This window comes from Quercus robur, chromosome 2 (assembly GCF_932294415.1).
Source record: "Quercus robur chromosome 2, dhQueRobu3.1, whole genome shotgun sequence".
Lineage (NCBI taxonomy): Eukaryota > Viridiplantae > Streptophyta > Magnoliopsida > Fagales > Fagaceae > Quercus > Quercus robur.
In genome coordinates, this window is record NC_065535.1 from 53,204,815 (window position 1) to 53,276,903 (window position 72,089).

At 35.0% G+C, this 72,089-nt stretch overlaps 4 protein-coding genes, 1 long non-coding RNA gene and 1 pseudogene across 12 annotated transcripts; 5 read left to right on the plus strand and 1 right to left on the minus strand.

Moving 5' to 3' along the window:
- Nucleotides 1–6,887: 6,887 nt before the first annotated feature.
- LOC126713987 (putative F-box protein At3g23970) lies at nt 6,888–9,162 on the plus strand. Its single transcript, XM_050413964.1, has 2 exons — nt 6,888–7,121; nt 7,761–9,162. The coding sequence occupies exons 1-2, from the start codon at nt 7,045–7,047 to the stop codon at nt 8,995–8,997; spliced, it is 1,314 nt and encodes a 437-aa protein (XP_050269921.1). The 5' UTR covers nt 6,888–7,044; the 3' UTR covers nt 8,998–9,162.
- A 9,252-nt stretch (nt 9,163–18,414) lies between these two features.
- LOC126713988 (uncharacterized) lies at nt 18,415–34,132 on the plus strand. 6 transcript variants are annotated; one of them, XM_050413966.1, is made up of 10 exons: nt 18,415–18,553; nt 18,662–18,746; nt 19,588–19,824; nt 19,955–20,150; nt 24,798–24,986; nt 25,066–25,182; nt 26,676–26,873; nt 26,961–27,020; nt 27,107–27,205; nt 33,790–34,132. In XM_050413966.1, exons 3-10 carry the CDS (start codon nt 19,682–19,684, stop codon nt 33,886–33,888), a joined length of 1,101 nt encoding a protein of 366 aa, XP_050269923.1. In that variant the 5' UTR covers nt 18,415–18,553; nt 18,662–18,746; nt 19,588–19,681; the 3' UTR covers nt 33,889–34,132. The 6 variants fall into 6 exon arrangements, with proteins under 6 accessions (XP_050269923.1, XP_050269925.1, XP_050269922.1 ...); XM_050413968.1 differs by having other exon boundaries at nt 19,597–19,824; XM_050413965.1 differs by lacking the exon at nt 18,415–18,553 and having other exon boundaries at nt 18,572–18,746.
- Nucleotides 34,133–42,541: 8,409 nt separating this feature from the next.
- LOC126713990 (uncharacterized) lies at nt 42,542–43,090 on the plus strand. Its single transcript, XR_007651514.1, has 2 exons — nt 42,542–42,923; nt 43,028–43,090. It is a non-coding gene; the product is annotated as an uncharacterized LOC126713990 (long non-coding RNA).
- Nucleotides 43,091–44,231: 1,141 nt separating this feature from the next.
- Nucleotides 44,232–45,672, plus strand: LOC126713989 (S-adenosylmethionine decarboxylase proenzyme-like). Its single transcript, XM_050413971.1, has one exon. The coding sequence runs from the start codon at nt 44,335–44,337 to the stop codon at nt 45,424–45,426; it is 1,092 nt and encodes a 363-aa protein (XP_050269928.1). The 5' UTR covers nt 44,232–44,334; the 3' UTR covers nt 45,427–45,672.
- A 3,102-nt stretch (nt 45,673–48,774) lies between these two features.
- LOC126713991 (uncharacterized) lies at nt 48,775–56,176 on the minus strand. 3 transcript variants are annotated; one of them, XM_050413972.1, is made up of 9 exons: nt 55,995–56,176; nt 55,524–55,617; nt 54,374–54,493; nt 54,100–54,243; nt 52,507–52,632; nt 52,228–52,377; nt 51,629–51,726; nt 49,868–50,078; nt 48,775–49,079 (listed from the first exon to the last, which is right to left on the minus strand). In XM_050413972.1, exons 2-9 carry the CDS (start codon nt 55,588–55,590, stop codon nt 48,994–48,996), a joined length of 1,002 nt encoding a protein of 333 aa, XP_050269929.1. In that variant the 5' UTR covers nt 55,591–55,617; nt 55,995–56,176; the 3' UTR covers nt 48,775–48,993. The 3 variants fall into 3 exon arrangements, with proteins under 3 accessions (XP_050269929.1, XP_050269931.1, XP_050269930.1); XM_050413974.1 differs by lacking the exon at nt 55,524–55,617; XM_050413973.1 differs by lacking the exon at nt 55,995–56,176 and having other exon boundaries at nt 55,524–55,636.
- Nucleotides 56,177–61,711: 5,535 nt separating this feature from the next.
- LOC126700418 (pentatricopeptide repeat-containing protein At3g02490, mitochondrial-like) lies at nt 61,712–66,920 on the plus strand (annotated as a pseudogene).
- The last annotated feature ends 5,169 nt before the right edge of the window (nt 66,921–72,089 follow it).

The following is a 72,089-nucleotide window of genomic DNA, read 5'->3' on the forward strand; positions in this document are numbered from 1 at the left end:
AAATGTATTCCCCTGTCAAATTTATATGTATATGTATGTGTAAGTACATACGTACGTACGTTACTGTCTATATATATATATATAAGCAAGATGAATAGTAGAGATTGATAGGGAAGTGGAAAATTAGTCCCAACTCCAGTTCGTCCAAAGGGATCGTCCACATCCAATAGAGCAAGCAAGACCAAGAATCACTCCAGAAGAAGAAAAGATGTTCATGGACGATAATATTGCTCTTGAACAATGAAGTCTCCCATGGACCATAAACTCGTCCATGAAGGCTGTCCATGGATGATTATCATACGTCCAGGGATGACCAAATTGTCATACACTGGACAGACGAATGCGCAACACTTAGGAAACTTTCGACTCTTTGTAGCGGTTACTAAACTCGTAACTATCGCCATGAATCCCCCGAATGAGTTAACTTCCATTAGTGGTTACAACTTTAGTAGCCGTTGAGGAAGTTATCTCCGAACTCATTGGCTTCCACAAATCTTGGGGAGGTTATTGGACAAATAACCGTCCCCAGGGTCTCTATATAAAGGACCGATCTGAACCATATGAAGGTAAGAACATTCTGAGACTTGACTCCCAAAAAGTTGGAACTTCATTCCTGTGAGAGACTAACTTTGCCATCGGAGGGGGTTTGGCCGGTCTTCTCCGGTCCCCTTTTTGACAGCGTGTTTGCTTTTGTAGGCCTTCCACCGTTTAGTAGCCCACCAAAGTCAGAGCATCCACCTTACTGATTCTAAACGGTATCAGAGATCATTAAAATTTGACAACTAATTAATTTTGATTGTATCTATTGTCAAAATTTTAGTATGAAAACCAAATCCATTCTTAGTTTTTTATTTATAATGATTACATTAGTTGGTTTACATAATACAAATGTTTTAACTTATATAAGAAATTTTTTTAAAAAAATTGCATACCAAACACCAGAAAACATTCTCAAGCTCATTTTCAAGGTCGTTATCAAACACTAGAAAATGAGATGGTTTTCTAGAAAATGCCTTTTGGAAAATGAACAATTTTTCAGAAAACATTAATGCTGAAACAAACAAAAGGTTTTTAGTAAGAATTGGAATTCATAAATAATATTTGTTGTTTGACCTTTATCACTAGGTCAAGAGACTCAAGATTGACAAGATATTTTATAAGTTAAGTTAACTAAAACCTATTATGAGTTATGACAATTATAGTTTGATAATTGTTAAGAGTAAATTATACATTTGGTTCAAAAAATCTAGGCAAATTAGTTACAAGTTACAATGGAGAGGGTTGTTTTGAATCCTAAATATCTTTATTGGAAATATTAAAAAATGCCAACTAATTGAACTATAAAGTTTAGTAAGAAATTTAAAGGATTTGATAAATAATCATTGTTGTGTGACCTTTATCACTAGGTCAAGAGACTCAAGATTGACAAGATAGTTTGTATGTTAAGTTAACTAGAATTTACCATGAAAATTCTAGTTTGATAATTGTTAGAGTAAATAATTCATTTGGTTCAAAACATTTAGGTAAATATAATATTGGTCCTTTAAATTTAAAGTTTGAATTTGGTCCCTAAACTTTCAAAAAGAGACTAAATTCATTTCTAAAATTTATGGTTAGTTCAATTTTAGGCCTTTAAATATGCAGATGGTTCATTTTTAGTCCATTAAATGTGGGATTTGTTTGATCTTTTTTTTTTTTTTATGAATATTTTATTTTTTTTGATGAATTGATTGATTGATTCGATCTTTTGGGAAATGTTCTATTTGGTCCCCAAAAAATGGGTATCTCAATATCCGTTACTTATGTAAACAAAACATAAATAAATATAATATATATATATATATATATATATATATGCCAATACTAAATTGTTCTATTTTTGGAAACTTCGAGTATCTATTTGAAAATTTTAAAATCAAAATTGAACTTACACCAAATTTCAAAGGACCAAAAGCCCAATTTATCTTAATTACTAATTACATGACAAATCTTGGTGATCTACCTTGGAATTGGCTTTGATTTATTTATGCTTAAAACGGTTTCATTTTCATGTTGTTTGTGTGCTATTTTGTAATGTAATTGTTGAGTAGCGCCTACCAAAGGACTTGGTGAGATATGAAGGTCCGACTCCCCTCCAATTTATAAAACCCTCTCATTCTCTCCCATTTTTATTTATATGGACAACGCATAGCAAATAATCAATCATCAATCAATCAATCAATATCAATATTTTTTTTGAGAGATAATTACAACATGCTACTAACCCTGCATCTCAAATCTTTTCCCTCCTAGACCCCCAAGCACTTTGTGCATGGGGAGGTGCTAATTCAGCAAAGACCTCATGTGAGAGTGCATAAGTTCCTGCCAAGTGGCGCATTGTATGACATTATTTTCATTTGGGCTTCCACCTCATCGAAATTTAGCATTTATGTCAAACTATTAAGTAATGTTATATGCATTTATTTCAATGTATTAATAAAATTTGTATACATTGGATACATACGGATGGATTTAAAAAGTCATGGGAAAGGTAGGAATTAAGAAAAATTTTCAATTTTCTGCGTAAGATTAACTTCAATGCATAATTGCATGAGTTAGATTCAATGAATTGGGTAATATGATTATTTGTCTCCACATTTGTCGAATATAAATCCCAATTTCTTTTGGACTTAAAAATTAAACTTCCATAATTTCTCTAACAATATCTTTGGTTCCCTTTCTGAGAGATATGTTAACTTTCAAAATATTATGTTTGTCTTTAATATTTTGTTTAGATTTTATGTATTCGTTTTTATTCATGTAGCATTGTAATGTGTTTAGGTTGGTTTTTTCATATTATGTGCCAATTAGATATTTGGTTTTTTGTATGATGCATATACTTGGTAAGGGTTTGTAGTATATTTGATGTTTTGACTGCTTCTAGTTCAATTAAAATTTGAAGGTTAAATTGTGATATTATTGCGTCACTATAGCATTATTGTTTCTGTTGTTGTATCATGAAATTCTTACAGTTTTTATAGCTAATTGATTAAGATATCATTCTTTCAATTTTCACCCTATTATAATTACAATCTTAGAAAATCAAACTTTTTCTTCAATTAAAATATTAACGGGCCTTAATTTTATCTCTCATATCTATTCCGAAACTAAAGAAAAGCTACTTTCACTGACATAAAAATTTTAGATGTTGATATAGTGGAGATAGAGACTTTAGTGGCATAAAAAATGTAGAAAATAACACTATAGAATCTATATAGAAAGCACAAATCATACAAGAAAGACACCTAGAAACCACCAGTTTTGTACATGACAATGTGAACGTGATTTGGTGATATTTGTTAGTTGCATGAATTAGAGAATTTTTTCCCCAATGTATTTAGTTTGAATTTAGTTTTATTAGAAAACTTCATAGACTAACTACTAACAATAATAGTATTCATGAAATCAATGGATCATGAATACTATTATTAGTTTTCCTTTGATGTGAGTTTGATTCTTGGCAAAGTTTGATGTGTCCAACTGAATTTGCCACGTTATTCATGTATTTATGAAATGTGTGTTAGACTAGTGATATTGTGTCATTCACCTACTAACGTTGTTGTTAAATATACTAATTCATTGTATGTTTATTAATTCGTAGGATGGTGATAATGATTCAGTAGTGGATGTCCATTCTCCCTGTGATCAATGCTTATCATCTGATGACAGACATTAGGCGATGAAGACATAGGATGTGGGCCTTATTTTGGAGTAGCTAGTGTTACATTTTGATATTTATAATAAAGTTTCAAGCTTTGATATATTTCATAGTTGGAAACTTTATTATAACATTCCAGACAATTGGAATGTATTCTTTTGTGTATAACATTCTACATAGTTGGAATGTATTATTTTGTTCGTAACATTCTACACATATGGGATGTATTATTTTGTGCCTGACATTCTAGACATTTGGAATGTATTAATTTGTATATATTTTATTGATATGGTATTATTAAATATATTTGATTTGTTGGTTTAAAGTGGTATTGTATTTTGATTTCATTACATGTTGTATTACAGGTGCTTGGAAAATATGTATTACAGGTGCCTGAAAAAAAAAAAAAAAAAAAGAAGCCCTATAGCAATACTTTTTAACCGCTTGAATAGGGTATTTCAATAGTTTCATTGATCACCATGTGCCAACACTTTCAAAAGCGTTGTAATAGGATGTAATTCTATTTCCATAAATAACCTATAATGGCGTTTTTGGAATTGCTAGTATAGGAAGGGCCTATTACGGCATTTTAAAAGCGTTGATATAGAGCTTATTTCTATATCCTTAAATGATCTATACCAGTGCTTTGAAAAGCGTAGGCATAGGCAATACCTATTACAGTGGTTTAAAACCGCTGGTATAGGTTGTTTTTCTATTTCCGTAAATACCTTGTAGGGGCGGTTTTAAAACCGTTGTTATAGATACACCTATACCAGCGGTTTTCATTTTGAAAAAGCGCCAATATAGATCTTGAAACTACCGATGAAGAATGTCTGACACACCCAAAAAAAAAAAAATCGAAATAGGGCCTCAAAACCACTAGGACCTATATTGGCAGTTTGGAAAAGTGCCAATGTAGGTCAGGCGGAACTATTGCCAGACTCACTACACAACGATAAAAAGTGCTGGAATAGGTGTTTTTGGCCTATACAGACGCTTTTTGGGGCCATCCTGGCAATTTAAAACGCTGGGATAGCCCCAACTTTTTGTAGTGATTTCTTACAAAATTTATCAAAATGCTCTGTGCATTGCATGGAATATCGGCTAGTTGATATAATGGTTAAAAGGAAAAAAGCAATGTCAAACCCAATTTATTTCTCATTGCATTATCCTCTTCTTTGCCTCAAACTTCCTCTACTCTCCGCCATGACACCGTCACCATAAAAGGTGACCCATTAAGTCAGCATTGTTGCCAACTTCAATTCAATCCAAGATTCCAATGCAAGTCAAATCTAGAACCCTCCTCCTTCCAACGACGAAAAGCATAAGGGGGACAAACCCACAGAACTTGGTGGAAAATATCTCGAGGTAAAAGATCTACTAGAACAAATATTGGAGTGAGCAATGCTTTTGTCTAATGACATAAACACAAGTTGACAAGGCCATGGAGCTCAATCACCTCGCTGGAAGCCATGTTGATAATAGTAAGATCACACCATTTATGTGACTCGTTATGAAGATGCTCTAGTTCTAGGCCAAGAAGGAGATCGTCATCGAGTTTAGAAAAAACGACAACACCATCATCACCATCACCCACATTGTTTGAGTAGCATTTCATTACATAAAACTTGAACATTGAAATCAATACCCATATTGTGTTGATCTACTTATCTACTGGTTCTTGAATCATATTCTTAGAAGCAAGAGATTTGAAAGATTTGAATTTGGGTCATTAGAACTTACAAAGAGAAGTCTCTTCCAATCAAGGTTTTGAGTTACATTTCAGAAACCATTTTGGATTGACAACTAGAACAAAATATTCCGGTATCGGTGTGTTCTGGTGCAGCATTTTGAAATTATGCACTGGATATATATACGCACGCGCACACACACACACACACATATATATATAATATTTTTATAACTTCATATTTCATTATATCTAATTAACCAACACAAAATTGATATGGGAATAAAATGAGTCAAATGACACATTTGGGCTTAAATGTTTAAAACAATCCAAAATTCGTCCGAAACACCAGAATAGCTTGAAATTTAGACTAAAACAGAACAATTGGGTAAGTGCACCGGATTGCGAATTAAGCACTAGAAATGGAATTTAAAGCATCGCTTCCATTAGTCAATGAAGTAGGGGTAAAGTAAGGTAAAGGGAACAAGACAAAGTTTTCTTAGGCTTCAACTCCCAATAGAAAGATGACATGTGTTCTTGTTATGTGCAACAAATATGACTCACTTAACCATATATAATCCAACCAATCACGAGTCATGGGAATTACAAATGATAGGAACACATATCACCTTTTTATTGAAAGTTGAAGCGTGGGGCTAGAAACATGTTTGGAGCCAAACAATAAAGAGCAAATTTATTAAATAAGCAAAAAGAAGAAGCAAAAACTAGTGTATATGTATTTTTTTATATTAAATTTACAAAAATATTTTACTTTAGTTTCTTACTTTGTCGAAATATATTTTCCATAGCCAAAAAGAAGATCCTTAGAAAAAAAAAAAAAAAAAAAAGGACATAAAATCAAGATTTTCCAAAATTATTTTTCTCTTCCTTATTTTTTCACGAAACAAATACAACTTTAAAGTAGCCCACTTCTAGAAAAACCAAGGATGAAAAAAAAATGCAAAACTTCTTATATTCTACTCACCCAATAATGCTAGTATCACACATTTTGTCACAACTGTTTTATGTGACAGACTGTAATTAGTGAAAAAATGGTAGGTTCATATGATAGTGACAAAAAGTACATGGTGGTGGCATTATTGATTTCCCGACCTTTTTTTGCCTGTTAGACTAATTTGCCAAACATATTAGTTATGTGTCCGATTTTGAAACATTTTTGTTATGTGACAGTTTTTGAAACTCAATTCTAGACTCGAGTTCCAAACATGGAGAAAATCATGGGATGAATTTATATATATATATAGTATGAGACTCGAGTACTTCAAATGGAGACTTGAGTTCTAAAAGTTGTCACATATCTAATATGTTTAAATTTTGGTCACATCTTTATAATGTTTGCAAAATTTGCTTAACATCAAATTTTATAGGGTAAGTTTTCTTATGGTTGAATAAGTGATAAAACTAAATTCATAGGTTGAAACTCTAAAAAAAAAAAAAAAAAAATGGCAAAAGCTTAACGCCAAACAAAACGGACCCAGCGCTTTGTGTCATTATTTCCCCCGAACTGATTTCAGTTTCAGCCCCCCTTTTCTCTGAAAGGAAAGCCAGAAATCACGCTCTTCTTTTCTTCTTTACTTTGTATATAAATCAAGCAACATTTTTTTTTTTTTTTTGATGGGAAGCAACTTTTCTTTGAATGTACCAAAACCAAAACCGTACTTCCTCTATCTCAGACCCGCCTCTAAACTCTTTACTCTTCCCAAGGACCCAAAGGTAACAATTCTCTCTCTCTCCAACAATCACATCATCTTCTTTCAATCTATAGTTTTTTATTAGGCATTGCTCAGGAAGGGTTTTACGTTTGTGTTTTGTGCCCTTCATTTATCTTTCCAATATATTTGTTTCTCTGTTTGCTGAGTTATGTGATTTGATTTGCTTCTCATGCTTTTGGGTTTGGATTTTTAAATCAATAGATATCAAACGCCTTTGATAAATAATAATTTGAACCACAAGGCTCTCTGTTAGAAAATTAAAGGACTTTATCACTATGTCAAGAGACTCTTTTAAGATTAACAAAATATTTTATGAGTTAACTAGAAGTCTAGTAGAACCCACTACGACAATTTTAGTTTCATAATTGTTTGAGTAAATTATACATTTGGTCCAAAAATTTTGGGTAAATTTAATATGGGTCCTTTAAATTTTTTAAAAAGTTTGGATTTTGTCACTAGAATTTCAAAAATAGAGTGAACTCTACTCTTTTTGGCAGTTGTTTCATTCCTGAACTTCATGCTAAAGAAACACAATTGGCAGAAAACTTTTATGTTCCAAACAGGGCTTGCAGAGTTTATTTGCTATGCTTTTTTTTTTTTTAATGTTTATTTAATAAATTTGCACTTTATTTTTTGGCAGAGCAATACCAATGCAAATGGCCACAACTATGGATGATCTTCCAGATGGGCTACAGGTGGAAATCCTTCATCGGCTGCCTCTGAAATCCGCGTTTCAATGCAAGTCAGTTAAAAAGCGTTGGTACTCTCTAATCTCTACTTCTCATTTTGTTAACCGCTTTGTTAGCCACTGTGAAAAAGTTGAAGTGAATCGTCCCTTTTCCTTCATTTACCACTACTTACGCAAGGCACGTCTCTTCTTTGTAAGTTCCAATGAAATTGAATTCAAATGTTTCAAATCTCTTGCTTCTAAGAATATGATACAAGAACTAGTAGGTCAACACAATGAGAGTATTGATTTTAGTGTCCAAGCTTCATGTAATGAAATGCTCTTATGTTGCGCGAACAATGTGGATGTTGGTGATGATGGCGTGTCTCATCCGATGAGCATTTACTATGTGATAAATCCAATTACTATGCAATGGCTCGCTCTCCCTCCTGTCCCTCAATGGGGAAGGCCTTTGGTTGGCTTCATTTGCTTCTATGACAATGACAGTAAGCAGCTCAGCTATAGGGTGGTGCGCATTCTTCCAATTAACAATGACAAAATGGAAATCAAGGTAGATATGTTTTCATCAGACAGTGGTGAATGGAACAAGTCATTGGAGGTGTGTCCACAAGTATTTGACTGGAATTTGTTTGCCTTAGCTGGTGTTGCTTATAATGGTTTGCTTTTCTGGTATGGGAAGACTGCTCATAATAAACAACTTGTTGGGTGTGATCCATATAATTTTCGTTTCTTTGAGCTGCCCATACAAATGGAACACCCAATTAAATGCCTTGGAGTGTGTCGCGGGTCCTTAAGGATATGTGAGATGCCATCGAATGAGCATTCCTTTTTTCGCATTTGGGAGCTCAAAGATTTTGTTAAAGAAGGAAAAAAAGGAGGCACATGGTGCTTGGAACACGAAGTGTATTTCGACCAAATTACTCTCAAAAAATCTACTTGCCTTGCACAATATTTAGGCGAGGGATTTCATGTTGAGGCAGTGTTAGCTTTTCATCCAAATGATGGAGATATTTTGTATTTATTGATTAAAACAAAGTTCGTTGTATTATGCAACATGCGGGAAAAAACGCTACAAGTGATATATGATGTTCCAGTCCCCAGTATTGTTGACAAGGAGTTTAAAGTCCTCACATCTGTGCTCCCATGGTGGCCAACTCTCATTCCTTCTCCTATGCAGGATGCCGCTTAACTACTGTGTGCTGCATGCTTTGCTTGTTCTTTTGAGTTTTTAACCATGGTATTATGTGATAATTTTATATCTTGTAGTTTAAAACTTTAATCTAGTACTAGTAATGGTTATATTCAGACTCTTTTTGTTTTGCATTAATTATTAATGTTAGCATTGGATTGGTTATCCCTCGTTCTATTTTTACATTCAATACTAGATATCACAAGCCGGCAGCCTCGCCCAAATTACAACGTCCCGTCATCCCCACCTACAATGTGGCAGTTCTAATTGAAATTCCAAATGAGCAATAGTAATACCTATATCTCCTACTTGGCTACTTGTTCACTAGAGCTCCCACCAAACACTCCCTCACATTTTATATATAGACTTACAATAAATGTAAGGCCTTCAAGTACCCTCCTTTTAATTACCAATGCTATCTTTAACTTGTCCTAAATGATGGGCATTTGTGGAAAAGGTTAAACTTGTTGCGCACAAGTTGTTTTATACACAACCCAAAAAACAACTGAATCAAGTCGTGGTTTTCAAGTTTGTGGAAATAGCCTCAAGGCTCAAACCATTCTTCTCAAGCCCTTCTACTTCATCTTAACATATCCGCGGCTCAGTAGCCAAATTTTGTATATAAAGGACATGATGAATCTTGTTCAAAACCCAATACCATGTTTCTGAAAGTAAAAGCTCTTATTGTATTATTTCTTTACCCATAAATGGACATGTAGAGATTGTCACAAGCATCCTTGACTTGCTTACAATTGCCAGCTTTCTTTCACTGCATAAAGGCAGCGACAAATACAAGAAATACAGTGCAGGGAACTCTATGCTTTACTGCTGCCATCTGAAGCTCGAATGTGTATGTTTAAAAGAAGGATTTAACAAGATAAGGATCCTTGTAAAATGATAAGATCAATACACATGTGACTTTAGAACATGCACTTAGTCACGTGAAACTTATGGGATGCACTAGGCATGTCACGTGCGCAAGTGATCAAGATTGGAGGGTGATTTCTTTTTTATTGGAATAAAATGAGATTCACTAGATTATAATTGGTATAAATTACTTTTTGACGTAGAAATGACAACTATGAATTTTTTTTTTTTTTAAATATTCAAATTTAAGTGAAAATTCATAATGTCTTAGTGTGCTTTGTCTAGCACTGAAATTATATTTAAGCTTTTGAGTTTTTTTGGGGTCCCATGGCACTGTTCATGGACCACCAAACTCAGCAAAATGCAGACTTCTAGGTAAATTTGGGTCCCACAATACTATTCACACATTTAAAAATTATTTTGTTACAGTGTTTTCAGCAATAAGTTTTCAATTTTCAGCAATAAGCGATATCCAAACAGACTATTAACTTAAACTCTTCAGTGTCTATAAACTAAAATAAATTGAATTTTCATTTTCATTTTCATTTTCTTTCATCATTTTTAGTCAAATTCATAATTTTGTGAGAAATTATTTTAAAAGCAAACTTCAGAATTATTGTCTGCAATTGGTGACTTTGTTATTTTCTGGAGGTGAAATGATGAAGTCAAAAGCAAACTCTTTCAAGTGAGGGCAATTTAAATATCGTCTTAATGATAATGTTCCAGACATGCCTCATGGTTTATCTCAACAAGTTTAAGATGATAATCACAATAGGATCAGAATCTAATATGGCGACTTTCAAAGTCATGAAGCAAGAGACTGTGAAATTGGACATATGTGATAGGACGAATTTCACACGTTGGAGGGACAAATTGATGTTCTTGCTTACTAAATTGAATATTTCATATGTTTAATATCAACTCTGCCAAAACTTTCAGTTTAATTAGCAAAAAAAAACTCTGCCAAGACTTTCAGAACTAAGATCTATTGTGGTGAAAATGACTAGATTAAAGCAGACAAAAAGAAACTGTTTTCCTCGATTAGCTCTAAGGTGAATTATGTTGATGAGAATGATAAATTCAAAAATGGTTTTAAAGGTGATGATGCCGAAAATCGTCAGTTAGTTACACAATCCTTACGTGCTCAAGACAACACTTGCACAACACAAAACAAGAAGATCTTAGGAGAGTACCGGTATGGTACCGGCCAGAAATCCTCTGACGGTTAAGTTAGAGAATTTTTTCACAACTCTAAAGTACCAGAGCTGGGGTGAATTATGTGTACCATGTTTTCTGAGGGCTTTATGTTTTTATAATAGTGTAAAATTGACATCTGTTTCTTGCATAGGAAGGTGTTTTTTTACGAGGAAAATCATCAAAAATGTGTGTATATTATGGGATCCTTTTCATGTTGAAATTCTACTGATTAAGGTTAACCGTGGGACGCAAGTTATTTCCATTTAGGATTCCTTGGAGCCTACTCAAAACCATGTTGGTGCCATGTGGCTTTGGTATCCGTCTACCTTGTATTCATGTGACTTGAATCCGTCCATATCGGGGGACTATCCGTTTATTATAGGAAGGAGTCCATCTGTCACATGTCCCATCCATCCAATGTCCCTCTGTTGCCTTATCTCCGACAGCCAACTAACCTAGTACTGTCGGGTCTACTTGAACGGATCCGTCATGCCAAATTTTGTACTCTTCAGTTGCCCCCTCACTCCAAGGGTCCGTCACCTCCTTTGGACGGACCCGTGGAGTGATGGTTTGACTCGTCACCTAAGAAGCGCGCACCGATTGACAGGCTAGCCTAGGGTCATAAATGTTGTAGGCGCACGTGGTGTTTCTTCAGTGGTTAATCTCTTGGAACGAAGCGTCCCTTCATCTTTCGTGTCGTTCCCTCTATATAAATCTGTTTCTTTACCTCTCATTCTTTACTTTCCGCAGTGAATTCAAGATTAGAGCACTACCGTCTCCTTTGATAAACCAGCATACCGTCTACTTGGTGCGCCCGTCATCTATACTTCTCATGTTGCTCATCTTCAACTGATAAGTATTTTTCACTTTTCTGTTGAATTCCCTTGCTATTTTTTAGATTTTTGCACACCCGTCGTCTATGTAGATCCGTCAGTGTCTTAGGGTTTACCTGTCATGTGTAGGTGACAAATGTCTAGTGTGTCGAGTGAACAATCGTGTGTCTGCAAGGGGGCAGGCTACGATGAGGTGTTCCCGTCAAGTCGAAACGACCTCTACACCTCAAATGACGATAGGAATCCATCAGCCACCTCACCTTCCACAAGAGATGAGGATTTGGACACGAATAGGTCAGAGGGTGATTCTACTGATGGGCTAGATGGTGCTAAATCCCCAACCCAATTCGTCATAAATCCTGATGGACTTAGAGAGTTTATAATACTTCCCTTGTGGATGGTCAACGACTTCATTTCTACCATCAAACAAGCACACTTCAACACACTTAGAGAGAAGTACCAAATACCTGTCCATATACCCCTCCATCTACCTTACAAATTAGAGAAGTATTATTACGAGGGTGTCGAAGGTGTCGGAGTCTATGAGTAAATGCAGAAAGTAAGGCTCAGATTCCCACTGAGCGCTCTCCACCGTCACCTCCTTCAATACTTAGGGTTGGTCGTCACCCAAATTGCCCCAAATGCTTGGATGGTTTTCCTTAGTGCGGAGGTCTTGTACGGGGCCATGTCCGACGGGGCACGTAGGTTGACGATGGAAGAGTTTTTTCATTGTTACCGTCCGACTGAGATCATTAAGTCCAAAGGCATGTATAGTTTTGTGCCCAGGAGCCCGTTACTGAGGCTCGTGTGTGACACCCCCGACTCTAACAGGAACTGGAAGAGTTGCTATTTTTTTTTTTTTTATGGAAGGTGACGAATGGATGTGTCACCCTGGTGACCAAGAGTGCATGCTCGTCGACAAAACATGGGGTATAATGCCCTCGTCTGGTATGCATCCGTCTGTATTTAGGTTTTTAATTGTGTTAGCTTTACTTGTTACTTTAACTGTCTCCCATTGCAGCTTGGGACTATCCTCAAGTCACACTTGAGCAGTGGAGTTTTTTGGAAAAAAATTTCAACGAAACCACGCTGTCAGAGAGGACGTGGGCTAAACTAGTCAACTTAGATACTCTCTACTGGTATTGTGACGGACCAAAACCCATAGCAGCTGCCCGCCGCTACGACTGTCAAGTTCGCTAACGTAAGTTCATAGCCCAATACATTGGTTTCTTTCTTTACTTTTAAATTATCTAACTCATTATATCCGTCTACTTTTGTGCAAAAATGGAAGACAGCAAGAGAAGGGCTTACATCAAGCAACAAGTAACAAAAAAAAAAAAGAGAAGGGACGGGTCCCAGTCAACCCGTCGTCCAAGAGGAAACCGTCAGAGAAGACTAGTCGTCTTCTGAAAATGCCCAAGGTGACACCCGATCCAATCATCAGGTTAAAGGCTGAACCTAAGAAGACGGAAACTCAACTCAGCCAAGGGAGGGGCAAGGGACTCATGATGGGTCATGTCCCCGTCATTGAAAAACCACCCGTCCTCCTCCTTGAGGATTCCCAGTATGCGTTGGAGAAGCTTTCTTCCATCATCAAAATTAACGATTATGAGGACTTAAGCAACCACGCAACCGAAGCTATGGGGGAGATAGGTCTTTTTAGCATTGCACAAGTAATCATATCCGTCTCCTTTCTCTTTCTCTTTTCCTTCAACTTGCTTGGCTACTAACCCCTCTTTTGTTTTCAGGCGATGCTAATGATGAAAGGGTTGATGAGCCGTTGCCTAAACCACGAGACAACACTAGACTGTGTTAGGGCAAAGGCGAGGTCAACGGAGGATGAGCATGCTAAGCTAAAGGCTTGGAAGAAGATTCAAGAGAAGAAGCTTGCTTGCTCAGAGTAAGTTAGAGGTGAGCTGGAGAAGCAGACAAATATGCTAAGGCAGGTCCTTGAGGATAAGGAGAAAGAGATCAGTGATGCTAAGGATCGGCTCCATCAGGCGAAGGAAGACGCGATACGAGAGTACCATGATTCTGACGCCCTCTTGGCAAAGCTCGGAGGCTCTTTCGCTGATGGCTTTGATGACTGCCTCCATCAAGTCAAAGCTTCTTTTCCAGACCTGGACTTGTCACATGTTTCTATTGATGCCTTGGCCTAGACCCCAGCTCAGCCTGTCCACTCCGAGAGCATTGATGAACTATTTGCTGACGATGCCCTTGCTGATGATCCTCGTGGTGACGGAGAGTCTGCTCCTATTGAAGGCCAAATCCAATCCGTCGAGGGTGGTACCCGTCAACCTGAAGATGTGTAAATTGTGGAAGAGAAGGATGAAGAAACCCTTTCCCCCCCCCCCCCCCCCCCGTGGTTCTAGCAGTAGTTTTTTACTTTAGCTAAAATGTAAAGTTTTTAAGAACATTATTTATGTTTAATTTATCCGTTGCTTTTTGTGTCCAAACATCTCCTTTTATGGGCTTTCGTAGTATATTGATCATTTGTTTTAAAATGTCCGTCTACTTTGGCCTTTATTCTTGTAGATGGATCCATTCAGTTTATGGTTATATGAATATAACTCAGTGGCTAGGATGGATCCGTCTGCCTTGTAGGTTTAAGCAAATGTATCTGAATCTGTTCACTTTGTGAGCTTGACGGGTTTATGTCATCTCATTAGGGTGATCCCGTCCACTTTATGGATTGGTTAAAAGATATATCTGTTCGCTAAGTGGACTTGTAAATTTGAGCTATTATTTTTGGCATGATTCCATCCACTTTATGGACCTGTTAAATATAATCTTTTTCAAGATGAGTCCGTCTACTTTGTGGACTTGTGATTGTAATTCAACGCCCATGGATGAACCCGTCCTCTTATAGACGTGATTTTATTTCAACGCGTGGTTGAACTTGTCCACTTTATGGACTTCATAAATTTTCAAATCACCCTTTTAGAATGAATCCGTCCTCTTACAGACTTGCGTTTTTATTTCAATGCGTGGTTGAGTCCGTCCACTTGATGGACTATCATTTTTTCAAATCACCCTTTTAGGATGATTCCGTCCTCTAACAGACTTTTGTTTTTATTTCCACGCGTGGTTGAGTCTGTCGACTTGATGGACTCATTTTTTCAAATCTCCCTTTTAGGATGAATTCGTCCTTTTACGGACTGAACTGTAGGGATGTAGATAACATACACATGACATTTTTGAATAACTCCTCTTCTTATGTGATAAAATATGGGCATAAATTGTTCGTAAAAAAGAAAAAGAAAAAATAAGTAACTGCTGTTCAGGCTTAAAAATACTGTTAAATAATAAAAATTAACTTAAAAGGAAGTAAACTGGAACTGAAGAGTGTTTTTTTCTTGTCACTATCTACTGGTAGTACTTCTTTAGGTGCTTCATGTTCCACGGGTGATGCAACTTTTGCCCATCCAATGTCTCCAAGTAGTATGTTCCCTTCCTATGCCATGATGCAATTCTGTACAGCCCTTCCTAGTTAGGTCCTAACTTTCCCTGGGAGGCGTCCTTTGTGGCGCTTGTTACCTTCCTCAAGACAAGATCTCCAACCTGGAAGTCCCTGTGTCTGACTTTGGAATTGTAGTACTTAGCCATGAGGTTCTGGTATTGTGCTTACCTTAGCTCAGCCGTTATTCTGACTTCGTCCACGAGATCAAGCTGCAGGCACATGGCTTCGTCGTTCTTGCCTTCATCATGGTTCCCTACCTTGTAGCTTGTAAGTCCTACTTCAGTCGGGATGATCGCCTCACTTCCGTATGCTAGTCAAAACGGTGTCTCCCCTATAGGCGTTCTTGTTGTCATCATGTATGCCCATAAAACACTTGGTAGTTCGTCTAGCCATATACCCTTTGCCCCCTTGAGTCGAGTCTTGATGACTTTGAGTAAGGATCGATTCGTGACCTCAACTTGTCCATTGACTTGAGGGTGGGCAGGGGATGAGTGATGGTTCTTGGTCCTTAACTGCGAGCAAAAGTCTTTGAACGCGTCATTGTCGAACTGCTTCCTGTTGTCCGAGACAAGCACTCTAGGTATACCATACCTGCAAATAATGTTCTTCCATACGAAGTTACGCACATTCTTCTCCGTGATGGTGGCCAGGGCTTTCGCTTCTACCCATTTGGTGAAGTAGTCAATGTCGACTATTAGGAACTTCAACTATCTAACTGCTGTTATGAAGGAGCCCATGGTATCCAATCCCTATTAAGCGAATGGCCACAAGGCCGTCATCGGGGTGAGCTCCTTTTTTGGTTGCCTTATGAGGTTGTCAAATCTTTGACACTTGTCACAAGCTTTGACGTATGCATTGGCATCCCTTTGCATGGTTGGCCAGTGGTATCCCGCCCGGATTAATTTATGCACCAACGACCGTGATCCAAAGAGGTTTCCGCAGACTCCTTCGTGGACTTCTCTCATGACATAGTCTGCCTCCTCAGGGACGAGACACCTTAGGTACGGTCGGAAGAAGCGAGTTGCTTGATCCGTCTACCTTGTATTCATGTGACTTGAATCCGTCCATATTGGGGGACTATCCGTTTATTATGGGGAGGAGTCCATCTGTCACATGTCCCATCCATTTGATGTCCCTTTGTTGACTTATCTTCGACAGCCAACTAACCTAGTACCGTCAGGTCTACTTGAATGGATCCATCATGCCAAATTTTGTACTCTTCAAAAGGAAATAAGAGATAGTATAAGAAATACAACAACAAATCCAACAATAATAACAAGAACAAGAACAAGAAAAACAAGACTTTATTACAATCACAAAAAATAAGCACAACTTAAGTGTGAATGCAGGCATGTACAAGAATAAAGAAAAAAAAAAAAAAAGATGCTAAAATTCCCAATGATGCAAATCTGGTTTTTTTTTTTTTTTTTTAAAAAAAAAACTAAAATTGTAGCCACAATCTTTAAAATGCGCATTAACATAAATAAAGCATTGAATATGGCTGTAGCAACAAAGTCTCCTCAATTTGTACCCTTTTTGTCTAATGGTCCGTTTGAATTAAGGAGGAGGGAGAGAGAGTAGAGTAGAATTGGTCCAAAATTAGCCTATTTTCAGTTAACTTTACTCTACTCTCCTCTACTCTCCCCTTAATCCAAACATGCCCTAAACATGTTTAGAATCTTACCCTGATCATTTCTAGCTACCACTGCCATATAATTGTTAAACAAAGTTGCATCCACATTCATTTTAATTGATCTGGTTCTTAGCTTTTTCCATTTTATGATCCTCTCATTAGTTGTATATCATCCAAATTAATTCAATCACTGAATTTGGCAGTCCTGTGTTCTATTAATTTGATGATGGCTATAGTAATGCTGATTTGTGAATCATTGTGTTCAACCTAATTTCTCAGGTTCCAAATTGATTCTAATGTAAAAGCTATTTTGAGCATAGTGTAGTTTCGTTCTATTTTGGCTAGAATGACTAGAAATTCCATTTTGGTTAGTAAAGAATGACGAATCAACACCCCCCCCCCCCCCCCTTCTCTTCCACCTCTACCTAAATTTCGTCCCATTCTTGTCTAGTTTGCTAAATTCTAGCCTATATGATGATTTCAACTAGAAACAAAAACTTTTTTTTTTCTACCTTGTTTTATTTATTTATTTTTTCATTAACTAGCTCAACAATGTAAGTTTCTTTAAAAAACTTTCTTCTCTCTCCCCATGTGTGTGTTAAAAAATACTTAGTATTCTCAAAAAAATAAAATAAAATAACTCAACAATGACTTGTTCTTAAATGATATGATAGAGCTACGCTATGAAGAATTAAGTCTATTTATTTTCCTTCTATTAAAAAAGTCTATTTATTTGAGTTATATATATATATATATATAATTAGCAGTAATTCCAAAATAATAAGCTAAAATAAACCAATACTAAATATTTCATTTATTTCGTTTCAATGGACAAATCATTGAAATAGAATTGAAAATATTAGTTCTAAACAAAATGTTGGAGGCTTGGAGCTTCTCCTTTCACACTTTTTGATATGGATGACAATAGAAAAAATAAAAAACAATATAAAACTAATTTTTTGTGCACAGTACAAACAAGAGCAATGCTATACATAAAAATAAAAATATGGACAACAATTTTTTTTTCCCGGCAATTGATCTAGCAAACTTTTCTCATCTGAACCTGCTATTGATATTAGTTTTTTATTTATTACTAATAATTAATTTTTTTTATTACTATCTCCGCAAACGAGATTTAAAAAAAAAAAAAAAAAGTACGATTAACCCACTTTTTACCGTATTTGATAATAAACTATTTTCTCTTTTTAAAGAGTTCAAATACTATTTTAATGGAACATGATTCTCTCTTCCTTTTGTAAGTTTCTGAAAAAAGAGAAATACACTTATCTAATAAACATTTCTTAAAAAACAAAAAAAGTGGAGCGAGGGTCGTTGCACTGACAAACCACTCTCTGCTTTGGCAAAAAGCCAAAACCGTTAACCATTTGTCGCAATTTCATACACCCAAAAGCCCAAAACAGAGAAGGAAAAAGAAAAAAGAAACAAAAAAAAAAAAAAATTTCATTTCCGTCATTTTCAATTCATCGAGCACATTAGTGATGCCAAGACACGCGTACAACTCCTCTTGGTTATTACATGCAATAAAAATCAAAGCCCACCATTCTTGTATGAGATTATTGCTAGCTAATTTTTTTTTTATAAGTACTAGCTAATTGGTTTCATTACATTACATTCTTTCTTCTCCTAAGATTCATACTTGCACATGATATATAGTACAAGGAAACAAGAAGTTATATACGTCAGAGGGAGCAAAAGAACCTCATCATCATTTCTTAACTCAGAAAACTCCAAAACCCAGGTTGGTTTTCTCAGCTCTTATATTGGGCTTTGATTTTTTTTTGGTTTCCCTATCAATATTTTGGAATTGACCCATTTGATATTGATGCAAAAGATTCGTGGGTTTTACTTTTCTCTTCTTTATTTTTCAAATATCACTCCCATGATCCATCTCTCTTGCACTTAATTTGGGATTTACATAGTTTAATCTTTGGGTATTTGGGATTGTAGCAAAAAAATTTTCATTTTAGTTCAGCTTTTTTGGATGAATGCTTGCAGTTAATTTGCATATTATTGAATTTTGTTTGTTGTACATGTTAAGGATAAGCCAGAAACAATGTTTCATAGTGATTCTCGTGTGTAATGTTCATTATGTTGTCTTCTAGTAGCATGATCTAAGCATCTTCACTGATGGATGTTACTATTTAGTATTTACTCATTCTACCTATTGATTCTTAGAAATTACTTCCCTTGTTGGCCATAGTGATTCGATGATAGTAGAATAATAGTTTTCTAGTTGTAATTAGCTGTTCTGCACACTGATTTCTGTCACTGGTTTGTAATTTAGCATCTTGTTATTGTGGTTATCATTTTTTACAGCTGTAGTGTCTCATCATTTTCATTGACTTGTAGAAGTCATCAGTCATCATATAGGTTCCTGTATCAATTCTACTAGTTCGATTTTTTTTTTTTAACGGCCAAGTTTTGCACCTTTATAATTAGAAGATGTTTTCACTGATTGGGTGTTCTGCAAAATAGAAATTGAGGGTTTTTTTTTTCTCCTTTGAAAATGGGTCTGGTTTGTTTCTTAATAATTGCGGTCCCTTTGTGATTAAAAACATTAATTTTCTTTTATCTTTTAGCTCTTTCAGATTTCACTTGAGGATCTGATCCAAGATTGGTCAATGGGTCAATCGTTCCCCTTTTGGTGTGCAAGAGCTTTTGTGAGATAGGGGAATGGAAAAGAAAAGAATAGATGACTATGAGCCTGGTTCAGTTCCTCCACCAGCACCGTTGGACAGATTTGGGTTTGTAAAGCCAGAACTTAATAACTCTCCTGATGGTTTAGCCAAAGGAAGGTCAGCTAATGAATATGAGAGGTATGCTTTTCTTTTATTAATCTGTACAAACTTTTATGCGGTAGGATTAAGTTTGACTAGCCAATTAAGATTGTCTGACTTTGATATACATTGGTCTTGCTTATTTACAAGGATATTGATTTTCTTATAGGGAGGAAAGAAGGATTAGAAAATGGAGGAAAATGATTGGGGTTGGTGGTAGTGATTGGAAGCATTATGTCAAGAGAAAACCTCATGTTGTTAAAAGGCGTATAAGGAAAGGAATTCCTGATTGTTTACGTGGTCTCGTTTGGCAGTTGATCTCTGGAAGTCGGGACCTTCTGTTGATGAACCCTGGGGTTTATGAGGTATGCCTTTTCCTTAGTTCATCTTGATAAATAACCTTTACAACTATTGTTCTTGTAAGGTAAAGATATATCATTTTTAGTATGCATGGCCATTGGCTGATATATCTCCCTGAATTGCATGATTTTGTGTTTGAATCTTCACAACGATCATGCAAAAAAAAAAAAATCTCTCCCCTTCCTACGTGTTCTCTCTCTCACAACCACTTTTCATGCCACAGGTTAGTCGGGAGTGGGCTTGTTTATCTTAAAACCTGCATGATATTGTAATATGAGATATGAATTGTGATAGTCAACCAATTCCCAACTCCCAAAAGCTTAAACTTATAAGAACTACAACAACAACAAACCTTAATCCCAAATTTTTGGGGTCGGGTATGGATCCTTGCCAGATTAGTTAGGGTTGGCCACATGTATTATTTTTCTCCATTCTATTCGATCTAAAGTCATATCCTCCATTACTTCTTTAATTGATAAGTCCTTTTTTTGGTACATCCACTAATGTTATTTTGGATCTTCCTCTACCTTTTTTAATTCCCCCAACTTGGATCAACTCACTCTTTCTTACCCGTGCATTAATTTCTCTCATCTTTTCATCAATAGGAGCTACCCTATCTTTAGGTGGAAGTACCCAAGGGATTTTTTCATTTTTTCATCAATTGGAGCTACCCAAATATTTCTATTGTAGAGTGGTGTTGCATGTGTAAGAGAAGTGGGGAGTTTATAGGTTACTTGTTTCTTCAGTGTGACTTTGCTTATAACCTATGGTCGTTGATGTTTTGCTTGTTTGGATTCCATTGGGTTAATCCTAAGAGGGTTTTGGATTTGCTAGCTTGTTAGAAAGGGGGTTATGCCTAAGTTGTTTCACATTGCATTAGATAAGGAAGCTTCAGTTGCAGACCATATGCAACTTCAAAATGATTCAGTTCATTGGGTGTTGAGTTTTTTTTACGAAGGGTACAAGACTAGGAGTTGGAGTTAGAGCCTTAGCCCCTATTGGAATTTGGAAATATGATCTGGAAAAGCATTTGGAAGTCTAAAGTTCCAACCAGGGTTACTTTTTTCTTTTTCTTGTTTCCTTTCTTGGATTGCTTCTTTGGGTAAAATCTTAACTGCAAATAACATAAGGAAAAAAGATTTTATTTTGGGTGAGTTGGTGTTGTATGTACAAGAAAGATGAGGAGACACTTGATCACTTGCTTCTTCATTGTCTTTTTTCTAGAGAGCTGTGGGATATGGTTTTTTCCCTTTGGGTTTCAATGGGTGATTGGTAGAAGGGTTAAAGAGTTACTAGCTTGATGGCAAATTCAATTTGGAAGACATCGGATTGGTGCAATTTGGAAGGCCATCCCTCATTGCTTGATGTGGTGTCTTTGGTGAGAAAAAAACGGTAGAACTTTTGAGGGGTGTGAACAGACTATTTTAGACCCAAAGCTGCTAGGTTTACAGAGCCTTGTTTGAATGGATGGCAATGTCAGGAATATCTTCTATATCTAATTTATTAGATTTTATTGATCGTTGTAATTTTAAACTTAGCTGTAGTTTAATCTACCGTACATCTTGTCACCTGGGTACTTTGTGCATTCCATTTTGTTCAATAAAGCTTATTATTTATATTTACAAAAAGGGTGAAGGGCGTTTCTTGGTATACATCATGATACTAACTTTTGGGTGGGCAATTCTATAATCTACATCATGTGGACTATTTGGAGAGAACACAACCAACATACATTTGAAGGGATTGAACGTTCGCCTTTGGAGATAAAACTGATTTTTTTACAACCTATGTATCATTGGATGGTTGCTTTGAGTGGTCTCTCTTTTTCTAATTTGGAAGATTTTCTAGATATATGAAACTATGGATGATGTTTTAGCTTCCCTACTATACTTCTATGTACATGGGGAGCACCGCCTTTTTCTCTCTTTTATAAATTCTTCAATTACATATAAATAAATGCACTTGACACTATTCAATTCTCTTGTTTTCATTTCCTTTATCTAAGCAAGTTTATAAATATTATTTTCTCCATCCTTACATTCCTAAATTGCTATAGAATTCATCACAAGCCTTAAATTTAACCTCTTAGACAGCCTTTTTTGCTCTCCTCTTTGCCACTTTATAATTTTCATTAGTGACATTGTCTCTACATCTAGGTAAGTTTCTATAGGTATCTTTGTTTGATCTAATTGCTGCTTGAACCTGCATATTCCACCAACAGGTCTTCTTAGTCGGGACAGGCGCATCCTTTAGATTCTCCAATTACTTTTTTAGCCACTCTTTTGATACAACTGGCCATTTCATTCCACATTTTAATGTTGTCTTTGTCTAAATCCCACATGCTTTCTTTGACCAATTTATCTTTAAATACATCTTGTTTCTCTCCCTTCAAACCCCACTACCAAACTCTCGGGTTTCTCTTTCTAATATCTCTTCTTCTTCTTTTTTTCATCTTCTAATCCAAAGATCTAGTACCACCAGCACATACACTCTCTCCTGCTATCAACTTTTCGAGTAGGGATGAAATCTATTTGACTAACATTTGTACCACTTGTCCCACTTGTGGAGGTAATTAATGTGAGTCCCTCTTCTTGAACCAAGTGTTTGTTAACATCCAATCATATGTTGTTACAAAGTCTAGAGTTGCATTTCCTAAATCATCAATTATTCTATATCCCTACCCTACATGAACTTTTAAAAAACCTCCACTAACTTTTCCAATGTGACCATTTAGGTCTCCTCTAATAAAAATATTTTCCCATATTGTACCCTTGAATCAATTCATCTATGTCCTCCTTACATTTTTACTTAATGGATTCTCTCAATCCTATTTAAGGAGTGTACGCACCTAAGAAATGTGGACACAAACACGACATGACACAGGGCAGAGCAACATGAAAATTCTTGAAAATGTAGAACACAACGTGGTGGGGATATGACAATTAATTTTTATATATTTTTAGGTATATTTTATTTATTTATAGGCATGTTATATATTTATTGGAAGTTTTAAAAATAAATAACAACTATCAAAATTTTTAATAACATACATAAAATCAAAGAATTTTAAAAAAATTAATTATCATAAAAAAAGAAGAAAACTTTTTATTAATTTTTTTTCCTCTCAACACAATGAGGACATGCAGGAGTGTTCTCAGCATGTTTGACACAGACACGTGTCGGACAAAGACACACTGGCTGTTTGAAGTGTACTTGCTTCTTAGGTACTCGCTAACTATGTTAATTGTCTCCTCATTAAACAATTTTGTTAACATAGTTCCATCCCCTATTCTCCTAATCTGAACAACTTTTATACCATTTTTATTTTAAAAAAATTTGATAAATAACGGAATTGTATTAAACAAAAAATCCAAGTACACCAGGGGTGTACATGAAAACAGAACATCAAACACTTAAATTACAATGATCAAGCATTTCTAAAAAATTAGAACAAGGAAAAAGATTAAAGGATGAACTCCACTCCAGCAAGATGTGAAGAAAGAGAGATTTAAGTTCCGAAATAGACTGTTTCTTCCCTTCAAAACATCTTGAGTTTTGTTCTCGCCAAATACACCACAGGACACAATGTGGTAAAGCCCTCCATAATTTAAACCATAATTTATATCTTATATGTTCAATTTCTCTAGATTTTTCACCAACCCATTTATTCTCCTGAATGCACACTATGTTTATTCTCCTCACAGTCATTATCTTCTATTTCTATTAGTTTCCTGTTAGTATTCCAAGTGCTTATACGAATCCTATTCTCCTGGCTAACTTCTTTACCCACCCGTCCATCAAAGTGCGGAACTCTTATCCATTTTTCGTTATATCCAAGCACTGATGTAGCGCATCACGTTTAGCTAATACATTTGAATGTTGTGCAGCATATCTGATACATTTGAATGTTGTGTAACATATGGTCCTGATTAATTCATTCTTCCTATTATAATTTCAAAGGACTAGCATTGCTCTTATCCTGTTCAGTGTTCCTAAGAAGGTCCTCTGCTCTCTCTCTCTCTCTCCATTCCTATATTGTATCACTTGTTTTCATCTTCCAGCTAGATACATTTGAATGTTGCCCTTTTTTTCATCTAGTAAAAAATAATTTCTTTGTAATGTCAAACCTTTGACTTTTTTTACCCCTTAATAATCTTAGAAACACTTAGTATGGTTTGGATTTAGTATATTGCTGACCTACTTATAAAAAAAAAAGTATATTGCTGACCTGAAACTTTTGTTGGCAAATATAGAAACCTTACCAGTTAAATCTGAGAATTCTGGTTTGGATTTGATAGTTAACAGTTCAACTTATGTGATTCTTGGTCTATTATGCAATCAAACGTCTTGAGTTGAGCATCTGAGTTGTACAAGAAACTATCTGGTGCACTTTTCTAGCAGTTTGGTTCGTTTAAAATTTTACTAGAAACTTTTCTAATTATTGAGTAGATGGGGCAGATTAATATGCAGACTAGTTAATGATAGGTGGGTCGGGCAACTAGCTAAGTTATATGCTATAGGAAAAAGAAAAGAGATAAGAAAATCAATTTTCTTGGCTTTTGATGATTCCTTAAACGCTCTTCTTCTTTTCTTTTCTTTTTGTACTTAATTTATTTATTTAATGATGTTCTTCCTTATTATTACGCTGACAGGACTTTGTGTTCATGCAGCAACTAGTAATATACGAGACATCAGCTTCAGAACTTGATATAATACGAGACATTTCTCGTACATTTCCCTCACATGTTTTCTTCCAGCAGAGACATGGGCCTGGTCAGAGGTCCCTTTACAATGTTTTGAAAGCATACTCTGTCTTTGACAGAGATGTTGGATATGTTCAGGTTTGACTCTCTAAGTTTTTCATTACTATCCTATCTACCTTGTGTATATGAAACTGAATGCTACTGGACTGAAATGCAGGGAATGGGCTTTTTAGCTGCCCTGTTGCTTCTTTATATGAGTGAAGAGGATGCCTTCTGGTTGTTGGTCGCATTACTGAAAGGAGCTGTACATGCACCAATGGAAGGATTATATCAAGTATGGTTTTTATTTATTTATTTAAAAGTAATAAAGATTTATGATATAAAAAAAGAGACACCCAACTACACGGAGTATAATTCAAGAAACTTCAAGAAACCCTGTCTGATATACTTCAAGAAACTCACCCTTAAAGAACCAGACACTGAGTTGGAACACCAACTCCCCCAACACCAACCCCCCCCCCCCCCCCCCAAATTTCACAACCATTCTTCACTTCTATCTGTCTCCTCCATAACACATCCCTCTCAAACCCAAACCTCCATAGCCACTTCCCTAATAAAGCTTCATTAGAGTGTCTCAAACTCCTAATAGCCAAACCGCTAGAGGGAAGAGGAGCACAAAGTTTAGCCCTATCCACCAAATGAAATTTGGGCTCATCCCATAGGAAATTATGCTAAAGTTGTTCGATCTGACTAGTCACATCAACAGGAATAGGAAAAAAGAGGACCCAAAATTTTTAGAGAAGTATTAATAGATGCTGAATTTTAGGTGGAGATGGCAGAAGTTGGTAGAGAGAGGTATATAAAATAAGAGAGGGGGAAAAGGTGCTCACTTTTTAGTCTTAAGAAAGTATTATTATTTTTTCTTAATTTGAAGCGAGATTCAAGGGCTTTTTTGGTTCAAGAAAATTATGGGGAAGTGCTAATCTCTTAAAGGTGAGGAGGCTATCACTTTTGTATTAAATATTGATAGCCTTAATGGCTATCTGAGGGAATGTAGGCTTTACTGTTCAGTCCTATAATGAGACTATCCAAGGTAATCCAATTAATTCTTTCCCTTAAAGTGTATTTGGTGTGTTAAGGCCCATTAGAGGGTTTCATTCTTTGTGTGGACATCAGCCTAGGGGAAGTCTTTCTTGTGATAATCTCAACAAGTGGGGTTTCTCTTTAGTTGGTTGGTGTTGCATGTGCCAGTGTAGTGGGGAGATGGTAGATCATTTATTTTTCCATTGTGATGTTGCGTATCTTTTATGAAGTTTTGTATTTGGAACATTTGGGATTCAATGGGTGTTACCAAGGATAGCTGACCTCTTGTTTGTGTGGAGCAATTGGTTTGGGAAACACTCACCGGATATTTGGAACTTTGTCCTGTTATGATGTGGCTATTGTGGGAGTGGAATAGTTGAATTTTATAAGACTTAGATAGCTCAAGGGCCCAGTTTGAGTTCCTGCTGATTCAAACTATATGTTTAATTGGTTTGGGGCATGGGGCCTTACAAATTGCAACTCCCTTCTAAATTTCACAGAATCACTTAAATTTTGTGCATAATTTTTTTTTAATTAGTTTTTCTTGCATTGTGCTCATCATTGTGAGCATGAAGTAATCTATTCTTTTAATAAAATTCCATTATTTATCAAAAAAGGAAAAATTAATAGCCTTAATGGCTGTTGAATTTTCTTATGTTCATTATTATGCTAAAGCCCATCAACTGTTTGCCTACAGTGAAATATATATTTAGTGCTCTGAATCTATTATTTGCATATTGATAGGTAGGACTGCCTCTGGTACAACAGTATCTTTTTCAGTTTGATCAGTTGGTGAGAGAGTATTTGCCCAAGCTGGGGGAGCATTTTACCCAAGAAATGATAAATCCTAGCATGTATGCAAGTCAGTGGTTCATAACTGTTTTCTCATACTCTTTTCCTTTCCATTTGGCTCTTCGAATTTGGGATGTCTTTCTTTATGAGGTTAGTGATTGGTAACATGTGTTTTGCCTTAGAAGCATTGTGATTTGGTGTAAAACATGACATATATCTGCCATTTTCATTTGCCAGGGTGTCAAAATTGTTTTTAAGGTTGGTTTGGCCCTACTAAAGTATTGCCATGATGACATGGTGAGTTTCACAGGGTCTTTTGTATGCTTAAAATTAAAATTAATAGTATAATTTCTTGCATGTAATTTTCTTGTTTTGTTTGTCAGATAAACTTACCCTTTGAGAAACTCATACATGCTTTGCGTAACTTTCCCGAGGATGCAATGGATCCAAATACATTATTACCTATGGCCTACTCAATTAAGGTTCTCTCTTTCCCTCCTTTAAATGGTGTTGTAATGCTTGGATCTGATATTTCCAGTTGCTTTAAGCCATAATCATTTTTTCTTCACATATGCACTATAACCTTAATGCCTAAACAATTTTTCTGAACCTCTTGCATAAGGTCACAAGTTCAGGCAACTTGCACATTAATAAGTCATAATTGAGGTTAATCTATCTCTGCCAAAGTGGAAATTTTCAATTTTAGGTTAAAAGGCATGAAATGTTCAAAACATACAAGTGACCTCATGTAATGTAGTAAATTCTAGTGGGTTCTCAATTGGTAAAGTCTCTTGTCGTTGAGCAATTGACCTAGGATCGAATCCCGTCTACACTAAAAAGAAATCCTTTAATGTCTTGGCTTGATAATAAAGAGAAACCATAATGGAGCTAATGCCATAAGTTCAAACTTTATCAAATATATTAACAAACAAAACAAAAATGTAGTAAATTATAGAAATTTGAAGCAAGCACAAAAAGAAACGTATGACATCCAAGGGCATTACTTATATGTTACTGCAGGTTGATGTGAAGAAGTGACTAAAAGGAATATTTGCCTACTTTCTTTTTCTGAATTTCAATTTACAAATCAAAGAATTCATTTACAAATATCTCAAAGGAAGTAGTTGCTCTTGCATTTCCAAAATTAGGAATTTTTCAGAGAGAGAAGAGGGGTGGGGGAGGAATTGCATTTGGTATTTTTGAGAGTTTTCTAAATGATCATGGATATTTTGTTTAACTTGCACTCTTTTGAGCTTATCTCATAGTGGGGGTTATTTTAATCATTGCTTTGAGTTCTCTGACTTCATTGACTCATTTACCTAGTTCTACCCATGCAGTCACTTTGGCTATCCTTAGCTTCATTTCATAGAATATGTATAAAGTTTATAGATATGAAGCCATAGCTACTCAGTTTTACACCAATTTTGGTGCCACATTGACTTGGGATCCAACCTCAATTGCCTTTTTTTTTTTTTTTTTTTTTTTATTGGTAAGTTTCACATGCACTTGGTGTGTTATGAATACATGACCCCATCCTCCATCTTGCTATTACAAGGGGACAAGGTTCCATTTGAGCTTGAATTCTTTGGTGACCATAAATGCTCTTCAGCTGAAATTGATTCTACTCTAACCTTTGTTTGTAAATGATACAAGGGAGATGTCTCAAGAAAGGAATGCTTCTAGCTCATGATTTATTGGCAAATACAAATAAAAAATCAATATCATCAAAGTTTAACTCATTCAAAGTTTGACTGCAAAAATGCTCCAATATGATTTTATGCATATTTGACATTATTTTGTTTCTAATATATGCATATAGGCACCTTGGCTTCCTTCTTGAATTTTTTAATCTGAACTTGTTATTGTGTACTTTGGTCATTTTATTGGGCTTGCATTGGCAATGGTGAGATACTCTGTCCTTCTTTTGCAAGTAATTGAAGTCCCTTTAGTGATCTGAGAAAAGAAAAAAAACCAGACCTTTACATGGATTTTTGAACACTGATTTTTTTTGGGGGGGTTGAGCTTGTTCAGTGTAATTAGTTGTTAAGACAAATGTTGTGTATAGAATGCTGTTTATTTAAATTTCTGTACAAGTGCTCTCCAACTCTATCATCAAAAACTAAGCTACTCATCAACATAGCTTTTATTTTAATTTTCCAAAGGATTAAGAAAATGTATTTTGCATTTCTAAAGTGCACTTAAAAGATATTTCTTGTGTCAATGGGAAATCTTGCCTTATGCTGCTACTAATAAGTTTCATATATGATTATTGCACCATCTACATACCAGTGCTGATTTACATTTTAGATATCTTGATCCTTCTTCATTTTTTTATGAATGAGATCTCATTAAGAACCGAGCACCAGAAATACAATATGCAGCTTGAGCTGCAAACAAACAGAAACAAAGTAAAAGATTAGAACATCGCACAGAACATAGAACAGAGCATCACAAAGACACAGCAGGCCAATTGAAACTACAACAAAAACATACAACCAAAAACACAAGAAAGAGCAGCCAAAAACTAAAGCTAATCAAACAAAAACCGCTCGAAACAACATCATGCATTAAAAACAGAGGTTGGAAGCTTCCATAGACAATAATGGCTCTATTCATTATGGAGTTCTCAACTCCTTTCAACCTGAACAGCCAAAACCAAACATCAGCAACAGTGGCATGTATCAGCTCATCGTTGGATCTTATCCCACTATTACAGATACGAGCACTTCAGTCATTCCAAAGGTGATAAATTGTGATGGCCCAGGCCAAGTTATAAGGTGTTGAAGGCTCCTTACTTTCAGCTTCCTCACAGCCCAATCAACTTCCACACTCCTCCCCCTAATCTTCCTTCTATGGGAACACTTCCTAAGGACAGACTCCCAGATTCTCTTTGAAAAGGAACATTCTACGAAAACATGACTTCTGGACTCAATTCTTCCTCTTAAAAATAGACAAAGAAAGTTCCCTATATATCCCAGTTATAGGTAGTGGCTCATGTTTTGAATGAGAAATTAACACTGCTCTCTAGTTTAGAGGCCTCATGTGCAGAGGATAGCAAAGCAGAACAGAGTCCATGAAACCCAATGTAGCTTTATTTAAGTTTGTTATGCCTAGGCCAAATAATAGGTTGGGGGGTGCAAAAGGCAAAGCCTCCTATGAAATGGTAAGGTTTATTGGGAAATTCATTGTACCGGGTTAAGGTTTCTTGGGGCAGTATAAATCCATTGTAAACCCTTATTTTTCACATAGTGGAATTCTCAACTGCTCACTCCCATGGGTGTAGGCACATTGTTGAATCATGTAAATTTATGTGTTGATTTTCTCTCTTTTCACTCTATTTTTAATATAACATTGCTCAAATCTGTAATCTTCAACAATCCCCACTGAGCAAGCATGTCTCTAGTCGTGAGTTTGTTCTGAATAACCAACCAGGTCACAAAAGCTTGTTTTGGTAAAATTCTTATGAAATCAATCTAACCTCAACCAGTTAACAGAATACTTCACTTGACAAATAGCTCTTCCTGTGTCTTTGCAACTATATTCTTTTTCTTGTTGGCAGCTGGCCGCCATTCAACTGAGTGTCAAATTCATCATCACAAACTTTGCTTTGTCAGGAGGCCAACACCAAAAATTATTCAGTGTGAATTTAGAGAGATTTTCTGAAGAGTGGCTAGCCGAGTCATGGATGATTCTGCTTCCATACTTCAGCTACAAAGGCCTATCCTCATGCCAATTATTATGCTACACAAAGATCCTCTCACCATTTCCAACCTTATGCTTCAGAAAATGCCTAGCAATGCTTCTTTGTTGAAGAATTTTCTGCCATCCCGATGAACAAGCAGCTGGAATAAGTCTTCCCACAGAGATTTTTCTCAGTAATAAGCTTCTGTCCACACTACCCAAATTGAACCAGAACATTCAAACAAATACCAAATAAATCTTAAAAATATCAGCTTTATTCCACTCTGAAATTTTGAACAAGCCCGAGCACCCTTCCTTTTTAGGAAAGTTACATCCTCCCAAGCCATCTAAGCTCTTGCACTCCCTTTAGTCGAGCCATTCCACAAATATCCATTTAAAATCTGCTCATCCTGCCTCACCACCTTCTTAGGGAGAATGAATAAATGTGCTTGATAGAACTGCACACTGTATAACACCAATTAAATTAGTTGGAGCATACCAGAAAAGGACAAATATGTGGGACACCAAGAGTGAATTCTACTTGTGATCTTAGCAACCAGAGTTTTCCAATCCTTCCAAGAAAGCCTACCCGAAATAAGAGGAACTCCCAAATACTTTATCAGAAGCTTTCCCTTTTTAAAATGCACTACACCTAATTTTTCCCTACTCTCTCACACCAAAATAAACTTCACTTTTACTAAACATTGGCTGCCAGACCAGAAAATTTTAAACTCGTCAAGAACTTGCTTAGCGATCTCCACGTTGCTCTTATTGGCTGCCGTGAAATCACATTAGATCTTCAAGCACAAAACCCCTCTTCTGAACAGCCCTCTGAATCAGCTTGCTAAAAACCTCCATGGCCATAACCAAGAGGTGAGGGGGGTGACAACAGACAAGTTGTGTTAGTGTCTTAAAGGAAGTGGTAAGTTTGATACCTGGTCTTTTTATAAGGAGATTTCGGGTGCTAATATTTCTCTGTTTCCTTGCTTGAGTATTTGGCCCGTTAAGATTCCTAAGAGGGTGGCCTTCTTTGTGTGAAAAACAGCTTTGGGTAGGATTCTTACATTGGATAATCTTATGAGGAGAGGGGCTACCATTAGTGAATTGGTGTTGTATGTGTCAAAGGAATGGGGGAAACAGTGGACCACCTCTTACTTCACCATGATGTTGCTTATTCTCTCTGGGAAGATGAGTTTAATATGTTTGGGATTCATAGGGTCATGACAGGGTCTATTGTGAACCTATTGATCTGTTGGAGAAACTTGTTCAGGAAATATAGCTTGAATGTTTGGAATTTGGTGCCAGGCTGTTTGATGTAGATTGTTTGGAGGGAGCAGGATTGTCGTTCGTTTGAGGATAGCAAAAGCTCTTTGGATCAGTTAAAATCTTTGCTTCAACATATTAAATTACCAATTGTCCCAAAAGTTTAAGCTACTAAGAAATTGTGAATTTAATCAGTGAACCATAATTTTAACACTCCCCCTTACTTATGGGCCCAAACTTTCCTTTAATAAGTGTAGAGTGAAGACAAGGATCAAACTCAGGATCTTCTGTTCTGATACTACGTTAAATTACCGATTATTCCAAAAGTTTAAGCTATTAGCCTATTAGCTTATTAGGATATAGTAAATTTAATCATTTAAACACATACTTCTAACACTCCTCCTAATGTGTGGGCCGAAACTACCTTTTTAATAGTTGAGGCCCAACACGTGGAATTTTAAATAAGAAGTAGAGTGGAGGAGATAAGGATCGAACTCAAGATCTCTTACTCTGATACTATGTTAAATTATCGATTGTCCCAAAAGTTTTAACTATTAGGGAATTGTGAATTTAATCACTTAATCATAATTCTAACACGACACACTCTTTTTGATTGCCATGGTTTGGGGTTCTACACAATGTTCATCAATTTTTGAGTTCTTAGCTTCTCTTAGAACTTCCACTTGATATTTTTGTAATTTTTTATGTTTTTGATCCTTTGTGTTCTTCATCATGAACATAAAGGTCTATCTCTTTGATAATAAATTGCATGATTTACCCATCGCCAAAAAAAAAAAAGAAGAAGAAGAAGAAGAAGAAGAAGAAGAAAAAACCAAAACCATCGCCATAACAAAAGGATAGGGAGAAATTGGTTTTCCTGTCTGTTGAAATTGTGGTTAAATAATTAATTCAGCATTTCTTAACAGTTTCAACTTGGGGGAATCGATAATTTATCATGGTATCCAAGCAGAAGGTCCTGAGTTCGATCCGTGTCTCCACTCTCCTTCCCATTTAAAACATTAAAATCCCACATGTGGGGCCCCAATTATTAAGGATGTTTGAACCCACACACGAGAGGAAGAGTTAGAATTATGGTTAAATTATTAAATTCACTATTTCCTAATAGCCTAAACTTTGGAAATATTGGTAATTTAACACTAACTAACCCCCTTCTTACGTTCAAAGTACCCAACCAAGCCTCTATTCAATGCTACAGTGTACTTGGGAGTAGAAATACAAGTCTTGACCCATGCAACAAACTTTCCAGGACACCCAATAGCCTTCACATACCTAAAGGAACTTCATTCCACTGAATTGTAAGCCTTCAAAATATCAACTTTAACAGTGCAACAAGGTGGCTGATCATCCCTATAATAATTGCTAATCAGTTCTTGAGCAAGTAAGAAATCGAAGCAGTTTTTCCCCTGCCCACATGCCACCCACATGAAGTTGGACATTATCTGAGTTCTTTCTACCTGGATATAAAAGCTGTTTGGCAGGGGCTAATGAAACCGTTGAGGCACACCTTTAACCCATTTGCTAGAATCTTTGATGTACACTTGTACAAAGTGTTACAACAAGAAACAGGATGGAATTCTAACAATCGAGAGGGTTTTGCACCCTGGGAATCAAGTTTAAAATAGTGGCACTAGCCTCACCAGAACTTGTGAAGTAATTTGATGGACAAGATGAGTAGGATTATAAAATTGTCATGTAGCCACTCTTAGTAATTTTTATTTTAATTGATGTAAGCTGAGGAAGGAAATAATTGTTCCTATTACTCTGGAAGTTCCTGAAGTACCTTTCATGATATGTTCCACACTATTGCAGGATACAACGACTGAAGTACCACTTTTATACGCTCTTAAGTTATGTAGATACTTTATTTACACCATATTCATATAATAAGACACTTAGGATCTTTGAAATTTCATCTATATTCCAGCTTCCTTAGATTTGAGGACTAGGTTACTCAGACACCTTGATTCATATTTCCATCCTACAATTTTCCGTGCAGGCGTAGAAGTTCTTAAAATGCTTAGTAGTATTCTGTTGGATTTTCTTTCATTGTTCTTTTGTTTTTCCAGATATTCATGTACATATGTTTTATTAAATTATTTAGGTATCTAAGCGTTTGGAGGGACTCAACCAGGAATATGAGAAGAAGAATGGAAAGCAAGTTCAGTTGGCAAATTTTCATGAAAAGCAGAAACAGTCATAATGAAAGGTTCTTCTCATCTAAAGAGGAGCTAAGAAAAACTTCTCAATCTATAACTCCCCCTTTTTTTTTCTTTTTCTTTTTTTTCATTTTCCTGGTGATGTAAAGTATGAAGAAATGTATAGCAAACATCGACTCTGTTATCATCTGATTGTTCATAGCCGCATGCTCCATAAAACTTTTAAGAAATCACAGCTTACATGTGAAATCATTTTCCAGCACAAATGAAAACTTCATATTCTGAATCTCTGATATAGATGGGATCCTATCTGTATGTTCAAAAATTTTCATTTGATTTAGTGGACCTAGTGATATCTACAATGTTGTGATAAAGTTGAAATCTTAGAGATTATTTTACGGATTAAATAGAAAAAGAGAGTGAATGTCTAGATCATTGTTCTTTCTGCAAATATTTTATGGTTTATTGTTTAACATTTTGTGCCTTTTTAAGGCTTGTAGGCCTTTTTTGTAGTTGGCCATTCCTTAAACTTCTAGGATGAAATTTATCCCATTCCACCACTCCTCCTTGTTCAATATATATTTATGTGGCCACTTGCTTATCACTTTCCCGTCTGTATGATCAAGTTGATTACATAATTTGCTTTGTTTAATTGATATGTTTCTTTCTGGTTTAGCAGATGGTAGGCCAACTAAGTCAACTTTGATTATGCTAACCAGCTAATAAAATCATTTTAATCGAAATGGCATCCTTATCCCCTTCGACTTTCATAAGAAATAATGTATTGATATGGTCAACATCACAATTTTGAAGGCTATTAGTGTGTATTCTTTGCTTTGACATATATCAACAACTGGTTTTTTTTTTTTTTTTTTTTTTAATTATAAATACTAGGAGGTGCCAATTGAGCTACAAGTAGCTCTAGGCTATCAACACCACTTGTTGGTTACAAGTAAATGAGTTCAAAATTGTTGTTTATGCATTATCTGAAGAATGTTTTGTGTAGTGACTGGGAAAGAGCTGCTCTACTTGATATTTCTCTTTTTTGGGTCCACTACTTGAAACTCTTTTTAGGGGCAGAGAATACCTAGAAGAAAATACAATTAACTATCAATTTGGAATATGGATGACTTTCTTAATATGGAGGATTATTGTTGTTGTTGATGCATCCAAGAAAGGCACGCCTCACGCTTATAACACCATTTAATTATTCTATGGCTTTCTTAGCCTTCTTAAATACGTTATAAAACAGAATAAGACCAAAGGTGAAAAAGATATGATCCTAAATCAAACCGTACAAATACTAATCTTTTATCATTATTTTGAATGATTGAATATTATCTTGTTGGATGTTTAACGCGTTGCTGCTTGGATTCTCCCTATATGAGTTCTTTCGTGTGATTCTAGCGAAAAATGCTAGGACCACAATGTATTTTACCACCAATTTTACAACTGTCTAATGTGTAGTTGATTGTGATTGATGAAAAATAAAAAGTTGTCCGTTCATATGAAAGGGACAGAAAATCAATCATAATCAGTGTGAAATTGGTTGTAGTCCTACTATTACTCGATTCTGGCGCCGCGTTCCTACTATGGTTCTGTCAGTGGTGCGTGTTTTGTTGAAAATTGAGATCACAATTCTAGAGACGGATTTAAGTGCTACAAATGCTCTGAAATTCTGGCATTGAAAATCGATGCATTCAGATTCATTTTTGCTTCTCACACATGATAAATGTGTACATCTGACTCATACAGATAAATGCTAAAGGCTGAACTTGCACCTTTTTTTTGGGGTGGGGTTATCAATAATATTATTAACTTTTTGGAGTATTCAAAGTAGATGGATTTCAAGAATCGAATCCACAGTCCAAACATTAAGGCAATCTGAAACTAGCACAACCAAACCGAACATTATACAAATCTACTACCATCCTTCCTATATCACCATCCCAACCTGCACTAGGTAAAGTGATTCTTATAAATTTTTATAATTAGTCCAATAAAAATAATTAAATAAGGTCAATTTGCATAAAGCATCGATTATGTTCCTACCCTCCAAAAAGACCAAAAAGATGAACAACAACTTTCTTTTTGTTGAATAAAACAAATGCATGAGAAGAAGTAAAAGGGTAGAAAAGTTTCGCGGTGCATCTGTGTGGTGGGTATTGAAAGCGATAACTGGATAAGTACTTTTACCACCAAGTACTTTAGCTCACTCATTTTTATCTTACACGAAAGACTATGACTAATTATTTAACTATTTTTCTAAGGTTTATTCAAATTATAGCACAAAAAAGTGTAGTTTTAAAATTTAAGAGCATTAACCTAGAGGTTGGTTGAGTTGGTTGGGCTCTTGGTCTCAAAGTGTTTGTACTGGGCTTGACTAGGTGTGCTCCCTAGTTCGAGTCCTGCTTTTGAGAAACCAAAAAAATAAATAAATAAATAAGAGCATTCACATTGTAACCGTGTAAATATACACGGTTATTGTAACTCGTCCATTTATTATTTTATTAATTTCCCGTTAGCTCCCTTTTTTCTCTCTCTTCTTCGTGCTCAACAAACTTAGTAACTTCTCCTCTCCTCATCTTCTTCTTTTTCCTCAAATGTACACAAACACACCCACACACAAACAAACCCAAACGGACAAACAACAAAGAGACAGATCGGTGCTTATCGGAACGATCTGTGCTTGACTGGAATGATTGGAGCTCGTGGATATGGGTCTTGCCTGATCGGAGCTAGGGAGATTGGTGCTTGTGGATTGGAGCTAGGGAGATCGGAGCTGTGGATCGGTGCTTGTGATTGGAGCTGTGGATCGGAGCTTGTGACCGAGAGGGAGAGAGATGGGTATAGAGAGAGAGCAACAAATCAGAAAAAATGGGTAGAGAGAGAGAGAGAGAGAGAGCGCATATAAAAATGGGTTAGTTGAGAGAAATAATAAAATAATTGAGAAAATTGATTATTTAAATGAAAGAAGTGATAAAATAGATGAATTGATGTGGGTGTTTTGTAAAAGTGGATGTGTAAAATAAAAAAAGTAAGTTTTTTCGTGTAAAATAAACAGAAAATTTAAACGAGCTGATGTGGTTGCTCTAACACATTAAAATTGTGGCACAAAAGAATGTAAATATTTCATGTCTTCCTATTTGTCAAAAGGGAAAAAAAAAATTATTTAAAAAAAAAAAAAACGAAAAGAAGTGCAAAAGAAAAGGTTGAGAGGGCAAGGAAGATTTGGATATGGAGAGAATAATAAATACTCTATTAATATTGTTTAGTATAGTCTACTATAGTGAGGCCAGTAAATACTGTGGGGCAAAAGCAGCCATGCAAGCAAAGCGTGGAAGGGAACAGAAAACAAAAGGAAAGAAACAAAACCAGCTCACACCCACCTGTCAATACGTGCATGCAAATCTCTTTAATATGTTTGCAACACACACAACCACAACCACAACCACAACAACAACCACATCCACATCTTAATATCGTCAACAACAATCCCTATCCCCCACACAGATTTAGATTCTTTTAGACTCTTCCCGATGGACACGTCAAGCTTGGTTACCATCACCTACACTACCCTCCTATTTTTATTAAATTTATTAGATTCCTACTCTTTTTTTATACCTTCATTGCTAAAAAGCATTTTCTAATTGTAAAGTTGTAAACACATGTTGATCTCTTTATATGCTCGTGGGCTCCAAGCCACGTGATAGATGCCTAGCTAAGAGTAACCACATTAGTGGTTGTAAAATCTTGCAAAATATAAAAAGTAGTCCATTTTGCACATTTTAACAAAAAAAAAAAACAACAACATCAATGGGTGTAAAATTGTGCATAAATGGAAAAGTACTACAGTAACCGTGCATATATGCACGGTTACTGTACCTTTGCATACTAATATTTTAAAATTTTCTAATTTCGCTCATTTTCTTCTCTCTCTTTTCCATTTGCAAAACTAACACATCTTCTCTCCCTCGTCATCTGCATGGTTACTATAGCACTTTGCATACTAATATTTTAATAATTTCTAATTTCGCTCCTTTTCTTCGCTCCCTTCTCCATCTGCAAAACCAACGCATCTTCTCTCCCTCATCATCTTCTTCTTCTTACTCTGATACACACATCCCACAAACACAAAATCAAAAATCAACCACAAAATCAAACACAAACACCACAAAATCAAACACATCCACACACGGACACACCAACAGAGACAGAGAGAGTAGATCGACGCTTGTGGATCGGCGAGTATCAGTGTTTGGATCAGCGAATGACCGTGATGGAGAAAAGAGTTTCAAATGGGAATGGAGAGAGTCTCGTGAGTGGAGAGAGAGAGAGAGAGAGAGAGAGAAAGAGAGAGTTTGAGATAAAATAATAATAAAAGTGAGGAAAATGATTATTTAAATAAAATAGATGGTAGAATAGACAAACTGATGTGAATGTTTTGTAAAAATAGGTGTGTAAAATAGAAAAAATAGGTTTTTTTTTTTTTGCAAAATAGACAGGAATTTTGCATTGATTGATGCGATTGCTCTAACATTCTGTTGAGCACAACACTGTCCATTCGATCATATTTCCATGCTGATTTCTCTCTTTCTAAATGTAATCTCTAATTTTTCTTTTTTCTTTTCTAAGTCTTAATATTATTATTTGATCTTCTTCTTCTTTTTTTGACAGTTTTTTATATTTCCCATGAAAGTGATATATATTAGAAACTCTTCTAGTATGGTTTATTAACAATTTCGTAAAGTTTGTTAACATGACCCTAAAAAAATCATAATAAGTACCTTTAATAAGGATAAAACTTAGGTACAGTAAGTTCTCATCTTAAGATTCAGCCATGTGGACGCTTAATTAAAAAATACACTTCCATTCCATGAGAAAAAATCCACATGGCAGAATCTTAAAATGGGAACCTAAGGAACAGCACCTAAGTACTATACCTAAGTCTTACTCATTTAATAATTACCACAATTATACATTTAATAGTCCATATAAAACAAAATCATAATAAATACTCATTAATGTCTATCATGATGATCAAATTTCATATTTAATATTATTTTATATATAAACAAAATTATAATAAGAGTCATGCTAACGAGTGCCTTTAGCAATGGTTAACAATTCATTTTAGAAAAGTTTTGACACTACTTTTATGGAAAATAGAAAAAACTATCAAAATATTAATTTTCTTTTTCTTTTTCCATAAAAGTTTTCTTTAAATGAATTATTAACCATTGCACTAAAGGCATCCTTCATTTCTCTTATAATAAATGTCTATTAATAGCTATCAATATCATAATATCAAATATCAAGTTTTACATTTCTATTCAAAATAAAAAAGAGTGAATTATTTATTGTATATTAAAAAAAAAAAACCATACCCGTGTATTGCACAAGTCCCTAAATATTTAAGGAAATAAATCAAAAGATATATAATTATCTAAAGAAATATTACACACATTAAGAAAGTTATTTAAAAATATAATAAAGAAAAAAGATCTTGCTAAAAAAATGAAACTTGTATTAACATCATTGGTTTTAAAATCATTTCACGATCTCAATAATTTTACAATCTTTTTAATTTGTATATCAATTTACACAAGAACTTTAAAAAAAAAAAAAAATTGTAAATTGTGAAGGAACAAGTGCAAGTTTTTTTTAGAGAGAGGAACAAGTGCAAATTGATAATCAAATTTAAGTGTTTTGTAAAAATATTGTTACTCTAACTTGATTTCTTTATTGTCAATAAAATTTGCATGATTACAATAACTCTTTTTGCCCACATGGATAAAGAGTAGATAAACATGAAAAACCTCCAACCTCACGTGATGAAAAAAACCATTTTAAGAAAAAGAATCCTATATTGTCACTATCAATTACTAATATTAGAAAATATAATTATTATAAATCTCAAATAATGGAGTAGTAGGGTAGCCACTAAAGTAGCTAAAGTTGTGGCCACCAAAATAGGTCCTATACTATACAAAGTTCGTCTACTTCTACTCACAACCTTTAATAAAATAAAAATCTTAAAGAAAAAACCATTAATTTAAAAAAAAAAAAAAAAAAAATCTGGTCAACCAATGCACTTAAGACATTTGTTAATAAAATTGACCAATATGTATCAACTTGAAACGTTTCACTCAAACCTTGTCCTATATTAGGGGTAGCTAAACTAATCCAAAGGCCATAAGAGGGGATCATATATTTAAACACTCAATTCGAATTTTAACATATCATATTTTCTTTATTTAAAAATAAATAAATTAACAATTTCATATACAAACACAACCATAATAAATACTGTATCTATTAATAGTTACCATAATTATGTATTTAATAGTTTCATATAAAAAAAAATCATAATAAATACTCATTAATATCTATTCATAATGATCAAATTTCATATTTAATAGTATTTCATGTAGAAACACAATCATAAAAATATCCATTAATATTTACCATAATTATATATTTAATAGTTCATATAAAACAAAATCATAATAAATACTCATTAATAGTATTCATGTACAAACAAAATTATAATAAATTTATATTAGTAACTCTCATAATATGAAATTTCATATTTATATACAAAATAAAATAGAAATAAAATTATTTTTATATATAAATCATGTTTTATTAAATTTCTCGTGCATTGCACAGGCCACCAACTTGTTAAGGAAATAAATAAAAAATATATTATTATCTAATTAAATAAATATTATATATATTAAGAAATTTAATAAAAATGATATTGCTAAAAAATTCAACTTGTATTAACATCATTGATTTTAGAATAATTTAATGATCACAAAATAATAATAATTTATAATTTCTTTATTTGTCTATCAATTTACATAGGAAATTAAAAAAAAAAATTGCAAATTTTACTGGATCAAGTGTGAGCTAATAAGAAAATTAAAATCTATTGTGATTTGTGAAGTTATTGTGAATTTTTGTTGCCTCTCTCTCTCTCTCTCTCTCTCTAGATATATAAAAATAAAAAATGTTTTACTTTTGGTTGACCGTATAATATTTTTCTATAAAACCTTTTGAAACATCACAATCTTACATGCCAATTCTATATATATATATATATATATATATAGTTGAGTTTATATATGTTATATTTAAACACTTGATTAGAATCTTAACATATTATATTTTTTTTTAAAGGGAAAGGTTTAAGAATGTGGACATTGATTTATAAAATCTTTTTAGAAATTTTTTATTTTATTTTTTGAGAAACTAGACAGCAAGCCTGGAAATTTATTGAACAACCAAACTAATGAACATCAAAACTAACCAAAGGCACAATGTCTTCAGGCATAGTCTCACACCAAACCTGACAGCCTATATTGTTTTTTGCTTTTTTGGCTAATGAGTCAGCCTCTAAATTACCGTTGTGATGGACGTGAATAAAATCAAAAAACAAAAAACAAAAAAGATGAAGCTAAAGCATCGAATATCCTCCACTATATGTTTCCACAAGAAGCTAACGCTGCATAAAAAACTTTTTATTAGAAAAGATAAAAAGGAACTATTTTTATTTTTTACAGTTTTTTATATTTTTCATAAAAGTGGTATTAAATTTTTACTAAAATCGTCAATTAATAAATGCTTTAAAGACACTTATTAACGAAATCATTCTTTAAATAATAAAGAAAGATGTTACGTTCACAATATTTTTACAACAAATCACAGGTGGTTAGTTGTTATTGGTTCAAATTTAAACTTAACACTAAGATTACTTTTTTGCCCCAACAATAATAACCAATAACAACCTCCACTTAGGATTTATTGTAAAAATATTATGAAAATATTATGGATATATCATTTCTCTATAATAAAATAGATAGATGATTCTTTATACAAACACATCAATAATAAATACCTTTAATAATTACAATAATTATTCAATTAATAGTTTTGTATAAAACAAAATCATAATAAATATACCTTTAATAATTACCAAAATTATACATTTAATAGTTCTATATAAAATAAAATCATAATAAACACCCATTAATAACTTTCATAATGATCAAATTTCATATTTAATATTTTTTTTTGATACAAAGTAGAAATTCCACTCCAACCTAATCTAAATGTATATAAATCTCTCTTCACACACACATAAAAAGAAGATAAACATGAAAAACTTCAACCTCACGTGATGAAAAAACCATTTTAAGAAAAAAAAATCCTATATTGTTGCTGTCCATTACTAAAATCAAAAAATAAGAAATCTGGAAAAATAGAATGGAAGGAATGGTAGGAACAGCCACAAAAGTAGCTAAAGTTCTGGTCACCAAAACGGGTCCTATACTATACTAAGTTCATCTACTTCTACTCACAACCTTTAATGAAATAAAACCCAAAAAAAACCTTTAATAAAAAATAAAAAAATCCGATCAATGGGTGATATTTGTTAATAAACTATTTTTTAAAATTTTAATATTTTATATAAAAATATAAAATTTATAAAAAAATTAATTACTTTTTTCTTTTTTTATAAAATTTTTTAAAACTATTTTATAAATATATACCATTAGAACATTCTTTAACTGGACTAGACTAGCCTAACTCAACTTGTTTCACACAAAATTTTTTTTTTCTTTTCTTTTTTAAAAAATTGATATTATTATCATTTGCTAAAAGAAAAAGAGGAGGTACAGAGACTGGGTTGCCGCGTAAGCGTAACCGCATAAAAAGAGCGTCCGGGAAAATCGAGATTGAGTAAAACAAGGAAGGGCATTATCGTCAACGAATATGAACGGCCACAAAATTTCCGAGAAAATACTAAAAACAAGGCACGCTAAAAAATAAACCAATAAAACAAGGGCAAAACAGTCATTCCAGACATCCACGTGTCGTGACCTAAACCACTCCGTCTATGCCTATATAAACACCTCGCTAGGCTCAGCAAACCTCACGAAAAAATCAAAAACACCCAGAAGTCTTTGCAACCAAAGAAAACACAACTTCTCTCTAAATTTCTTGTGGTTCAGTTTCAAATTAGGGTTTCGTTTATATTGTTCTCGCATTTTTTTTAAATCTTAATTAATCGGTAAGTTTTTGTCGAATTGATTTCTTAGATTATTCGTGCTGATTCAGATTTCCTGGTTTCGTTTGGTTTTGATAATTTTTTTTTTTTTTGGATTTGAATTTTAGGGTTTCGGAAAAAGATTACCGGAGGAGCATCCAGATTTTTGCTACGCTTTTAAGAATTTGTTGTTAGTATTCTATTCTATTCCTGACTTGTTTTCTTAATTCTTTTTTGTTTTGGGCATTTTTATTTGTAAATATGTTTAGGTAAAGGTAATAATATATTTGATTGAGTTTTTATTTTTACGGTTTCTGTTCAATGTGTTTCTTTTTCTTTTTCTTTTTGATAAACTGTTAAATGTATTGTTGATATATATATATATATATATATATATATATAGAATATGCTTTTTGTTTCTGTGAAAGCATAAAAAATTGTGTTTAGTGGAATTGTTTACGTTTTGTAATTTGCGTAATAATTCTATATGGGGTTCTGTAATCTCGTATTTTAAATCTTTGGTTTTTGTTCCTCTTCAAATTTTAGGTCTAGTTTGTTTCTTTAAAGAATAGTTATTTTATTAGAAAGAGCATTAAATCCGGTAATTTGATCTGGAAATAAATACATTATATTTGTGATCTGATTTTTTGGTGCATTAGAACTTTTTTTTTTGGTTCAATGTTGATTTTCTGATTTTGTTTTTTAGTGGTGGAAAGTGTTGCATTTCTTTATTAATTTGTATGTTTCTATTTGTTGTCTGTCTGTGTTCTTTCATTAACTCTATAAATTCTTAAAAAGTGAATTTATTTCAGTTTGATATATACAGATCTGTATTAACTAATTGTTGGGAGGTTTTCTGTAATTTGTAGTGCTATTACATCTGCACTTGCATCTCCAATTTTTGATACATACCATATTTTCCTTATATACTTAGTCCATCCAATTCTGGGCAAATTTGGCTTCTGCTTATGTTTCTGTGGTTTTTTCAGGCAAAGACTGAATGAACTAATGGAGTCAAAAGGTGGCAAAAAGAAGTCTAGTAGTAGTGGTACTAGTAAATCATCATCATTATTCTACGAAGCTCCCCTCGGATACAGCATCGAAGACATCCGTCCCGCCGGTGGAATTAAGAAGTTCAGATCAGCTGCTTACTCCAACGTAAGTTGCATTTTAGTTGAGCTACTTTTTATTTATCTTTTGGTTCTTTTTGATTCAAATGAATGATTAATTTGCTGATTTTACTTTTATCTTGTGCTCTTCATGTGCAGTGCGCTCGGAAACCATCCTGAGATTAGCCGTGTTTTGACATAGCCCCCCTTAGGATTTCCATTCTGCTTAAAATAAAAATAATTCTTGTAGTCCTGTCTTTCTTTTCTACTTCACTTGTTCCCTCGTCCTCCTTTGGTGCAACTTCATTTGTTTCTCTTGAGCCAAGATGTCCTCCATGGCGGTCTCTGCAATTGGATTCGAAGGTTATGAAAAGAGGCTTGAGGTATCATTCTTTGAGCCGGGCATCTTTGCCGACCCCGGGGGCATGGGCCTCCGTTCTCTCTCTAAAGCTCAATTAGATGAGATCCTTGAACCAGCTGAGTGCACCATTGTTGCTTCTCTGTCAAATGATTACGTTGATTCCTATGTCCTCTCTGAATCTAGCCTCTTTGTGTATCCTTACAAAGTTATAATCAAAACTTGCGGGACCACAAAATTGCTTCTTTCCATTCCGGCCATCCTTAAATTGGCTGACGGCCTAGCCCTTTCAGTGAAATCTGTGAGATACACTCGCGGAAGCTTTATTTTTCCTGGGGCTCAGTCATTTCCACATCGTTGCTTCTCCGAAGAAGTAGCTGTCCTAGATAACTATTTCGGTAAGCTTGGTTTGGACAGCAAGGCATATGTGATGGGTAGCCCTGACAAAGCACAGAAATGGCATGTTTACTCTGCTTCTGCCGAAATGGCGACACAGTCAGGCCCTGTTTACACACTAGAGATGTGCATGACCGGTTTGGGTAGAAAGAGGGCATCAGTTTTCTACAAAACTAGCGAAACTTCCGCAGCTCTGATGACTGACGATTCTGGTATTAGGAAGATTCTTCCTCAATCCAAGATATGTGACTTTGAGTTTGACCCTTGTGGGTACTCCATGAATGCTATTGAAGGTGACGCAATTTCTACCATCCACGTTACCCCAGAAGATGGTTTCAGCTATGCAAGCTTTGAAGCAGTTGGGTATGATTTTGAAGATGTGAATTTGGCCCAGATGATTGAGAGGGTTTTGGCTTGCTTTGAACCTACTGAGTTCTCTGTAGCTCTGCATTCTGACCTTGTTGAAATGGAACTCGGAACCAAGTTCCCAGTAGACTTGAAGAGCTACCAATGTGGAGAAAAGAGCTATGAAGTGCTTGGATTGGGTGGTGGATCTCTATCCTACCACAGGTTTGTCAGGTCTGAAAGCTGTGGATCTCCTAGATCAATCCTGAAATGCTGCTGGAGCGAGGACGAGAAGGATGAGGAAGTTGAAATGAAATAGTTTGTTTTTATGTGTTATTACTGAATAAAAGTTTGTGGGGTTATGTTTTAGTCTGAGTAGTAGGACAATCTGTGTGGCTTTTATGCGGTGTTGCATGTTTCCTCCATTTTCATTTGAGAGTTTGTCTTTTAAAAATTGTGTAATCGATATTGATTCCCTGATACGGGATAAGTTGAACCATTATTTTTAATGATGAGGTGCATGTTATTTTTAATTTTATAATAATACCTATCTGTGTTGTGATTATCTCTTTGCTTTTTATCAACATAAGTTTTGGATTTGACTACGACTCTACGATGTGGTGCACTGTGGTTTCAGGTGTGGAATCGTAAGCCTATTGATTTTGGTATTATTATGCTCCCTAGTCAATGGGTGGGCTAGATGATGTGATGAACATGTTTTTTCCATAGAATTTTGACATATGATTCATTCCAAGGTGATTGCCTGCCTTCTATCATTAGATTTATATTAGGTGGAGTTTGAACCACAAATATTTTAATTGATCATAAAAAACTTAACTAATTGAGTTTAATTGGAACCAACGTAACTAATTGAATTTGGAACTCATATGTAATGATCAGTTAATTAGTGTAGGTAGAATTTGAACCTCAAATATTTTACTCAATGACCAATAATAATTAAAAAAAAAAAACTAATCAAGCTTAATTGGAACCCACATATGACTCGATCATTTTCTATGCTAACATTTATTGTCCCGCTGTGGGGTTGAACTACGGCTATATGGGATGAATTATTGCACCTCATTATTTTCACGATGCGATGAACTCATCATACACAACTATCTGTCAAATTACATCAACTGTTGTTACAACCATGTACTGTTTAATACTTATAATACTTCTTGCTCAAGTTTTATATTCCTGTTTGCTTTGCAAACTAGTGTAATTTCCTTACGTAGTCCTGGTTTCCCATTGAGCTTTCCAACCTTGCCATAGTAGAATAATATAGTTAGTGTTTCCTCAAAAAAAAAAAAAAAAAAAAAAAAAAAAGAAAGAAAAGAAAGGAAGGGAAAAGAGAGAAGAATATAGTTTGTGTAATTCTGACTCTTCAAAACTACACGCTAAACCAGAGAACTCATTCTCTTGCTGTTTCCACACTCTTCTCCTAAAACAAACCAATTCTTTCTCCAACCTCTCTCTCTCTCTCTCTCTTTTTTTTTCCTAAAAGAGCAATGATAGTTACGCATTGTGTATACAAGATATACATGCAATCGAGTTTTGAAAACACAATTTCAGATAAAATTAAAAACACGATTTCATCATTTCACAATTATAAGTGAAAATATGATTTTAGTTGTATAACTCAACGTGTGCAATAATAATTAGCATTTTCAAAACATCATATTGAGAATTAATAATTGGTTTTGAAGGATAGATGCCGTTCACACTCAACTTATAGAAACGGACATGTCTTTCTTTCTTATGTGTAAAGAACATATTTTGAAATGAGCAAAAAATAGAGTACTCTTGAAATGAGCACAATAGAGACGAGCTGCCAAACTTGACCCTAACACAAAGAGCCAAAAGACGCCACCATATAAAAAAGCATTTAAAGTGGTACGCACTTGCCTTGCCGAAAAAGAAGGATGTCTGCCAAGTTGCCACTACCTAAGAAAAGGAATATAGAATGCATTTTTTCAAAGCAATTAATGAAATGGCTGGAAATTTCTTGGATTGTAACAATTCCTGTTTGTGAAAATGCTTGGAAGTTTACTTCAATCTTCATTTGTTGAAATTTGCCAAACGATGTGGTTAGGTACAATTAATCATGTGATTGATGTGGGATTCTGGTATAGCTATCGTTTTGAGTTTAAGAACAACCATTAATTGGTATGCTTTGCTAGGTCAAGGCATTATTTCTTTGGTGGATCTTGTTCTTGGAGCATAAATTCCAATGAATTATCCTGGACCACTAGTATATGACATCCCATAAAGCAAAGGTAGACATTTGATTTTTACATAAAAGGGGCATCTATATATATATATATATATATAAATATTTTTTCTCTTCTAATCATTTTCTAGTAATGTGGTTCTTTTTAGTGCAGCCGACATAATTGCCATATATTGCATAAAAGGTAATGAAAAAGACAACCAATCAAAATTAGGCTATAGTGTCCTATCAAACCAAAAAAGCTATAAGTGAAAAAGGGGCCCAATAGGGCCAATACTGTAATGTAATTTCTAGTGAGGCCATAGAAGTTTTTACCGAGCATTTACGTCAAAAATGCTAAAAAAAATAGTGTTTAGCAGCTCAAAATACTATTTTATCTATTTTAATACCCTATTTTATAATATACCCAAAATCAAAGGTTTTATATTTTTTATCACTCCATTAAAATATTATTTATTTATTATTTATAATTATTTTGATTCTCAATTTTATCTCTTCCTCTCTCTTTCTCTCTGCGTATCTCTCCTCTCAAACCCACTGCAAAACCCAACCCACTATCACTACCCACATGGCCACATCCACTGCCACAAACACCACCACCCACAACCTCAACTCTCAACCACCAAAATCACAAACAAAAACAAATCCAAAACCCAAAGAAAAAAAAGAAAAAAAAAAAAAAAACCCATAAAATTTCATACCCATCCACCATCGGTCCACCACAAACCATACCCACCCAAAACCAAATCACGAACCCACCATCCACAACCTACAAATCACAAACCCACCAAATTATGCCCAAATCGGAATCCCTGTACAAACCCACAACCTACAAATCGGAACCCAAGGCATGGGAGAAGGTTGGGTGGCATGGGAGAAGACTTGGTGACGTGAGTCAAGCGTTGGTTAGGTGTGGGAAGAGGGCTTGGTGGCATGGGTCAAGTGTTGGTCAGGCATGAGAAGAAGGCTTGGCGGCATGGGTCAAGCATGGGAAGAGAGGACTTGGCAGCGTGAGTGATGGCAGGGGAGAAGAGATGAAAAGGAGAGAAAAGCCTCACATGGAGAAGTAAGAGAGAGGGGAGAGGCACACGTATGAGAAAAAGAGAGAGAAGAGAGGCATGTGTATGAGAGGGATTAAAAAACAATATTTCCTTATAACATTCAGCTACAGCGAGCCGATAGAGATGTCAAAATTTTTGGCATTTGAGAGCTTTGATGTAGTGGGTGTTTTTGTGTGTTGGTTGTTAAATTAGCTTTTTAGCATTTTTAGCATCCTTAATGTAAATGCTCATATATACCAGCTTGATAAACCATTACTGTTATATATACCAGCTTGATAAACCATTACTGCCAAACAACTAGGTTAACTCACATTGCAAAATCCAGTCCAAAAAATATTCTGGATTATTAACCCATCTTGCTCCATAGACTAGGTTAAACTCAAACTAAAAAATCCAGCTGTGCATTAAAATTTTGCATATCACTAATAATCTGAAAACTGTATGATCATTGATCACAAATTAGTTATCACAATAACCAGTTACAGTTGCTGATTTCTCTAGTAATTATCAGCAGTAAAATGACTACAAAATTGCTAACTTTCAGGATACAACTCCTGATGAGCTGCTGGCCTTTCTTTGTAATGTGCAGTGTTCAGTAAGGTCGAAACTTCCTAGCAGCTCTCAATTGTTGTATCCGTTTTTTGTCCTCCTCAAACTTGCTTTGTAACGTTAAGATCTCTGCAAGGAAATTAAATATATATATATAATGCATCAGTATCTGCACCAACCTAAAAATATGATAAATGCATCCTACTTTTTCAAGAATCATCCATTACAAGTATCAACCACATATGCCATGGTTATTTGGCCCAGGATAAAAGTAACCAAAGCACCCATCTTAAACACATTTAAATATCCTATGTTGTACGCATAAATATGGACGTTCTATATATTCAACATTTTTCACAACTGTTGACATGACCTATTATGAATTAGATTTGGTGCATGGTAAAAGTGTTGTCAATGGTGGACCCAAGTGAAATTGATGTGGCTCTAATCACAATAGGTCATGTCAGTAATTGTAAAAAATATTGTGTTCCTAGCATTATTCAAAGACAAGTGAAACACGGTGTGCAGTTTTTTTGAGGCAAGTGGCTTTCATGAACGCCATAAGTGTCCCTGGAATTCTTTTACCAAGAACAACATGACATTCACTTCATGCACCTTTGGAAACTCCATAACCAAATCTACAAGCTCTGACTATATCATTTACATAATCACTATTACAAATCATCATAGAAATGAAAATTTGATTATATAATAGAAAAGGAAAAGATTTAGCTGAAACAACATAATCATGCATGATAAAGAGAAAAATGTTCCTTCAACATCTGAAACTTGGGGTTGTAACTTGTAAATATCCAAATTTAAGTTATTTATTATATTCTCAGTAATATATTCTTTTAACATACATACAAATACTGTTTTTAAGGAAAAGAAATGAAAATAAATTTTCCAAATCTTACCATTTCTCTGAGCTTCTCTTCTTTGAAAACGGTAGAAGTCTAGCTTAACTTCTTCACGCTTCTTCTTTTTCATGTTATCCTCCACAACAGCCTTGGCTACAGAGCCCACAGTAGTTCCGCTTTCAACATCTGTTGTCTTTTTCCTTCCTTTATGATGTACAACAACTGTCCAACCCCCTTCAGCGGCTTGGGCTTCTCTTTCTTTCCTTTCCTGTATGTGCCATAACAAAATAAATTAGGATTAAAACTAAAGAGTGAACCTCATAGATAGTAGTTGAAGAAGGAAAAGGACCAAAAAATTTCAATCAATTTGCAAGGTATCAATTATAGAATAGACACATTCTCATCATTGACCAATAGAAAGTTTTCCATAACAGACTTATGCATGGATCCCTAATTTTACCAGCACATGAGCAACATTAATATGATACATGGTGATGGATGCAAGTGTACATTTCCCTTTTACACAAGCAAATGCTAGTCTTGCTGACGAGGGTTAGATACCGCAATCTGTGGTATATATTAAACAAACAAGCATTCCCCTTTAAAGAAAACTGCGAACAAATGTAATAGAATAGCCCAGTATATCAACAAGTTGAATGTCTATCTAATCAAACAACTATGTAACTCGTGCTTTGTTCATGGTTGTAACAAGCAATTACTCAAATAGTTGGTATGCACATAATTAGCCAATTATTCTGTGAAACTCATATTCCCACTTCAAAAGATATTAGCCCAAACTGAAATCAAACCAAGGTGATAAGAGACAAAAGACCTATGGTGGAGACTTAAAAGTTAAAACACTATAAAAATGTATATGCCAAATAGATAGCCAAAAATAGTTAACGCATCAATCCAAAACGGAGTTTCAAGAAAGAATTAGAAATCCACTGCACAGATGACAGAAACAAAACAAAAAAATGACGCGGAAGCTTACCAAGGTAGGGCCCTTTGGGCCCACCCTTGGGGAGTAGACCACAGATACATGACCTTACCTCCAGAGCTGCATATCAGGTAACTAGGGGAACTTCAGTGGGGATTCAAATCAGGATATATGGGTATACAGCTCATCCCAAGCCTCTCACAAAAAACAATAAAAAAATCTACGAAAAGAGAAAGAAATTCAAAGAAATAAAGAGAGTAATCACAAACTTTTTTCTTTTTTTTGGGCAGGAAGAACATGGAATGAATGGGAAGAGAGAGGTGTGGACTGAGTAATAGCAAATTGTATATGGAAAAAAATAATAATAATAATAAAAAAATAAATAAAAGATAGAGGATAGAAGAGGAAATGTTGGAGCAAGAATAACGGTAAGGTGTGAAATTGTAGAGGAGAAGAAGAGTCAAAAAGGAAGAATAAAGTTTTAACAAAGTGCAATTGACGGTAAGCTAAAATAGAAGAGGAAGGGTTGGAGTAAGAATAACCATAAGGTGTGAAATTACAGTGGAGAAGAAGAGCAAAAAAACAGGAGAGGAATTGTTGGACAAAGTGCAACGGTAAACCAGGGAATGGAATAGTAAAAAATTTAAGAAGACAAATTGATTTGCTAGTGACATGGCACAACAAGTTGCTAGTGACATGGAGCAACATTAAATGCTTCCATATATATATATATATATATATAGATGACATGGCACAACAGGTTGCTACTTGCCGGCGCAACATGAACTTAGCAACATTAAATGAAAAAAATATATTGTTTAGATTTGGTTAACTATCAAATTCAGAATCACTGACAGAGTTACAGTAAGGGAAAAAACCTGTTCTAGCTTTGCCTCATGAGCAGTTATAAATTCATCAATATTTTGCTCCAAAACCTTCAACCCCGGTCTACTTTGGTTATACTCCATAATCCATTCTGCAACATACAAAGTTTTCAATGAGAAAACAATGACATGAACCACAAACATCAATTACAGAAGCATAATACAGTTAAAATTATCCTCAAAATAAAACTGATTATCCTCGTTAAGTTCAGTCAATAATTTTTTTAAGCAAATTTCAGCAGTGAACTATGCAGGTTCTCATGCATGCATATGTCACCATCATGCTAGCAAACAGAGGAATCGAGTAATGTTGATACCGCTAATATCTGATTTAGGCAGATTCTGACAATCTTCTTTTGTTCAAAAGTTTTCATTGTTGGTGGTCTGTGTAAGTTCTTATGTTACCTTTTTGTAAGAACCTTGGACATCTAGTACATTGACCTTTTTCTCTTTCTCTAGTAGTGAACCTTTTCATATTTGCCTTTCCACCCAAAAAAATCCGTTTGATTACTAAACTGTATTTCTTGCCAGTAGATTATGAGGAATTGAAAGCACACATATAAGATAAATGTCCCAAAATTGGCAGTTCATACTTTTCATTCCTTTTGAGCAGTCCTCATCCCCAGAAGATATTTGATAAACATCATCGGAATCAGCTTCTGGTGCCTTTTCCTGTGACTTCTTGGCCTCCTTGGATGAATTGTGCTCTTTCTTTCTCTTCATCCTAGCTTTCTTGGAACTACCTATAAGAAAAAAACTTTTATTTTGCTCATTTATCAACTATGATAATTAAGAAGTGAGAAGTATATGTTGCCACTACATTTTGAGCAATTTAACACAAAAATAAATGTGCTTTGTTCAATAATTCATACCTTTCACCCCTTTTGAGCAGCTCTCATCCCCACAAGAGAGATGACAAACTTCATCCTGATCAGTCTCCCCCTTTTTTGATGAACCACCATCCTCCTTTTTCTTGTGCTTAGCTTTCTTAGACTTACCTACAAGAGAAAAAAAAAAAAAGAGAGAAACCCTGATGTTGACGCTAAGGTTGCAATAGATTGGTATAGACAAACAAAAGCTACTGCCTTTTTTACTAGTTCTGATCTAGGTTTCAACATTAGTCTCTTTGAAGAGGTAGAAAAAAAATGAGGTTTTTTCAGACTAGCCAATTTGCATAGGAGACATAACTTTATTGTACCAAAAAAAAAAAAAAAATACAATCATTGAGAACCAGGAAGCAATTCAAGACATGTTGTGCAGTTTTACATATATGATATATCTATATACCTGCTTTTCATTTTTACTTTTTATAGATAAATTCAATAGTTAGAATGGGAGAGAAGGGATTTGAATCATTTGAACCCTGGACGCCTCCACTGGAAATGCCCGGAGATGCCAGTTGGCGTCCAAATCTGTATACTTGGCCCTTGACATAAATCTATATAAACCCTATCTAAGTAAAACTGCAGTAAGCAGTTCATTAAACTCACTTGGGATTTCAAAAAGTCTTCCACCTTTGGTGTCCAAAGGCGGATGGAGTTCCTTTTGATATGCCTGAGGAATGAGACCAGACAATTGGAAAAAAATTCTACAGAGGAAAAAGTTCTTCATAAACTTAACTCTATGAATGGAGACAAAGCACCAAGCGCAGAAAGTTTCATCATTGCTTTCCTTCAGAAGTGTTGAAATGTGGAGAGAGGAGACAAAATTATTTTTTTTCATTACATCCATGCTAGAGGTACATTTGAAAAAAGTCTCGTTGTTTTATTGCTCTTATTCCCAAGAAAACTGGTACTTTTGAATTGAAAGATTTTGGGCCTATTTGTTTCCTTGGTAGTGTCTACAAAATTCTCACCAAAATCTTGAAAACAGGTTGAAATGTGTGTTAGGGAAGATCATTTTAAACACATAAAATGCATTTGTAGTATGTAAATTGGGATTTTCACATTTACTTGTTACAAAGATGTGGTTTGGGAGAGAAATGGAGGCAACAGATTCATTTTTGCATCCCTGTTGTCTACTTTTATATGATTATCAATGGTGCTCCAAATGGTTTCATTGAGAGTGGCAGAGATTTACAGCAAGGTGACCCTCACCTATTTTTGTTCCTGATAGTTATGAAGGTCTGCGGCAAGGTTACTAAAGGCTAGAATGTAATTGTAATCTTCTTCTTATTCTTTAATGAACCTGGCCATGTTTAGCTCTCCTTTCTTTTAATAAAATAATATATCTTATCAAAAAAAATCCTATTATATTTTTCTTTGCTTTGGTCTTGTTTGTTGCTAGGATTTCTTCTTAGACCCTTCATCTATACTAGACCCTAAGTTCTCCTCAATGTATCAAGATTGCAAAATCAAATAGTTCTAGGCAGCAAGAATCCATTAATAAAATTAAGCCTTATAATTTATTTTTGGAAGAACAAAGCATAGCATTTATTATCTAATGTTAAAAATCAATGAACGCACCATATTGGTCAACAAATTCAACTTCAGCATCTGTGCTGGGCTGCTCACTTTTTCCAGTCAGAGTGTTTCTTTCCTCATTTTTTCTATTTTTCTTCCTAGATGACTCTTTCATTTTCCTTCCGCTGATTGCATTGATTGAACCATCTGAACCAAATAAATAAACAAAAGAAAAACCAATATAAATTATATATATTTATAATAAAATAAAATAAAAGATTCTTTCAGCTGTAAAGTTCTTTGAAAAAAAGCATTAGCATGTAAAAACCACATTCACCTTTGATATTGCTCCGAACAGCTTTGCCAGTGTCAATATCATTTCCCTTCTCTCTTTTTCTCTTATTCTTTTCTGTAGGTTTGCTCTTTTCCCTTTCCACTTCCATATTTAAAACTTCATCTGAAAACAACAAAGAAGTTAGGGACTAACATACTTGCCAATAAACTTCAGAATAAATAACACCTGCCTCTAAATGCTTCAGCAGCAATATAAATCATGCAATTGTCTATTGCAAGTAGAAAATCATGGCCAAAATGCAAAATATAGGAAATCTACCTTGGAAATAAGATGGTCAGATGCATGTATGATGTGGCCCCCAACCCCGAGCAATTTTACACTGGTCTTAATAAGGACAACCAAGAATTGCATTATTGTTTTCACATGATTTTTATTCATCTGCTAATGTATCCATCAGATGAATTACGATCATGAGTTCAATTACATTTCTTATGATCCTATAAGGTCTATGACTCATCAACAGGATCTGTAAATAGCCCAGACTATTTGAGATATAATTTTTTTAACGATATTGCATTGATATATCTAAATTCCCGAAACCCAAAACCTGAAACCTTTTCCTATCTTCAGGAACCTGCTTGAAGTGCACTTTCTTAGTCAATTACTTATGACCAATTACTAAAACATGCCTAAGACTCCAATATATTTTTCTGGATACACTATATGCCTTGGTGATTTTCTACTCTTATCTACAAAAGTTGATAGTGTTTGATAGAATTGACCAGTAAGACAATTCTGTTTTCCCCTATACTCAATAATGCTTGTACACTTGAATCGGTATCCAATAAGCAAAATAGATGCATTGCTGAACTTATAGTGAAAAGACATAGTATGTAATAGTTGATATTTTAAGATCACAATCCCATACCAAAAATCCAAAATACTAATTGCAAACCACAAACATCTTGTTAGTTTGCATAATCAACTTATTCCAAATTTCATATTTTTGGACAACTGCTAAAAAATTTTCAAAGCAGCCGAGGGCACCACCAAATTAGAACAGCAAAATGGATAAAACCCATGTGGAAAAAACATAAATTAAAAGCAATCCACAGACCCAGAAGCAGAAAGTGATTATGAAGCTGAAAGCGTATATTAAAAAAAAAAAAAAAAAAGCAGAAAAGGCTCAAACCCTTTTGAAGCTTGTCAGTGTTTTGCCTTTTCTTTTTATTCTTCTTGTGTTTCAGCTGCAAGTCCATAACTTTCTTTTCTTTCCCTCTCTCTATCTGTATACAAACCAGTGGGCATCAAAATGGGGAGTCATATGCAGGGCCGGCCCTTCCCTTAGGCGAGTTAGGCAATTGCCTAAGGCCCCCAAGTGGAAGGGGGCCCCAAAATTTTAGAAAAGAACCAACCGGGTAGTAGAGGAAAAAAAAAAAAAATATATATATATATATATATTTAGTTTCAAATGAATTACAAAAATAATCTGGCACATCCTTTTAACCAAAAAAAACAAAAATTTTAGTAAATCCTATTAAACATTGGTTCTAAACAAAATCATTGACCAAAAATCAACCAGATAAACTACAAATCCGATCTAAGAGATTAACCACAAAACAATCAAAACAAATAAATCCACTCAAAACCCTAAAAATTTTACCTTTCTCTCTAGTCTCTGCTCTCCGCCTCTCTCTAGTCTCCAGTCTCCAGCTGAACCGCCTCAGCCTCTCTCTGATTCTCTGCTCTCCGCCTCTCTCAAGTCTCAACTGCTCACCTCACCTCACCGTATCAGGTTCTGAGGTTCAGGAATCAAGTATAAAATTATAATAAATATTTGGGCACAGGGCACTGCATTTTATTTGTTAAGAACTTAAGATAACTTTGTTTGTTTGGGCCCTCCCTGGCTGGTTTTGTAACTTGTTTATCACTTATCAGTTTATCATTATGGCTGCCTGGACCCTCCCTGGACTGGGCGTTAAGTTTGGGCCTTCAAGGTTTTTTGTTTTTTTTTTTTTTTTTTTTTTTTTTTTTTAATATTTTTGTTATTTTTTAAAGTCTGCATTTTTTTTTTTAGTTATAGATAGGATTTGTTTTTTGTTTGTTTGTTTATTTTTTTTTATTATTATTTTTTTTTTGGTGAGTGGGTCTTATTAATAAGTCTTGTGTCAGTGTTATGGCTGTGCTTAAATTTTTGTTATGCTTGTGCTTAATTTTTTTTTTCAATTTATGTAGGTTGAGATTGCTAAAAACTTGTTATTATTCAGTGAAACTACAACAATACTTTTTATATAAATCAAGTTCTATTTCTCATTTGCTCTACACTTGAAAGTTATTTTTTTATTTTAGTCTTTATAAATATATTGTTTGATTAGAAATGTCTACTAGAAAATATATATCTGGATATGAAAAACTTAAAAAAAGAAGAAAAATTAATTGAGTCTCAAAAATGATCAATGGATAAATTTGTTATTAATAATAAACAAAATATAACACAAAATTTAGATGAAAATATCACAAATGAGCAAGAAATTCACCAAAATAATTTAGAAGAAGATGATGTTCAATTTTGCAATACAACAAATCTTGATAATGAACTTCAAAATAATTATGAAAAATATAATATAAAAATATTAAATAAACATTAATTTAATTAACATATAAGTATAAAAAAAGGCCTAATTTTTAGTTCTCACCTTAGGACCCAAAATGTCTAGGGTTACCCCTATTTCCCTCTCATCCTCTCTTTGCCTCAACCCACGTCACACCGTGCTCCATGACTGATCACCAAGCTCTAATTCTAAACCTCTATGGCCGGAGCTTTTTAAGCTCATCACCTCTAATCATGCATCACTACTGAAACCCAGCCAAAATCAAATCATGACCACCACCACGGCCAAAACCCAGTCAAAATCAAATCGCAACAAAAACCCAGAAGCCCACCAAATCACAAATCAAATCACACCCACCGAAATCAAAACACAAAACCCACAAAACAACCAAAATCACAAAATGAAAACACTGAAAGTGAACCCACCATTAAAAAAATATATATTGGTTTTGTTATTATATTTTAGAAGAATAATCATCTTGTTGAACTAATTTTAGATCCAAATTAATCAAACAAATAAATAAATAAACAAAAATCACACATCATAATCTGGTGAAGTCTCGTGAGCCACAATTTCACCTAAATGGATCGTCTGAGTTGAGAGGAAGAGATTTTCATAGTTTTTGGCTCGGCAGCACAATCTTCAATTTCCTTTCTTAATGTGGCTTTCGCTCGCTCCTCTCCTGTCAGCCTAGACGTCGTATAAAGAGAAATAAAAGGAAGAAGAACAAAGCACCGCATAAAAAAGAAGAAAAGAAAAATAGTGAGAGAAGAAAGACGAACTGAGATCAGGTGCATTGTCGCAGGTATTTTTTTATACATTTTTTACTCTTTTTTTTTTTTAAACTTTTTAACTCTCCTTTAATATATTTTATTTAATGGTTGAGATTGAAAGTTGTTTTTTCAACTTTTAATCTCAGCCATTAATTATAATTGCATCAGGGTATTGCACCTGAATTTGAAAAAGATAAAGAGATCTACAAATACACATACACATACACATACACATACACATACATAAGCACGCATAAACACATACACATAAACATACATAAATATAACCACGCATAAACACATACACATACACATACATAAGCACACATACACACACATATATAAACATACACATACACATACAAATACACATAAACATATACACACATACACATAAATATACATATACATAAACATAAACACACATACACAAAAACACGTATAAACTCAAATAAACGTAAACATACACACACATAAACTTAAATATAAACATAAACACACATAAAAACTCGATTTAGCACACTAAAGTAACTAACGAAATTGTTTGAGGATTGGTGTTAATTTGCAATTTTTTCTAGTCTATATGAAGGTTTAATTTTTTTTTCAGTCTATATGTGTGTTTATATCTATGTATGTTTATGTTTATGTTTATGTGTGTGTGTTTATGTCTATGTATATTTATATTTGTTTGTTTTTGTTTATGTTTGTTTATGCGTGTTTATGTATATATGTGTTTATGTTTGTTTGTTTTTGTGTATGTTTGTTTGTGTTTGTGTTTGTGTTCATGTATGTTTATGTAAATATGTGTTTATGTTTATATTTATGTTTATAAATATAAATATATATAAACATACACACATACATAAACATACACACGTATATACACACTCATACACATACACATACATAAACATACACACATATATAAACATACATAAATATAAATGAACATAAACATAAACACACATACACATAAACATAAACATACACATACACACACATAAACATACACATACACATACACATACACACTCATACGCATACACATACATAAATACACATACACATACACATATATTTCTAATTCTCGCCTTAGGCCCCAAAATGTCTAGGGCCGCCTCTGGTCATATGTGAATTGGGTTAGCATAAGTGCAACAACAAAAAGTCAAATATATTGGCATTTTAATTTAATTTGGAATCAAACATCAAAATCTCAAACAGTTATCCCACATTCAAAAAAAAAAAAAAAAAAAAAAACCAACCTTTGTTGAGATTTGGGTATAATCTGTGTAATTACTCGCTGAGCAGAGAGAGAGAGAGAGAGAGAGACACACACACACACAAATAAACGGTGGAGGCTCAATTCTCACTAGGCTTTGGCTGCCTGCCTCTGTGTGTTTGTGTGAGAGAAAGAGGTAAGAGACAATTGAGAGAGGCTAAAGGGTTTTAGGGGGGAACAGTGTCGTTACAACTTGCAAACTACACTCCTGGACCTGGGGGTTCAACTTCAACTTAGGTTTTTTGATTTCTTATTATAAAAAAATAAAATAAAAACGACGTCGTTTTGTAGATTTTTTTTTTTTTTTTCCGTACTGTTCTCCTAAGTGCAACGTAAGTTTAGGAAGTTTACTAAATGCAACGTAAGTTTAGGAAGTTTACTAAATACAGGTAAATTGCAAATTACACTTCTAAAATTGAGATTAAATTCTATAAGGACGTGGTGTAAAACTCATTTACATCACATTTTACCCGTTCAATCCCAACATGCCACATCATCTTATCACATATTTAAGAATAAACACAATTACACTCATTCAATTCTAATACCCATATATAAATCCAACCAAATTGAGAATCTATTGAGATGTTATTAGGTGTGGTAGGATGTATTGAATTTTAATAAATTTTAAGTAAAATGCTGATGTGACAATCACTTATTGGATAGTGTAAAACATAGGTTTTACACCCCATCCTTATAGAATTTAATCTCTCTAAAATTTGAGAATATTTAGATTTTACACTAAAGTTTCAAAATTTAGAATTTACCATTTGAAATTTAGGAGTGTTTGAATTTTACAACCTGACGTTTCAGAATTTGGATTTTACATTCCCAAATTCAGAAATTTTAGGGTCTAAATTCCAAAAACTCATAAATTTTAGGAAGTAAAATCTAAACACCCTTTAAATTTAGGAGGTAAAATCCAAATTATGAAACATTAGGGCGTAAAATCCAAAAACCCTCAGGGATAAAATTCAAATTTTGAAATTTCAAGGTGTAAAATCTAAACACTCTTAAACTTAGGGGTATAATTTGCAATTTAACCATAATTCAATTGAAACCCAAAAGTGGTGGTACACAAATATCAACAAAAACAACCAACACAGTAACCCTCCACCACCACCATCAATTACCCATACCCATCACCATGGCAACCCTCCACCACCACCATGAACCTAACCCACAACATGACCAAAACCATCACCACTCGTACCAAACCATGACCAAAACAATCCACGGCCAAAACCATCACCACCCATACCCACAGCTAAAACTCATCACCAAAATTGATTAGCATGCAAACCCATCACCACCCATACCCACGGCCAAAACCCATCACCAAAACTACTAGACCATTTAGCCCCACACCGATCTCACAAGCAAACCACCAAACACACGGCCAAAACAACCCATACCCACGACCAAAAGCCATCACCAAAACTACTAAACCATTAGCCCCACGCCGATCTCACAAGCAACCCACTAGACCCACGCCAATCTTGTAAGCAAACCACCAGACCCACGACCAAAATGACACATACCCACGGCCAAAACCCATCATCAAAACTACCAGACCATTAGACCCACACCGATCTTGTCGATCTCACAAGCAAACCACTAGAACCATATTGATATTGCCATAAAAAATCATCCAAAAAAACACCACTACCGCTGTGAGATAGGGAGTGAGGACTGAATGAAAGAGAGAGACAAAGACACAAAGAGAGAGAGGAAGAGAAAGGCTTGGTTTTAGATGAGAGAGAGAGAGAGAGAGAGAGAGAGAGAGAGAGAGAATGAGAGATTGTGAAGAGAGATATTTTGGGATTAAAATATATTAGAATTTTTAGAATGTTGCTACTGTACCATCAATAATTTATGATGGTAATGTAGCACAATTGTAAAAACTTTTACAATTGAGAGACTGGGTAATGGGAGTTTTTGGGGCTTTGATGCTAAAACATACCTACATATGGCATTTGCAAGACCCAATAGATAGATAGACTTCAAGTTTTCAAGTCTCTTCAACAAATAAATTGAGTTTGAGAGTTCTCAAAAAAAAAAAAAAAACTAAAACAGTGAAAGAGAGAGATCCTAGCGCCATTACTCACTGGTGGAGAGTTTTGATCATCGGTTGTCAGTTGGAGATTGCAGAAGACTTGTAAAGGCAAACTTTTGAGTTATTACAGTGTGGAGACTACAACTGTGTAAGAGCAAATTTTTAGTTTTTTCTTTTTCTATTTGGAGGGATCTTGTAAAAGGATTTTATTTTTTTTGAGAAAGATTATTGAAGATCAAGTTATTCTTATACTGCTATTTCTTTTTGGTTCTTTGTATCAATTGATCCTTCTTTTGCCTTTTGGTGTTTTCTTAACAATGGCAATATTACCAAGATTCTTTTTTACTATTTAAAGCTTTGATCTGAACTATGAGGATCATCTACGGTTTTTAAAATTGGGCGATTCACTGACTTATTTACATATGTCGGTTTTGGGAGTTAAAAGAACCATTTTTGTGAACGGTTCATGATTAGCCAGATCGGACCATACGGTCCAGTCTAGATTTCAAAACCATGCAGTGTAGCTCACAAAACCCAATCCAATCTTAAACCCTAATAACACCTCTCTCTCTCTCTCTCTCTACACAAAAATTGAAAATCCTGTGTATCCCCAAAATTAATTCACAAACCCAAACCCTAAAAAACAACCATGAGACACTAATGGCGCTTGCTTCTACGACCTTACCACCTTCTCTGATCTCAGCTTTACAATTCCACTCACTCCTCGCATTTCCAAGTACCTTCCAATCCCAATCTCAATTTCAATAGTCCACCATTTCGTTCTCTCACTTCACTCTTTCATGCCACTATCTCACAACAATCCCAATTCATAAACCCCAAAGACCCCATTTCTCGTAGATTTTCGTCTGAACCCGAACAAGCCATCGAAGAGAAAGACACAGATCACACTCACTTAGTTGTAGCTGATATTTTTGCGAAACCTATTGTGGGTGTGGATGATATTAGGAAAGAGTTAGAGTGAACAATATTGTGATTATTCATGAATTGGTGTTAAGGGTTCTGGGGAAGCTCAAATCAAGCCCCGATGTGGCGAAGAGGGTTTTCAATTGGGTTTGGAGAGTGATGGTCAGAGACTCAACTTTAAATTATATAATTCAATCTTGGGGATTCTAGGTGTTAATGGGTTTGTTAAGGAGTTTTGGGATTTGGTTGAGGTTATGAACAAAAAGGGGTATAGGATATCCAAGGGTGTGCAAAATAAGGTCTAGGAGAGGTTCCAAAAGGATGGGTTGGGTGGTGAATCTGGTGATGTTGAAAAATTGAGGGTTGTGTATGCCTCTGGATCAGTGGATAATTTGGTAGAGAAGGTTTGTTCAAAGTTGTGTAAGATTGTTAGGAGTGAAGTGTGGAGTGATGATGTTGAAAGGAAGATACAGGAATTGGGTATTGAGTATTCAAGCAATATGGTTAAGATGGTATTGGAAAATGTTGGTGTGGAGCCAACAAAAGTGTTGATTTAATTTAGGTGGGTGGAGGAGAGTGGGCTGTTTAAGCATGATGAATGGACTTATAATGCTGTGGCCAAAGTGTTGGGGTGGGAAGATTGTATCGATAGGATTTGGAAAGTTGTTGATGAGATGAGAAGCAATGGGTATGATATGGAGTAGGAGACATTTGTTAAGGTGTTGGGGTGGTTTTGTAAGAGGAAAATGATTAAGGATGCTATGGATTTGTATGAGTTTGCCATGGCTGGTGCAAATAAGCCTTCTGAGGATTGTTATGACTTTCTATTGAGGAAAGTAGCAGTTGGTAAACAATTGGATATGAGTCTTTTTTTGAGGGTTGTGAGGATTTTTACTGAGAGTGGGAATTTGTTGACAAATTCTATACTTGGTGCAATTCTTAAGTCATTAACTAGAGTTGGTAGACTTGGAGAGTGCAATAAGGTTTTGAAAACAATGAAAGAAGATGGGTTTGTGGCTAATGGTCATTTACAGAGTAAAATTGCATTTCAGTTTAGTAGCACTGCTAAAAAGGATGAGGCAAGTGAACTTATGGAGAATATGGAATCATCTAGGTCCACTCTAGATTACAGGACATTGGCATCTTTCATTGAGGGACGTTGTGTAGCTAGGGATTTTGACAAGGCTTCTGATTATTTCAAACAGATGGTTGAAAAAGAGGGAGTTTCTTCTGCTGGTTAAGCATTCCACATTTTGGTAAATGCTTATTGCCAAAAGAACAGGGCAATAGAGGCATGCACGCTTCTTGTTGAGTTGCTGAATATTGAACAATTGAAGCCATGGCATATTACATATAAAGAATTGATAAGTAAGTTGTTGGTTCAGGGTGGGTTTCAAGATGCTTTAAGTCTTTTGGGTTTGATGAAAAATCAAGGGTTCCCATCCTTTGTGGATCCATTTATTGAGGACGTATCAAAGTTTGGAACATATATATATATATATTTTTTTTTGCAATTTAACACCAAAACAATTTTGTTAGTTAGTATCATTTCCAAACTATTTAGAAAACTAATATCTTAAGTCTCTGGGACTCAATTTCACTGTAGCAACTTGAGTCCCAAGGACTCGATTTTGATGTGCTGGAACGTGGAACTTGAGTTTTAAAGACTCGAGTTCGCTAAAGCTAGCATAAACACTAGAGACAAACCCAGAAACAAAATCAAACCCAACCCAAAAATCAAGCAAAGAAAAACCGGAGACAAACCCAGAAACAAAATCAAACCCAACCCAGAAATCAAGCTACCGTGGGTTTAGATTTGGATTTGGGGTATTTTATATATATATATATATATATATATTTTTTTTTTATCGTGGGGTTCTTTGTTCTTCTTTGGTACGTCAAATTCTTCTTCTTTTTCTTCTTTCTTCTTCTTCTTCTTGTGGTGGGCCTTTTTGTGGTTAAAGTGGGTTGGGCTGCCTCCTGCAGTATTGGGCCCGAGTATTCTTAGTAAGGGAGTTGAGACCGGTCCAACTGCAACTCAATTTGGTCCGGCTTGTGCGCAAACTATGTCTCGTTTGCCAAGAGCATGCTTACGGCGGGCAGAACGTGGTGCTTATCCTCTGTTTCTGCCGCAGAAGTAACTTTTTTCTAGTTTCTGCCGCAAAAGGAACTTTTCTCCAGTTTCTGCCACAAAATGAATTTTTCTCCAGTTTCTGCCGTAGGATTGACTTTTTTTGCTATGTAGCAAAACTTTCTACTATGCAATAAAGCTTCCTGTTGTGCAACAAAACTTCCTGTTGTGCATTAAATCTGTTTGTTGTGCTTTAAAGTTGTCTGCTGTGTTTTAAAGCCTTCTGCCGTGCAGTAAAACCTTTTACAATGTGAATGACTACTCTTCGTTTTTACTACAGAAATATTTTTCTACTTCCTGCACATAAACAAATTTAAAGTCCAAAGAAAATACCCATCAAACAAATGTTAGTTTAAATGGGTTAGCATATTCTCAAATATATACATACATATATGAGTGTATATACTTATATGTATTCACATATACATATATAAAATATATTTTGCAGAACATGAGAAACAAGATATATGTATATATATACACTTATGGCAAGATAATGATTAGTTTGTGTCAACAAGTAATAACAAATAAAGAAGAAAGCTTCTGCAAAAAAGGTTTAGCTAGTATAATAGCTAACACGATAAATATAATGAAAATGTGCTACAGCAGAATAACTAGTACAAAAAGTAAAGATACCACAGCAGGACCACTGATGCGGCAGACGTGATAAAAATGTTCTACGGCAGAATAACTAAATACAGCAGATATAATTTATAATGAGATAAATCAAATATATTTGTAATCAAAATCAAGTATCGAATCTTCTCATAGGATAAGTAAACCAAGAAAGAACTCAAACCCTAACTTGAACAACCTTGTTATAGGCTTTTGCCATCAAAGTTGTGCATTTTGGAAAATAGGCCTAAATGGCTACTAGCTATTACTTTTGGGGACATCAAAGAGTGGGTTTTCTAAGAGGGAGGGAAAAGATGGTCTATTGATCCAAGCCCTTATTCCTGTCGTATTTTCTCTTTGTTTTACCACTTTCTTTCTTTCTCTCCATTCTTTCTTTACTCTTAGTTTTTTATTACTCTCCTGTCGTGTGTTGTTCCCCATTTATGGTCTTTCCTTTTCCTAGGTCCTTCTCTCTAGGCGCTTACTACTCTCTTACCATGGGTTTTCCTCCCTTAAGTGCTTCCCTTAATTGGGTCTCTCTCTTCCCTTGTTTTTCCTTTTCTTCCTCTGTTTTTCCTCCTCCATTCCCTCTCGTCTTTTTCTGCTCGGTTACCTTCCTTTTATAGCCAACTGATTCAATGGGATTTTTCCCTTTTACCCCTAGGGCTTCACCAATTGTTTTTGGTTTGTTGTGGGCATCCTTTCAAGATTACCCACTCAGCTATTAGTTGCCCAGACCACTGCCATTGTTCAGTTCATGTCTGCTACACCACTACCCATTTCACGACAAAATTCCCTTTTGTTTGTTCCTGCTGTATACCTCTACCTCACTACCTAGCTCTATGACATGCATCAGATGGTCCTAACCATTTATTACTTCTTTTGGGTAAGATATTATCCCAGCAAGATATATTCCCCAAAAAAAGTCACGGCAGGAAACCAAATATAGACCCCCTTTTCCCCCCACCACCAAACCACGCCCTCTGAATCCCCTTGACTGTGGGCCCACCTCCCTTGTATTGGCTAGGTGCAGGTTGGTGGTGCCCTGGCCCTTCTGTCCTTGCTCTGCTATTTTCTGTGTTTGCCTCCCACGCTGTTTCTGCTGTAGCAGATTAGCTTTGTTTTGGTTTGTTGCGTGTTTTGTCTTATTTCTTCACGCATTTCCTACTATGTTTGTCATTTTCCTTTGGTTTGACTTTTCTTTCCTTCACATGATTCTTGCTGCTGACACTTCCTGCCGTTCCTTATTTCTTTTCATCGTGCTTCTTCATATCAGTTTTCACGCCTATCCTTTTATACAAAAGAATTTGGGCCTTTGTGGACCAGATAATGTTGACTGGATCAAAAGGGTCTTGGGCCCAATTTAGCTTTGTCTACCGAAGCCATTCTACCACGGAACTGTATTATGTGGCAAATCTGTATTCTGTGGCAGATTTGTGTTCTGCGGCAGATTTGTGTTTTGTTGTAGATTGCTTTCACTTGCACTTATTTCTTTGGACCTTTCTTACTCTTCGGTCTTCTTGGTGGGTCTTTGGGCATTGCTTTTTTCATTGGGTTTTCTTCCTCATGGGCCTTTGGGTATAGTTTTGCAAAAATGGGCATCAACACTTCTTCGCTTAGTCAGATTCTTCTAGGTTTTTATTTTTTTTTATTTTTTTTTATCGTGGGGTTCCTCTTCTTTGGTCAGATCCTCCATCTTCTTCGTCAGATTCTTACTCTTCTTCTTCTTCTTCTTCTTCACGTCTTCTTCTTCACTTAGCCATATTCTTCTTTTTGCAATACTGAACTCGAGCTTTATAGGCTTAATTTTAAGGTTGTTGAAAACTTGAAATTGAGGTTATTATACTCGATTTAGCACACCAAAATCAAGTCTTACACACTCGAAATGTTAGTTTCCTTAATAGTTTGGAAACGATGCTAACTAACAAAATTGTTTGGAGATTGGTGTTAGTTTGCAATTTTTTCCATTTGGAACTAGTGATGATGCTATCAACTTTTTGAAGTAAATGACTTCAAAGAAGTTTCCAACGACATCCGCGTTTCTTCATACATTTGAAGCCTTCTTCAAGGCTGGAAGGCAAGCTCAAAATTTTCCTTTCCAAATGCCTAGTCTACATTTGTAACTATGCTGATGTCTTGAATCTCTTTTGTTCCATGAAATCTAGAAAAGGTTCTTTTGCCACTAATGTGGTTGCATAGGCTTTTTTGGCTATATTTCTTTTTGTTTCATGTTAGATTAATGTATTATAATATTTCTTCAAGAAATTTTGGTATGCATATTTTGTATTCTCTTTCATCCAAAATTATTGACTATTGTGTCATCATAGGCTTTTTGTGGCTAATAAAATATATGGTTATTTGACTTTCCCAACATTTTTCTCTTTATCGTATTTGTCTCATGGGTACAGTAGAACGCTTACTGTGACACCTCAAGTGCTTAGTGATTGACTAGATTATTGATGAGATTAAAGATTTCCAATTTTCTAAGTCTTCGCTTGGGAGGAGGGAATGGAATGGAATGGAAAAGAATGAAAAGAATCATTTTAGAATAATCTTCCCTTCCTTTGTTTGGGAGTTTTAATGGAGGGAATGGAAAGCTCATTCCCTTATTTGGGAGTTTAAGTAGGAGGGAATGGAATAGGTAGGAAGGAACACTCATTCCTCTTTATTATTTTAAAACCTCAAATTTTCATTCTCCTGAAATTGGGAGGAATTGGAGGGAATAAAATTAGATTTAATGATTTTTTTACTAAAACTCCCAAAATACCCTTGTATATTCAACTCTTTATTTTAAAATAGGGGTCTAATAGTAATATTTTCATAAAATGATTCAATTCCATTCCCTTCATGTTGCTCCCAAACAAGATTACTTACATTCCATTCATTTTTATTCCTTTCCATTCTTTTATTTTAAAACATCCAATCAAGGTTACTTAATTCCATTCCATTCCATTTTTTTCCATTCCTTTCCCTTACTTAAATACACTACATTCAATTCCATTCCCTTATTATTATTCCATTCAATTCTATTCCCTTCCCTTATGAACTCCCAAGTGAAGCCTTAAAGCACTAGTATTGGGGGTGTGAACACTCTCTAGTTGCTATTTTACAACCCAAGCCACTCAAAACCCACTCCATCCGGGTTTGTTGCATATATGAAACCTTACTATTCATAGGTTGTAAAAAAAAAAATTTTAATCTTGTGGTTGTGTGTGATAAGAAAAAGTGAGCGAGAGGAAAAAGAGAGAGAGAATAGTACTTTATCTTATTTTATTGGGTTGTATGTAAAAATAAAAACTGATATGTATGGTGAGTTGTAAAATGAGTTGGTAAAATAGTAAAGTAGTGTTTGAAGATGGAAAATAGATTTTTTTTTTGGTGCTATCTCCGATACTAAGAGCACTCACAACAGTGGTGCTATATAGGTATAATGCTATTTTTTAGCTCTCAAACACCAAAAAACCATTACGCAGCAGTGGAGCTAAATCTAAAAGATTTAGCTCCTCAGCTACAGTGCACATCTATCTTTAGATGTGCACTGTAGCTCAAAGCTAATTTTTTTTTTTTATTACAATTCTCTCTCCTTTTTCATTAAAATATTCCTTTCCTTTTCTCTCTCTCTCTCTCTCTCTAGCTTCTCTTCTTTCTTCTTTCTTCCTCAATTTTTTTTTCTCTCTAGCTCGTCGGCCTCCCTCATCTCCCTCATTCCTCAGCTCATAGGCCAGCTCCCTCACCGCCGACCTGTTCCACCGACCCAGCTCGTCGACCCACGCTAAGCCCCATCGCCAATCTCCCCAAGCCCCATCGCCCAGTCCGTGCCCCTCCATTGACCTCAACGTCACCAGCCCAAGCCCCAAGCCGTCGATCCACGGCTCCGACCCACGCCTTTGCCCAGTCCTCCAATCAGACCCACGCCGCCCAGTCTTCCCCACTCCGCCGTGATTGAGTTTGTTTGTTTGTTTGTTTGTTTGTTTGTTTGTTTTTTTTTTTTTTTTTAATGTATTTTCATATGGGTTTGGTGGTTGTGGTTGGTTTTGGCTATGGTAGTGGTGGTGGATGATTTTGATAGGGTTTGTGGATTTTGGTTGTGGTGGTGGAATGATGTTTGATTTTTTTTTCTTCTGTGGGTTTGATGGCTATGGTGGTGGCGATGGTGGTTGTTGTGGCTATGGTTTGGTGGTACGGTGTTTGATTTTTTTTTTTTTCTTGTGGGTTTGGTGGCTGTGGTGGTGGCGATGGTGGTTGTTGTGGTTATGGTTTGGTGGTACGGTGTTTGATTTTTTTTTCGTGTGGGTTTGGTGGCTGTGGTGGTGGATTGGTGACTATCATGGTGGTTTGATTTTTTATTTTGTTTGTGGGTTTGGTTGTGTCTGGTGCTGGTGGTGGTGGTTGTGGGTGTGGTTGTGGTCGTGGCTGATGGTAGAGGTGGTTGTGGATGGTGCTGGGTTGTTTTTTTGGGTAGTGGGATATATTATTTTATTGTAGGTGATATATTGTTTTATTGTAAGGATATATTATTTTATTGTGATGTTTATATTATTTTATTGCGTTGATAGCTAAAATAGATCCACTGCTGTAGCATGTGTGTAAATATAATAGATAAAGTAACTTTTGGTGGAGGTAAAAAGCTAAATTTTTAGCTCCACTGCTGTGGATGCTCTAATGCTCGATGGGCTAGGAGAGTTAATGTCTTGGGTTAATTAACATTACATATCTGAAGTTTGAAATAGATTATTTGAAATATCAATTGACTGGGACTAGCCTTGCAATTTTTCCTGTAAGAGGTTTCTTTTGACTTTTCTTCTGATATTCATATATGATGTTATGATCTTCCACTGTGCTTGCCTTCTTTATACGATGGCTTGATCCAATCCTTTATTCAATTTATTTTATGGATTTCGGTACTTAGGCAGTTGTTTAAGGCATGTATGTTGCAGCAAAATTGGCTTTTCTAGATTGATTTGGTTCTCTTTTTTAGGAGCACAAATATGCTGCATTCGCCTGGCTTTGATAAACTCTAGCACTGCTAAGCATGTTTGTCCTGGTTCCAATTTCTGTTGTCATTGACTTGCACTTATGAGTTATGACAACTTATTAGAACTTTAGATCATTAATTTGTTACACTTCTTATTTGGTCTTTATTGTGATTCATTGTCTTTAAACCAAATGGCATCTCCTTTCCTAAGGTGATGGTGACATAATGTTTTAATCCCATATTGACGTGAATTATATTGACCAAAAAAAAAAAAAAAAACTAATGAGAACATTGTGCAAGTGATTTCTGGTTAAATCAAATTGTTAATAGATCTTTCTTTTTGACACCCATGGTATATATTTGTGGAATTATGATATTAGACTAGAGAAGTAGTGTGGTTTGTCATAGCTGTTCTTGCTTTCTTCTAGCGTCATCGGCTCAATTTTATATTTAAGCATGGGATTGGATCAGTTTATGCTAATATGCGGAGCTGCTGCTCCACTCTTATTGTATTGAGATTTGAGAATCTTACTTTAGTTACTTCAAAAATTTGCAATATGTTGTTTCAAAAAAAAAAAAAAAATTGCAATATGTTCCAGATAAGCAGACTTTTGATGGTGTAGAGAGGGAAAATTCCCGACCTATCACAAGCTGACACATCACATTACCAAGTCCACAAAATACAGCCAATTACAGAATACCATGTATTGCTGCTAGGTTTTGCTATCACTATTCAGAAGCCAACAGAAATTTGCCAAGTGTCATGCAAGAGCCAATCACGCAGCAGCGCACGTGTAAGCGATGACTCAAGCAGCCTCGCACGTGTAAGCGATGACTCAAGCAGCCTCGCACGTGTAAGCGATGACTCAAGCAACTTCGCACGTGTAAGCGATGACTCAAGCGGACCAGTCAAGCTGTGACATGTGTCACCAATCAAGCTCCGCCACGTGTCGCTCACCCACCCCAAAACTCCTATAAATAGAAGCCTTCCTGAGACATTGAGGAGGACCAGAATTCAGAAGGGAAAAAGCTCTGCGAAGATCAAGCCTCAAAGCCTTCAAGAACTTCAAGAACTTCAACCCCAAAATCAAAGAACATTCGAAGCAGAATCATCCAGATCATCTGCCTAGATCCTAAAGTTCACGGGAATCAAGCTCAAAGGTCTGAAAACATCATCAAATCACAAATCAGTGAAGTTCTACGGATTCAAGCCTCCAAAGCCTCGAAGAACTTCCACCACAAATCTTCAAATACAAAGAACATTCAAAGCAGAATCATCCAAACTATCTGCCTAGATCTCAAAGTTCACTGGAATCAAGCTCAAAAGCCTCCAGAAACCTCAAACAACCACAAATCAGTGAAGCTCCACGGATTCAAGCCCCTAAAGCCCCGGAGAACTTCCACAATAAACCTTCAAAGACGAAGAACACACGAAGAACACGAAGAACGTGAAGAACAAAGGATTTCCAACAAGCTCATAGCCAGAGATTCATTGTAATTCTGTTCCAAAGATCTTCGATCCATTCTTCAGCCAAATTGAAGTACATTGGGTGTTCAAGTCAAAATCACATTACTACAAATCCAATCAACAAGTCTTTTAAGGAGATCGAATCAGAGGATAACTCTTTTGTAATCACAGAGAATTGTACCACACAATCATCAATACAAATTCGCATTTGTGAAACTATTTCACTTGTTTGACTTATTTCGAACCGAGAAATTTAGTCGCTTACAAATTCTGGCACGCCCAGTGGGACATCTCTGCCTCTCATCTCATTCTCCTTCAAAGAAAGAAATCAACATCATCTTGCTGCCTACTTCAATGGCTTCTAGCAAGAACATTCAAGCTTCAACAATAGCTGCTTCAACTAAACTTGGTACGACTACCACCAACGACTGCATTGGTGTAATCAATTGTAGCCAACCCAAAGCAAACAATCAACTTCAATATCAAACAACCAAGGAAGCCAAGGTCCAGACAATCATCTCCTTAGACCCTCTTACAAGAAACAAGGTCATCAACAAGGACGTCTCCACCTTGGAACACCTCAAGTATGGGGGCAAATCCCCTTCTTCCTACACAAGAAGTTGGTCGCACGATTTCTTTCCCATCAAAGGGAACCCAAAAGATGAGATTTCACGTGCTCACATCAAATCACTTTCTTCTCCATCATCTTGGGAAGTTGTGTCAATCATGATGACTAACACCTCTACCATGGAAGAAAAGATGGCTGAAATGGAACAAAAAGTTGTCCTTCTCACAAAAGCACTTGAAGATAAGGACCTCCAAATTGCAACTTTGATGAACAAGCTCGAAGTGCAAGATCTTGGTGAATCAAGCCATGGTCATAAATTCACATCTACGAAAGATGACGAAGGGAGAGAAATTGAAA

Excerpts from the sequence above, each read along its gene's own strand:
- LOC126713987 (XM_050413964.1), top strand. The coding sequence starts at position 7,045 with ATGTACCAAAACCAAAACCGTACTTCCTCTATCTCAGACCCGCCTCTA. Across the intron at positions 7,122-7,760 it reads CTCTTCCCAAGGACCCAAAG|AGCAATACCAATGCAAATGG; the intron begins GTAACAATTCTC and ends ATTTTTTGGCAG.
- LOC126713989 (XM_050413971.1), top strand. The coding sequence starts at position 44,335 with ATGTCCTCCATGGCGGTCTCTGCAATTGGATTCGAAGGTTATGAAAAG.
- LOC126713991 (XM_050413972.1), bottom strand. The coding sequence starts at position 55,590 with ATGGACTTGCAGCTGAAACACAAGAAGAATAAAAAGAAAAGGCAAAAC. Across the intron at positions 51,727-52,227 it reads CTGCTCAAAAGGAATGAAAA|AATGGATTATGGAGTATAAC; the intron begins GTATGAACTGCC and ends TGTATGTTGCAG. Across the intron at positions 50,079-51,628 it reads ATGAGGCAAAGCTAGAACAG|GAAAGGAAAGAAAGAGAAGC; the intron begins GTTTTTTCCCTT and ends TGGCACATACAG.
- LOC126713988 (XM_050413966.1), top strand. The coding sequence starts at position 19,682 with ATGGAAAAGAAAAGAATAGATGACTATGAGCCTGGTTCAGTTCCTCCA. Across the intron at positions 20,151-24,797 it reads TGAACCCTGGGGTTTATGAG|GACTTTGTGTTCATGCAGCA; the intron begins GTATGCCTTTTC and ends TTACGCTGACAG. Across the intron at positions 26,874-26,960 it reads GGGATGTCTTTCTTTATGAG|GGTGTCAAAATTGTTTTTAA; the intron begins GTTAGTGATTGG and ends TTCATTTGCCAG.